We start from the raw sequence: 72,089 nt of genomic DNA on the forward strand, positions 1-72,089 counted from the left end.
GCCTCTCCCCGCTCTCTCTCTGGAGCGAGCAGAACGGACGCCTAAACAGCTGAGTGGATCTTGAGACTGATTACAGGCCAGATCCTGCTATTGTGCCTCATCAGTTGTCATTGTTGGGGCTGCAATTGCGCTGGGATGTTTCCTTTGTCGCCTGCTCCAAGCTTGTTTCTAGGACAGGAGTGAAACTGTGTGGTGAACCTGAGGCCCAGTGTGGGGAGAATTGTTCTTCCGGTGTGTTGCCCGAGGAAGGGCTTCACAGATCTTTGGAAATGGGAGATGGACTGGCCTCAGCCGTAATGCCTGTAGCCTTGGTGTTGGTATGGTTCCCAGATTTATGGATAATCTCTAACAAGGAGGGTTGAAGTCACACTCACTGGCTGTGTGAACTTAGCAATCAGCTCAATTTCTCTGGCCTTAGTTTTCTCATCTGTACAATGGGACTAATAATACCTACTCTTCTATTCCCAACGCAGATTTGAGGACCAGTGAAATGAAGTATGAAGAGCCTGGAGATGATATAGATATAGATATAGATATAGATATAGATATAGATATAGATATAGATATAGATATAGATATAGGTGTAGATATAGGTGTAGATATAGATATATATCTACACATTCATATGTATACACACATAATATACACACACACCTATATATAGTAGATATAGCAACTATCCATATATCTTATTACGGGTATTACGTGTGTGTGTAGTTTCTTAATACTAGGGATCAGATTATAGAGGGTTTTATACACCAAGAGATGAAGTCTGAACTTGACTGCCTAATAATAATAACAATGAGAAACTTGCATTGAGGCACTGTTCTGAGCACTTCACATGTACTGAAGGAGTGATTCCCAATAGGAACACTACCGGCATTTGGGCAGGACAGTTCTTCATCCTCTTTGGGACTGTCCTGGACTGTCATATGATTGTCAAAGGTCTGGCAGGACCCTCAGCACCTCTGCCCACTGGGCACAGCTAGTGCACCCTCACTTGACTCCCAACTCCCCTACACTTTTAAAAATACCCAGCTGAGAACCAGTGTCCTAAAGGATAGACGTGTGCTGTGCAGAACAGAAGCTGCTGGCCACATGTGAGTGCTTGAAAGAAGCTAGTCCGAATTGAAATGCGCTGTAAGTGTAAAATAATGCGCACTGGATATTGAAGGCTTGGCATGAAGAAAACCTAAAGGATTTCATGAATATTTTAAAATATTGATTACATAAAGAAATAATAATTTCTTGGATATATGGTGTTAAAGAGGATATTTAAATTAATTTCACCTGTTTCTTTTTACTTTTTCAAATGTGGCTACTAGAAAATGTTTCAGTCCACCTGTAGCTTGCATTTGTGGTCTGTGTTATATTTCTACTGGACAGTGTTGGTATGGACAGCGGGATGTTGTGGAGGGTTTTTGAGCCATAATGGTGTCAGAGCTGCTGTGGCAAACACTGCTGGCTCAGCCCAGCCAGTATCTGTATTCTATTTCTTCTGTACTAACCAAATTCTGTTTGTGTTTCAGAATAGAAATTGTGTTTGTGGTCTTGTGCTAAAACGCTCTTTTCTTTAGCTTCCCATGGAACCCAGTTCTTGCCAAAAAGGTACAAATGGAAGTCTACCGGATGGGGCATCTGGGAAAACTATTGTTAACTTGAGAAAAAAGGGACTTGGATGGCATGTGCCTTTTGCCCGTTGCTCTGCCCCCTTTTTTCTACCTGTAATACAGACACAATGTCTAGAGGTGGAGCAGCCTCCTTGGAACCATGAGGTTCACAGCCATACACTAGGAGTGGTGGAAGAAGCAAGGAGATTGGTTCCTTGAACAGCGTCACCAGCCCAGCACTGCCCACCCCAGGACTCTTTGTGATGTGAGCTGAACAAACACTTCTTTTGGTTAGGCTTTTGCACTTGGGTTTCTGTTACATGAGTTGAACATGAGCATAACTGATCACCATCATTACATTTTGGAGTCAACGCAGTGGATATTTATTGCATTTTCAGTCTGTTGGTCACACATTGGAGCATTGGAGCATCCTTGCTGTGTTTGGAGAAATTTCGACATTAAGAGTAGAAAACGTCTTAACGGGCCTCTCCATGGGAGAACTCAGAAAACACCAATGCTCACCCTCTCAGCAGGAGACTCTGCTGATCAGACTGACGTAAGGGAGACCAATTCAGCGAACCCAGAGGAGGGGGATCTACGTGTTTTGCCCCAGTAGCCTTTTAATAACTCCTTTTCTGCTTAGTCAGCTGGAGTCAGCCTCTGTCACCTGCAACTGAGAGGCCTGATGACCAGCTGTGGCCTGGTGAAGGTCCTGTTCCTCCAGAGTCTCTTATTCAACTCCAGTTCCCCGAGAAAAGACACAGAGCCCTGAACTCGGCAGGAATGGCCCATCTGAGATCAGGCACTTCCTTGCTCTGTGACCCGGGCAAAATGCAAGACAGCTCTTATTAGCTCCACCCATCTCGTCTCCAGAGGCCACCACACTGCTGGGCTTTTTGAGTTGAAGTTACTGATGAGGAAACTAAGTCAAAGACCCGACCTGAGTTGGGAAACATAACAAGTGAGGAATTGCTTAGACCTCAGCCTTCTGACTCCAGGTCAAGTATACTTTCCAGCTTGGCCCTCTGCCTCCAGCCTAAGAAAGTGTATATATAGAGTTAGACAACCTGGATTCAAACCACTGCACCAACACTTACCTGCTGTGTGACCTTAGGCATGTCACTTAACCTCTCTGAGCTTTGGTTTCCTCCTGTACAGGGCTAGCTTCATAAGTGTGTGACCTGTGTGGTCACACAGGGTCCCCTCTGCTTAGAAGGGCCCCTCACTGGTCCGGCCCCGTGGCTTAGCTGTTAAGTGCGCATGCTCCGCTACTGGCGGCCCCGGTTCAGATCCCGGGCGCACACCGATGCACTGCTTCTCCGGCCATGCTGAGGCCGCGTCCCACATACAGCAACTAGAAGGATGTGCAACTATGACACAACTATCTACTGGGGCTTTGGGGAAAAAAAAAGGAGGAGGATTGGCAATAGATGTTAGCTCAGAGCCAGCCTTCCTCAGCAAAAAGAGGAGGATTAGCATGGATGTTCGCTCAGGGCTGATCTTCCTCACAAAAAAAAAAAAAAAAAAGAAGGGCCCCTCACTTAGTTTCATGCTTTGCTGTTGCCATCTTGAAATTCTTAAGTTTTGAACAAGGGGCCCTGCATTTTCATTTTGCATAGGGTCCTGCAAATTATTTAGCCAGTCTTGCTTCTTAAGAAATAATATTTAAATAATAAATATTTAAATAATAAACCTCAAAGGTTTGCAGTGAGAATTAAATGAGAAAACGACTCTTAACGTGCTTAGCCTGGTGCCTGGAAATAGTATATTCTTAGCAAATGATAACTGTTCCATGTCGGCGCAGGTTAACTTTCGTGAGCATCTTCCCCTGGCAGGCTAAGTGCCCACTCCCTTACTGATGTCCCTATATTCAGGTTCCAAGTGGAGACAAATTTGACACCCACTGCAGCATCAAGGAAGTGAGAAACCTTAGGCAACCAAGAATTCCCAGAGGTGGGATTTTGTTTCAGTTCTTTCCAAATATAAAGAAGGCACATTGTACTTCTCCTGTGACTTTCACGCTGCAGAGGAAATTTCCTAGAGAACTGGAGGATGAGAAATCCAGGCCATATGATTAGCCAGAAGTGCCACAGGCTCACAGCAGAAGCTCTGAGCTCCTCCCTCTCCTGAAAAGCTGACACCTTCCTGCACTGCAAAGAACTGGGGTTTGGGGGTCAAACAGACACCTCCCGAATGTGCCTTAAAGTCCTCTGGACCTCACCTCTTATTCCAGCCGCTTCTGCGGTGACCAGTTCCAGGCTGACTCCAACCAGCTTTGTGCCAGGGCAACCAGACCTGTTGTGTGGGATCCGCCACGCACCTCTGTCCTCCTGTGTTGGGAGGACACACATCCTGATGCCACGCCCGGGGCACCCCCAGAGGCTGCCCAACCCAGAAGTGGGCAACAGCGAATGCCTGTGAGGCCACTCCTGGCCAATGGGGGATGAGAGCCGATGGATAAATGCTTCCCCTTCAATCCCCTCGGCAGGCAGCTCCGAAATACAGTTCACAAGGCCACTTAGAAGACCCTAGTGGATCACGTAGCGGCTCCCAAAGCACCAGCCAACTGGTTTCCTCTTCCTGTTCCTCACTCCTGCTCCCATGGATCTCACTCCCCAATAGTAACCCCTTGCAACAAAGCTCTTGTCTCAGGCCCTGCTTTCTGGGGGACCCAGGCCGAGACAATCCTCCTGACTCTCCTGAAATGAGATTCATTCATAATAACGTACCTCCACAGAGATTTTTTAAAAAAAATCAATGTAATGCTGTATCTGTATTTTAATGGAGAAATAAAAAGAAGTAATCTATAAAAAATTAAAATGTCTTTCAATTTGTACATGTTCAGGCAAAACTCCACCAGAAGACCATGGGGGAGCAGTGTGGATACTGGCACCTTTGTGTGGACTCACCCCGAATGTTACTTAGAGGTAAGAACCCTAGAAGGGGGGTCGGGGGACCTGATTCTAGGAGTCAGCTCTGTGTCATTCGAGTCCTTTTCTCTGGGCCTCCGTTTCCTCAAGGATAAAATGTGGCATTGAACTGCATGCTCACTAAGGACCAGTTCTGCTCTATTTCCATGTGGTTTTCTGATCTTCTGACCTTTTCTGAACACTGGTTTTCTTGTTCTGGCCTCCCTCCAACTGTTAGATCAGCCATCAACAGTTGAAATAATAAAGTTTGTACTGAGGATCCATTCCTGCCAGGCAAGAGAGGAGACAAAGTCTTGCCAATATGGAATTTACATTTTGGGAGGAGGTGGGGGTGGGGAATAGCTGACAGGTAAACAACGAAACATAGAGTGTTCCAGATAGTGAGAGCAATGGAGGACGGTAAAACAGATAAGGGAGTGGCAGGCCAGGGAGGGTTGCCGAGTAAACAAATTCCTTGTGATGCTCATCCCAGAGAGTCATCTGTGAGAGCCAGTGCTCTTTGAACTGCTCCCGTTCGGAATGCCTGCTGTTCCAGTCACTACTGCTGCAAAAAGAATGGCCCCAAAGTGTAGTGGTTTAAAACAATAATTATTTCATCATCTTGCATTGTTTCTGTTGGCCAGGAATTCAGGAAGTGCTCGGCCAGGTGATTTTGACTTGGAGTTTCCCCTGCAGTGCTGTCAGACAGGGCTGGAGCTGCGAGCCTGGGAGGCTGGAGCATCTGGGGACTGCCCGGGCACCTCTCTCTTCATGTAGACTCAGGATTTCTCCAGCGGGTCTCTCTAGTGGGATCATTTAAGCTTCCTCATGGTATGGAGGCCTCAGCACAGTTAGACCAGTTATATGATGGCACAGAACTCCTGAGTGTCCCAGCAAACCACACAGACATTGTAACACCTTTTGTGGTGGACAGTCCCTAGGGAGGTCACAGGATTCTTGTCCCCTAATGTCTATCCCCTGTGTAATCCCCTCCCCTTGGGGTTGGCAGGAACTGTGACCTGATTCTAACTAATAGAATATGGCCAAGGCAAGGGGTTGACACTCCCATGATTATGCTATGTTATACAGCAAAGGAGAGGGGACATCATTCCCATTATTATGTTATATTATATGGAAAAAGTTTAAGGATTTTTTAGATGCAATTAAGGTCCCTAATCAGTTGACTTTGAGTTAATCAAAAGAGAGATGATCCTGAATGGGCCTGACCCTCTAGAAGAAGGCCTAGACCTTTCCTGAAATGAGACACTCTCTCTGTCCATTGCTTGCTGTTATGAACTGAAGTATGTCCCCTCCCAAATTCGTATGTTGAAGCCCTAACCCCCAATACCTCAGAATGCAAGTATTTGAAGATAGAGCATTTAAAGAGGTGATTAAGTTAAAATGAGGCCATTAGGATGGGCCCTAACCTAATCCAACTGGTGTCCTTAAAAGAAGAAGAAATTAAGACACACAAAGAAACACCAGGGATGCATACACAGAGAAAGGACCATGTGAGGACACAGCAAGAAGGCAGCTGTCTGGAAACCAAAGAGAGGGGCCAAACCTCAGAAGAAACCAACCCTGCCGACACCTTGATCTCAGACTTCCAGCCTCCAGAACTGTGAGAAAATAAATTTCTATTGTTTAAGCCACCTGATCTGTGGTATTTTGTTACAGCTGCCGTAGCAAACTAATATACTCACCTTGAAGAAGTCAGCTGCCATGGATGCTACAGTCACAAGGAAATGAATTCTGCCAAAAACTGAAGGGAGCTTGGAAGTGGATCCTTCCCTAGTTGAGCCTCCAGATAAGAACACAGCCCAGACAACACCCTGATTTCATCTTTGAGAGACCCTGAGCAGAGAATTCAGCTAAGCCATGCCCAAACTTCTGACCCACAGAAAGTGTGAGATAATAATAAATGTTGTGGTAAGCTACTAAATTTGTGGTAATTGGTTATGCAACATAGAAACCTAAGCTATCTTTTAGGATCCAGCCTTGGAAGTCACAGCACCACTTCCTGCTGTGTTTACTGGGTACAAGTGAGCCAGAAGCCCACCCAGATTCAAATGTTGAGATGGGAGGTATTGCTGTGGCCAGATTTGGAAAGTACAGCCTGTGGCACCTGCATAATTGAATTTTAATTTGTGGGTCATATTTGAAACTGTAGCTTGCTTTCTGTGTCCATATCATCTCAATTTACACTGCATGTTTTCTCCAATTGGTCTTCACATGGGCTTCTACTGAGGCCTGTTTGAGCCCTAGGGAGGATGTCTGTCTGTCCCTTTGAGGAGCCCCTAACATACACAATACCAGCATAAATTATAAAATAGGCTTTTCTAAATATGCTCTCCATTTCTGATGACTCTTCTGTCAGGCAGTTTCTCGTGATGTCTCAGTAGATAGAAACATTTCTTTATTTTTATAGATGAAAGCATGAGCATGGTGGGCAACTGGAAGGGTATATGCCTTGGCACCCTGTGAAGTGCCCCCTGAGATAGGTACCTTCACCCAGTTCTAGGGGCGTACCTGCTCTGAGAAGCCCCCAGTCTGGACTTGCACTGTTCTTGAGGGCAAAACAAGAAAACTAGAGTCCAGGGCCCCGGCCCCCGGCTGAAAGGCCAGAGATGCCCTCGGCTCTCCATTAGCCAGGCCACGGGCTCAGGTGCCTCCAGCTAGGTCGGACCTTGGAGGACACTTAGGCCAATCAGACATCTGGGCCTCGGTTCTCTTCTACAACATCTCCACCTAGTGGACCCGGCAGAGTGCTTCTCCAATGGGGATAATAATAACTCCCAGTGGCCCCAGGGAAGGGAAGGGCAGGTTCTACCCAGAAGAAAGAGACCATTCATCAGCTTGAGTCTCCAAACTGCCTTCCTTGACCTCTTTAGCAAGACAATAGTCTTGACAGCCAGGCACTGTCAAAAGAAAAGGATTTTCTAAATTCCTCTAGTTTCATTCTGATATTCCAGCTTGGCTGACTAGATCATAGTTTTACCCTAAGACAGAGCAGAAAGAAGCCAAGGTATGAGGCAGAGGAAATGGGAGTCCATTCCTTCTACTGCGGGAGACTGTGGGAAGAAGAGAAAGGCAGGGGAAGCAGAAGGACCAGCCAAGGCCCAGGATGTGGGTGGTCAAGGGCAGGGCCGAGAATTCTGCAGAGCCAGTGACACGCTTCCCCACGTGACCCAAGTGGAGGCTGACAGGATCTAGAAGCCCACCAAGTGAAATCTTCCCACATGGCACAAGGTGAGGGGCAGCAACCCTGACAGAGCAGCGCTTCTGGTCCCAGGGGACCCCAACGTTTATGCACACGCTGGTGAGGTGACCTGCAGGTACCGAGAGGGCTAGCACAGTGGCCTGCAAGGGAGACAAAGAGGCCACTGCAGCTGAGTGCCTAAGACCAGGGCAAGTGGCCAAGATCCAGCATGAGCCTGGCCAACAAAAACAATATCTAATACTACCGAACGCTTAGTAAATGCGGGGCATTGCTCTGAGTGCTTTCCACTTATTATCTCATTTAATCTTTGAATTCATCTTGTGAGGTCGGTACTATTATGATGTCAATTTTACAGAGGAGGAAACCTGCCCAAGGTCACTCATCGAGATCAGATAGGATCAGCCAGACCTTAGCGGTCCCAAGGTCAAGAACAAAACTAGGGCAGGGCAGAGGCCCGGGAGGATCCAGAGAATTCTATATGCATATGAGGACTCTTCTCTACCCCACTCCCACTGCCACTAGGACCCTGAAAGTTCTTCTGAAGGAGAAGCCGCGAGGGTGGAAATCTGAAAAACTGCATTTAACTCACCATGGCCCAAATGATCTAAGGAGACTATTTAAATTGTTGGATTAGACTGAGTTTGCTGGATTGGCCCGCCTTTAGTTCTGGGTTCTTTGATGGACCCAGTGGGATGGGTCCATAAAAAATATGTCATATTACTAGGTCAAATTAGGTCAGGAAAAATTAGGTCATATTATTAGGTCAATATAGGTCTATATTATGTCAAGTACGGAGGAAAAATACAGAAACTTAATTTTTTGCATGTTTGAGTGGAGTGTGAGTCAATTAATGACTTCGTTTCTTCATTTCTTAGCCTGGCCTGTCAAAGGCGCTATTTGGTCTGAACTTGAGAGTCAGACAGTTCTGGGTTTGAATTCCAGCTGAGGTGCTCACTTGATATTTCACTTTGAACAACTTATTTAACCCTCTAGAGCTTCATTTTCTTCAAGTGTAAAATGACCATCACAAGTGTACATCGTTTAGACCAGAGGCCAGCAAACATTTTCCATAAAAGGCCAGAGAGTAAATATTTTAGGCTTTGCAAGTCATAGAATCTCTGTTGCAACTATTCAGCTCTGCCTCTGAAGCACAAAAGCAGCCACAGGTGATCCATAAATGCATGAGCATGGCAGTGTTCTAATAAAACACTATTTGAAAAAAAAGACAGAGCCAGATTTGGCCCAAGAGACTTAGCTTGCTGACCCCTGGGTGAGAGCAGAGGCCACATAATAACAAAGAGAACAGCCTCGGGGGTCAGGGAGGCAGCAGGGGTGCCAGTGAGGTGGCCATCGGCAATCATCAAGATAAGAGACAATGGTGACATTGACTAGGGCGGATGTGGTCAGACGCTTGACATATTTTTAAATGGAAGTGTGCTTTTATTTTTGCAGCTGAGAAGATTCACGACTTTATTCAGTTTATCAAAAGTTGATCCTCCAAAAAATTATGAATCACTGCGTAGGCCAGTCACATTTGGGATACAACCACAGTGGGAACCACTTAATTTCTGAGCATCATAGCAAATAGCTCCACACAAGCAGGCACTAACAAAATTCACTGTCTATTTTGTTACACTCTGAATCTCCAGGGCTTAGCACAGCACCCATCACATAGCAGGCCCTCAACAAATGTTTACTGAATGAATGAATGAATTTCCCCAGCGAAATGCAAAAATACAAGAGAGTACATTTTATAGCAATTAACACAGAGTCTGTCCATAAACCAAGCCTTTGTGTTACGTTCCATGCAGAAGCACAGCTTTGGCTTCAGAGCTCCTACTATGTAGACTGACAGCAAGAGTCCCAAAGTGAGATGGAGGTGTTGGCTCAGCCGGCCCCACCCTAGCTCCAGAGGCCACAGCCTCACTTGCCCCTTGGTTGTGCGTCAGAAAATCACAAGGCCATGGACTTTTACTGTCTTCATTACCTGGAACCAAGATGGTTAGAGCTGCAAATTCCAAGGGGGACCATGTGCACAATCTTCTGCTTTAAAGACAACGCATAAGCAGGAAATTGCTGGGTCTACAATCCTTGGGCAAGACATGCTGCGATGGTTAATTTTATGTCAACTTGACTGGGCCATGGGGTGCCCAGATACAGGGTTAAACATTATTTCTCGATGTGTCTGCGAGAGTGTTTCTGAATGAGATTAATATGTGAATCAGTAGACTGAGTAAAGCAGATCGCCCTCCCCAATGTGGATAGGGTTCCTCCAATTCATGAAAGTTCTGAACAGAACAAAAGACTGAGCAAGAGAGAATTCACTCTCTCTTCCTGAAGGTCTTTGGGCTGGGACATTGGTCTTCTCCAGCCTTCAGACTTGGACTGGAACTTATACCATTGGCTCTCCCAGTTCTCAGGTCTTGGGACTGAAGATATTGAGATTCCCAGCCTCCAAACGTGCATGAGCCAATTTCTTACTATCTATCTATCTATCTATCTATCTATCTATCTATCTATCATCATCTATGTATTTATCTATCTATCTCTAATTGGTTCTCTTTCTCTAGAGAACCCTGACTAATATACATGTCATCTCTGGGCCTCCGCTTCCCACCTAAAACACAAGGGTGCTGGAAGAAGAGGCCTCCAAAGGATTTCAGGCCCACGTGAACCATGTCTCTGGACTCAGGCCTGGTATCTTGCGTCCTGGACACCAGAGGGAGTGTCTGGCTGGTGGCAGGAGAGAGTCCCACATCAGCGACTACTGATCGGTAAGTGAGAAGCAAGAGAGCGTGGAGGACAGCAGAAAACACTGGTCCCGGCGAGTCCTCACTGCAGTGAGGGCCGGAGTTAGGGATGACCTCTCCAGCTTCTCATATTACCCACCCAGCAAAACAGACACCCTCACCCTTCTTGTGTTCCCCCACCCCACTACTGCATAGATATATATATACTTTACTTTGAATGGAGTTACAGGAAAAACACAGCTTTGGAGTCAAACACATGTAGATCAACACTCATCGCCTACAAAGCTATGGCTTTTTTGTATTTGTGAATTAAAGAGGGAGTGCAGCACAGTGGATGAGAGTACACCCTCTGGTGCCAGATTGTCCTGGGTTCAAAGCCAGGCTTCTCCACCTGCTGGTTGTATGACTCCAGACAAATTTCTTAACCTCTCTGTGCCTCTGTGGCTTCATCTGTGAAATGGGAATAATGATTGCAACTGTCCTGCAGAATTTGTGAGGACTAAATGAGATAATAGGTATAAAGCTCCTAGAACAATACCCAGCACTGAGCAAGTGCCACGTAAGAGTTGGCTATGATCAATATTATCTGTGTGACCTTAGGCAAGTGACATGAGCTATCTGAGTCTCAGCTTCTTCATCTGTAAAAGGAAATAATAATATTGACCCTGCCCATTGGTTATGAGGATTAGATGCAAAAATTTATATATCATGTAAACTATACAGACATACAAACTAAAACGAGAACAGGGATCCTTCTCCCTGGCTGCACTTAGAGCATCCTGAAGACAGCACAGGGCAGTGGTTAAAAGCGTGGGTTCTGGATTAGGATTGCCGGATTTAGCAGATGAAAATCAGGACGCGCTGTTAAATTTGAATTTCAGGAAAACAAGGAATAATTTTTTAGCGTAAGTATATCCCATGCAATATTTATATCTTTATGCTAAAAAAATATTCATTGTTTATCTGAAATTCAAACTTAACTAGGCATCCTGCATTTTTAACCCTATTCTGGAGGTGGACTAGTTGTGTTCATATGCCAGGTCTTATTTGCTGTATGAACTTGATCAAGTTACCTAACTGCTCTGGGCCACAGTTTCCTGGCTTTGCCACTCTTTAGCTGTGTGACCCAGGGGAGCCCTTAACCTCTCTGTGCCTTCATTTTCTCATCTGTGAAATGGGGATACGAGAGTGCCCGCTTCATAGAATAGTTGTGAGAATAAATGAGTTAAGGCATGTAACACTCTCTCCCTAGTGCCCAGCACTCAACAAACGCGGTCATTCATTCAATCAGCATCCTTTCCGTGAATATGAATCGGCGAACCCTTTATAGCTAGGCGACATTCCGGGTGCTGGGGAAGCCGCGGTGACCCACACAGACACAGTGTCTGGAAGGAGAGCTTCCTCCACCCACCACTTTAATGGTTATAGAAATTTCACATCAGTTTCATGTCTTTAATTTCCTAATAGCTCAGCAAGCATCTGTTTGAATTCACTTATTTTTCCTTTGCAAAGGTCCACTTTTCCTTCCTCCGAGCCGTCATGACTATAAATCATTGTCTATAGTTCCATGCTTAGAAAGAGCCAGAGTAGAACCTGCTCGTGGGAGGGTTTTACTGGGTTATTTATTGTGACAGAAAATGCAAATGCTTTGGCAATAAACGTAAGAGAAAAAAAGCTACCTCAGCAGTGCTCGCAGAACGTAAATGCAGATGGAAAGCATGGTGAGAGTATCATTTTTAGTAAGTAGAGCAGATACCCCACTTTGCTGAAAATATGAAATACCAGCAAATTCTCCTGACTTTCTATGTCACTGAAAGACATTTAAAGTTGACCTTCTTCTTCCAGGACCCTGGAATGACATATTTCACTAATTTGGTGCTGTTCAATGTGAAAAGCTGATAAAATAGCAAATAAAAAACTAGAAAGGGAATATGGGGGAGAACAGAGCTTTACGGGACTGCATCAAATCCCGTCACCTGCAGAAAAGATCCTCTCCTCGTGCTGGCAAATTTTTGTTTTCCTCTGGTCTATTTCATACCAAAAGATCTTTTCCAAGTGGTTAAAAACATATTCCCCTGGTTTCTGTGGATGATTTGCAAATAGAGTTAGGAAAGAGGGAGCCGGAGCTCCCCAGATCCTCACGGGTAAAGAGACATTGCCTTGTCCTGAGTTGTTGGTGTTTGCAGAGAAAAGACTTCTTTCCTACTCCTGATGTTTCCTTCTACGTAGAGGGAGCCCCAGAGGCACAATACTCCCAGTATGCTTCATTCTCTCCACCCGAGATGAGATGGATGTCCTAATGTGACTGATGAGTTAGGATGGAGAAACTGTACGTGCTAAAGCCAATCTCTCCCTTTCCCTCCTGGTCTGCCTACAGAGGCAAATGTGTCCCCTGCCCCTCCATACTGTGAGTCTGTGATCAGGTATGTCAATCTGTCTGTTTGGGGGTTCAGTGTTAGGACACTCATTTGCCTGCAGATAATAAGTCACAGTCTCCAATGTAACACTTACCATAACAAAGCTGCTATTCTGGCATTTTCCTATATCTCAATGAGTACAATTTTCAGACAGAGAACAGGGGCTTGTGTCTTAGTCTGTTCTGACTGCTATAATAGAACACCGTAGACTGTGTGGCTTAAACAACATTTATTCCTCACACTTCTGGAGGCTGAAAGTCCAAGACCAAGGTGCTTGCAGGTTCAGTGTCTGATGAGAGCCCTCTTCCTGGCTTGCAGGTGGCTGCCTTCTCCTTACATCCTCACATGGCAGAGAGCAGAGAGGTCCTGTGTCTCCTCCTCTTTTTATAATAGCACTAATCCATCATGAGGGCTCCACCCTCATGACCTAATCACCTCCCAAAGTTCTCACCTCCAAATACCATCACACTGGGGGTGAGGCTTCAACATGTGAATTTTAGGGGACACAAACATTCAGTCCATAGCAGCTAGTGACAGGGTTACCTCAAACCCCAGGAGCTGACAAAGATGTCTCTGAGGTATTCTGGATGGTCTTCAGAACACCATCATCTTTCTTTGCGTGAGCCACAACCTCAAAACACAGGTTAGAAGCCTCATTGTTACTAAGAAATCTTCTTGGGAGTGGTTAGGAAGTTAAGGCAATTACATTCCTTTTCCACACTCAATTCCCAGTCAAGACTCTGCTCAAAAGCCTTTAAGAAACCTCCCTTGATGTTTTAGCTAAATTGAATGTTTTCTCCTTTCGATTTCAATACAGTTATTTATTCAGGAGACACATACCAACTTGGGCATGAATTATTGTGGAAGTGACACCTCTCCCTTAAATAATACGTATGTGGTGTGGGAGTATGATGTGGTGTGGTGTGTGTGTGTGGTGTGCAGTATGTGTTTATGTAGTGTGTGTTTGTGTGTGTGTTGTGGTGTGATTTGCATGTGTGTGTATTACGTGTGCAGTGTGTATATGTGTGTGGTGTGTGGGAGGAGTGGTGTGGTGTGAGTGTGTGTGTGTGTGGTATGTGGTACAGAATGGTGTGTGTGTGTGTGTGTGGTTTGTGTGTGTGTATGTGTTGGTTCCTAAACTTTCTCAAATTAATGGATTCATTTGTTAGCAATCTCATTCCTATAAGCCAATAAAAATGGCTATGAGTTAGCCATGACTCTAAAACTCAGCAGCCTAAAACAATAAATGCTTATTATCTCAGTTTCTATGGGTCAGGAATCCAGGAGTGGCTTAGTGGTATCAGGCTGTAGCCAAGATGCTGGCCAGATCTGCAATCATCTGAAGGCTTGACCAGGGTTGACAGATCCACCTTCAAGGTGGTTCACTCACATGGCGCTGGTTGTTGGCAAGAGGCCTTAGTTCCTTCCAAGTGGGCCTCTCAATAGGCTGCTTGAGCAGGCTCAAACATGGCGGCTGGCTCCTAGAGTGAGCAATCCAAGAGAGGGCAAGAAGGAAGCCACAATGCCTTTTAAGACCTATTCTCTCAAGTCATGCTCCGACACTTCTGCCTCATTCTATTCCTTAGGATCAAGTCACTAAGGACAGCTCACACTCATGGGGAGGGAAATCAGTCTCCACCTCCTGAAAGGAGGGGCATCGAAGAATTTGTCAACATATTTTAAAACCACCACAGTAACATGGTGCAGAGAGAGAGAAGCAAAAGCAGAAGAATCTTAAATTTTTCTGAATTTACTCTAGCAGAAATAAGATGTATTAATATTTGAGCATTTAGAGCTTCCTTCTCTCTACTCCCTTTTCTCTTCCTTCTCTTTTCTTCCCAGGAAAACTGCTGTGGAGAAATGGGAAAGAGGGCTAAGCAGTGGATGGAGTGGTGGCATAAGGGAGGTTGTATTGCGTGAGGACTGGGGGCCGCTGCTGGGTGTGAGGTGTTGGAGAGCAAGAGACTTGGGGGAGACGGAGTTTAAGAAGAAGTGTGTGGACGATTATGAACAGACTTTCTCTTCTTTCAGGGATACTAGTAGAGACCAGAATTACTTGAGTTACTCTTTTTGGTTTTTGGGTTGTTTCATTAACTGCTACACTGTGGTGAGATTGGATCACACAGGTCGTATTATTTACTAAGGTTACATTCACATTCCCTGAGAATTTCCACCACGAATGCAAAACGGCAAGGAAGCACTATTTTGAAAGCTTCCTAAATGCTTTCATATCTTTCTTAAGACTTTTGTGTCCTCAGTGCCTAGCAGAGCACTGTTCACGTAGTAGGTACTCAACATTAGCTAAAAAGAATCGAGTGAAAAATTTGATTTGGATTTTCATATGATTTGTGAGCCAAGATGCTATAATCCAAAGAAACAATGGAACTGTGTAAATTTGAAATAAAAATATTTTGGAGCTGCAATTTGTCCAGAATTCTTAGATGGGCTAGAAGAAACACATGCAGGAGTTAGGAGTGAATCACCCCGAGTCGAGCCTGGGCCAGGACAAGTGTCAAGACCGCTCTTCTCTCCTGAGGCCCCAAACTTACTTTCACATGCTCTTCAGCCTGTACTACCCTTGAAAGAAAACAGGAAGATGACAGAACTGACTGGGCTGACGATACAACCTGGAATCTCTCAGCCCTACCATTGGAGATGCTGATCAGGCCTGTGGGTCATTTCTGGGGATGATGGATGGGGTGAGGTGGGGCATGGAGAGCTGGGCAGGTTGCTCTCTGTCCTAACAATCGTTCCTTGCAAGGTGAAGGAACTTAACTGTCCTTTTTCTATTGGTTCTGGCAGACTTCCTGGAGTAGACACCTGGAAGTGTACGCAGAAGAACGTTCTTCAGGGCTGACATACAGATTTCAGAAAGGGCTGGGGATTTGGGGCAGCACTTCCATTACTGTAGGCCTCTTTTCCTGTGTGGCCTCAGTTTGTTGTCTGGCTGAAGGCAGGAGAAGTTCAGGTTTAGCAAGAAGCTTCCTGGAGCAGTGGCCAAGAGGTGGGGTTGGCCCCAGGCCTTCAGTATCAGCTCTGCTACCGATTTGTTGGAAAAAGTCATTTGTGCCAATTAGGCCCTGGTTAGCAAAGGATTATCCTGTCTGAGAGGCAGGTATAGAAGCCAATTGCCAGAACAGGTGATCAATGAAAGTGACACATTACTTATGCCTCCAATTCTTCTTAGACAGTTAGCCTTCAGTTAGCTCTCTGAGAAATAGAGAAAATGTGTACTTGCCTTGCTAATGGGCACGCGGTCAGGACTGGGCAATTTACACAGAGCGTTTTAGTTCCAAGATGAAATGCGCTGAGATATTAGGATGAATGAGCTTCTGACTTGCAGGTTTGGAAAAAGTCACTTCTTTTTTGCACTTCTCCAGAAACACAAAACAATGACTTAATGGAAAAAAACGATAGTGAAAAGGAACCAGGCCCTTCTCCTCTCTATACTGGTCAAAAGGGTACATGCCTTGGCCTGAAGTGACCTTTTCTCCTATGAATTTGTTATCTGTCATCACAGCTCATATTCCACTGGAATGCACTGGGCCCAGGTCAATGGTTGTTTATGATTAGTATTTATTCTGATCAGCTGGTCACCCATTGTGTTGGGTTGGTGCCTGTGGTGGATACACCCTATGGTGACCCCCTTCCCCCCTGAGCCATGTTCTTTCTAATCCCCTCCCTATGAGTGAGAGTGGGACATGTGACCTGCTTCAAACTAATAGAATAGGGCAAAGGCAACGAGATGTCACACCTTTGACTCCTGATGGCCTTGAAGAAGCCAACAGGTATGTCGTGAGAGGACCTATGGAGAAGGCCACCGGCATGGAGCTGCGGGTGGCCTCAAGGAGCTGAAAGAGGCTCCTCGACCAACAGCCAGCAAGAAAATGGGGCCCTCAGTCCTATAATCACAAGGAAACAAATGTGACCAACCACCTGAACGAGCTTGAAAGCCGATCTTTCCCTAGTCGAGCCTCCAGATGAGAATGCAGTCTGGCTGACACCTTGTGAGACCCTGAACAGAGGACTCTGTTAAGCCATGCCAAGACTCCTGACCCAAGAGAACTGTGAGCCAACAAACGTGTTTTGTTTTAAGCCACTACATTTGTGGTCATTTGTTACACAGCAGTAGAAAACTAATTCAGTGCACACACCATACCAGTAGTTAAATATTTGGTTATCACCTCTACCTGTTTCATTCATTGCACAATTAGTCACACACTGCTTTGTGATGCAGAATGTTACCTAGATCTTGTGTTGTAACTATAGCTTCTTGGAATCGTGACTTCTCCTCTTAATAGACTGTAAGTCCCATGAGGGCAACAACTCTGTTCCTGTACTTTTTTAAAAGCCCCACAGCATATCAAAGTATTTGACACATGGTAGGTACACACTCATATGTGATTTGAGCTTGTGACCCTTCATTGTCCAACTAAACCAAATGGGTCTTAGATCAAACCACACAGACATGCGGCAAACCTTTATTGTACGCCTACTGTGCACCAGATTAGATCCCAGACATGAGAGGACAGGTCAAAAGTCCTGTCCTCAAGTTGTTCATGGTTTAGCCCAACCTATGAGATCTTGCCATCTCACCTCCTTCTTACCATGCAGAATCAGAAGATACCCAAAGATCACTAGAGTTTGTTGTCAATCTGTCAAGATTATGATTCTACAGATCAGGTAGAGGAGTAACTGTAAATGTCTTCAGTGACTTTTTGTGACTTTTTAGTTCGCAAGTAGAAGAAGCAAAAGGCCTCTGTGGTGCCCATCTTCCATGTAAATGGGGAGTAAGCCACAGAGATAAGTGGGCACACCTGCCCTGTCTCAACAGCCCATCAGGGGCGTCCCTTTAGTTCTATGACGCAAGTGGACACATCCATATTCAAGCAGACCAGAGAGCAAAGCCATATTAGGCATGAGCTTCTTTTTATTCATAGGCTTACAGAATATATCCAATTAAGAGGCATTGCATTTGTTAACTCTATTTACCAAAAAGAGCTAAATATATAATCAGCCTTAAAATTCATCCATTGTAGCTTGCATACTGTGAAATTTGCTTTCATATACATATAAGCTATTCTTATTTTACCTAAGTTATGCATTTAAAATACATAAAAATGTTACCAAATGGCATATGGGCCTATTTTATCACAATTTTATACATTCCTGATAGTCAAAGGGAGTGATAGGGAATGCACAGTTTCCTACTAGAAAAAAGGTAGCTTCCAATACAAGCAGTGGAATAATGTAAGGATAAGAGTGTCTCGGTTTAGATCTCAGTAGCTTTACCAGCATAATTCTTATTTTAATTAGCATTACAATTGGTTCTCTTCATTAATAATTGGCAGGCTGTTAATTTGCCTGGTCGTTCCACCCTCTACTTGCCTGGCTGAGGCAAAGGAAATCATTATTACTTTTTTCTTTCTTCCAATTCATTTCTACTTTCCCAAGAGTTTCCTCCACAGCCATCCGCCCTGCTTCTCCGCTCATTCCCTTTACATTGTCCCCCCTAAGTCTGGACTACCCTACTCACTGCGTCAACAACTAGATTATTGCATTACACTCCAGGGCGCTGTTTAACAGACTCTCTGGCCACTGCCTAGTTAAAGAACTCTCCTCCAAAACTGGGCACGAGGAGCTGTTACGGCTGCAGAAGAATCAGGAAGACGACTAAAGGGATTTTCTTTAGGTGGCATGCAAATAGACTCCTTTCCTGCAGACCTCCATCTCTCTTTCATTACACCCCTGGTCGGAGAAATTTCCATCAGGAGTGTTCCTGGCAGCCAAACCTCTAGCATCCCACGCTGATTTCTTTCCTAAAAATACAGAGCCTCTCACTCCACAGGGAAGAAAAATGCAACACTGCCATTTTCAGCGTGCTCCCCAAAGGCTAATTACGGCCGGGAGCAATTCATCATCACTCGTGCATTCGAGTTTTCAGTTTTTCCTTCATAGAACTCTTCTTGTTTATCTCGTGGACACTGTGACAAGAACCAGATGTGTCTCAACCTTAACATCTCTCCCACAGCTATGTGGGGGGAGAAACAACCGTGCCAGCTAGAAACCCTCTTTAGAACAGAAAATTATCTGAAACTTCTGGAAGACTTTCAAGACTGGGGCCTTGTATGGAAAAGCAGTTCCATAGTGTTTAATCGTTAAATGGACCGGTTGATTGAATGGTGTCTATTCAGCACTACTTTCTGTATGGCTATGCATATTTTGTTGCATTTTTTATTCTATCTCAAGGTGCTACTATATTCAAAATCATGATAAAAAGTCTTTCTTTGGAGGGCATGGCAGAGTGTCATAGACAGAAAATACAAAGCCTGCTGTTCAGAGATAAAGTTCGAGCTTTGAACTCACTACTGGATAATCTTGAGCAGGAAATTCACTTACATTTTCTGTCTATTTCCTTCTCTCTGAAATTAGAATGCCCTCCAATAAACCAAAGAATTATTTAAGAACAAATGAAATGAACACAAATGTGCACTGAAGAATAAAGCTTTGCCAAAATGTAAGGCAGTCTTATTATCCATTGCCCAAGAACACAGTGCCATTCACACTGAAGGCTTGTTTTCAGAGTCTTCTTAAGAGATCTATTCCTGACCCCATGGAGTTTGGGGACAAGTCCTTACTTTAAGGCTCCGTGGCTTGGCCACATGGCTACATGGAGGGAGACTCAGCCTGGGAGCCTAGCTACAGAGATTATAAAGAAGAAACAAGCTGAGAAGATGGTTAACTAATGGCTGATGGGAAGGAAGGAAGAAGCAAGAGTGGCCTCACCTAAGGTTATGTCCACAGGGGATGGTCCCACATGCCTCTCTGCTTTGGGTTTTTGTTGTTGTTGTTTGGTTTTTTGTCTTACATTATTAATGGAAAAAAAACTTTTTGCAGAAATTGTTTAAAACTTGAGGGATTCTTGGCATGGAGCAGTAAGGTTAATGAAGCAAAGCTTCCACCACGTCACGCCAAGAACATCTATGCTCCTTCAGTACGTTGGCCAGAACAAATACCTCCTCCCTCAGCACGTGGATTCTGTAGCTTGCAGATTCTGATCTGGCAAAATTTTTTCAAAAGAAAACCTGATTGCAGCTGACTGGATTACCCACCCCCTCACCCCCAATTACTTTAGATCTTTCTTTCACCCTCCAATGTCTCATGTGGACTCAGCAAGTCCCCCCATCCCAGCCCAGCACCCCGTGCTTCCTGGTTTTCCAGATTCCAGGCACTGGTTCCCAGTGTGGTGAGCACAGATGGCTAGCCCCTAACTTCACCCTCTGGGGTAAAGCTGGGAAGTGGGTGTGCCGCTCCGTAGAGGCAGCACCGTGAAAAGATGCCCCAGTTGCCTTCTCTACTGGTGGCGGGAATCGGGAACGTCATTTCCACCTGGCACAAGTGCTGGGACTGTTGAAACATCTCCTGCACTGTTTGCCAAGTGCCAGTTTTTCCACCCAGGCTTGTCTGAGGGGTTCCACGCCAGAAAGCAGTGCTTGCCCATCTTGACAGCCAGAGGACTAGCAGAGCTGTGCCACTTTCAGCCTCCGATGTGGGGATCTGGGCATTTGTCGTCAATTCAAATAAACCAGGAAGGCAAAAGAATGCAGAAGAGAGAGAGACTTGGTGCTTAAAAAATGAAAGCAAACCACTTTTCTCCTGTTCACTTGGTGCTTAGTAGGGAAATTTCAAGCAATAACGCTACAATGTGTGGGTGAGTTAGTTCATTAAAGTCCCTGGTGTCCCCGGCTGGAAGCCCTCAGCCTGCTGTCCCAGAATGTGCCGAGAGTGCTGTTGTGACATTGATGCATTGTTCTCTAAGTGCTATTTATTGCCTCGATCTGCATTGCTTAAATTCTGGAAACAAAAAACACATTCCTATTTGTGGCAAAACATCTACCTAGTCATGACTTGGCAAACAATCATTAAAAAATAAAAATACAGTACAAGGATTGTGCTATTCTCACGGCTAGAAGAGATGTTGTTGGGTTATTCTTTGAGAGTCATTCCCAAAAGCATTCACTTCATGTTCTCTGAAGAGGACCAGCTAACCAGGCAGAACATCCACCCGGAACCTTCCACAAAACCAGACCCTGTGAGCTTCCCGGTGGTCCACACCAGAGACACCCCTTTTGAAAGAGGCCACCCGAGTGCAGACTTGGTCTGCGGGATTCAGCGGGTCTGGATCCAAAGGTAGTCCCTACTCATCAGCCTGAGACCCACAGCCTATACAGGATGAGCAGCATGATGCCCCATGTGAGTGTGGGCCCCAGGGGTTCCTTTGCTAAGCTGTGGGAGAGGAAAGAGCATTGCTGTTAGGAGTACCCCGGGTCCTACAATTAGGGGCTGCAGCACCATTGGAAGGGCTGTGCTGACAGCAGCAATATCAGCAAATCTACAAGGCAGGACTGTCATATGAGAAGGGAGGTGGGCAGGTGGGCATTCAATTACTTGAAATATTAAGTTGCCCAGAGGGCCAAGATACGCATCAATCAACTGGCCATCCCTAGGTTTCCAAGTACACAGAGACTTGTGTAAAGTTCTCTTTGACTCCACATCTTACTTCAAAAATTCTACCAAATAATCATCAGATGGAAATATCTATTCTATTGCTCTAAAGGACAGAATAAAAAGCACCATTCAGCTTTTGTCCTGTCTGCTGGTTACCCACAAACTCAAAGGATGGGTCAGAGAAGCAGCCGAGTCATGGAGAGCATCAAACAAGCATTACTGCTCCAGCCATCACAGGGTCAGCTTTGAACCACAAGGAAGAGGAGAGAACTTCTTTGTGTCACTGCTGAACCTACAGCCCATGCTGGGCCTAGACATGTGCCAGCAGAACGTTTTCTTTATGGCAAAGGAAGGGAGCAATGTCAAACATTATTTTGTTAACACACCCGTGACGAGCATCCATATGAGCCAATGAAATAGCCAAGCTGCTGCTATTAAGGGGGATTCAGAAAACTGGGATGGCTCAAAATAGCATTGCTGAGTGTTATCAGATTTTTAAACTAATCATCAGCAAATCTTTTCAGCTGACTTTGGCTTTAAGCGTTCTTACCAAAAGGATCGCTAAAGTGGAATGAGAAGGGCCCATGGTTTGTTTGGTCTTTTTTTATTTCATTATAAGAGCTGTCCCATCTTATCCGATTTTCTCCTTCCTCATTAAAAACAAAACAGCATACTACCTTCCTAGATGGTAAGAGTTAACGCTGTACTCTTTTCTCAGTAATTACAGGCTTTAAGACGTCTTTTTAAATGGGAGAATGGACACGTCATGCAGTTAGCCAATAAATGCAATCCCTGATTAAAATGTGAGTTCTAAAAGTTTGGAAACTTCTAACTATTTCTTCAGTGCATTTTTAATTTCAGAGCTCTGAATCTGGCTTCTCTTTAAGTTTTTTCCTTGGTCCTCTCTCGCGAGAGCTAGTGCTACATGTCTTTTAAATTCACCAATCGCACCTTCACAAACTTAAGTCAACAACTATATGTTCGAAAATCTTTGTTTTCCCTTTGAAACTGGATGCAAAAAAGAAATCTCTCCTGTCAGTGGAGACAGCTGTGAAGGAACGAGGTGCTTGCACATAAATTTCCTTAAATTTTTTGAAGAGCTGCTTCTCTTTATCCCACTGGTAGATCTGGGAGAATGTATAGTCACTCCCCAGGGCCAGGTAGTGATTCTCTTTAAAAGAAAAGGGCTGCAAGGTCATGGCTCCTCGGGACGGAAGAGCCTGGATCTCCACAAACTGCTTACTGTTCCACCGCATGACCCTGGAGTCCCCGATGAAGCGGGTGAGCGAGAGGTAGAGGGCATTCTGCATTCTAAAGCTCTTCACGGCCAGCACGTCCTCCATGTTGGGGATATCGCTGTGGGGGACAAACTTCTTAGAGCTTTTATTCCACTGGAGGATGATGGGCACCTGGGAGCGGCTGGACAGGATCAGATGCGATTTTCCGTCTATATCGACAAACTCCGCATCTGTGTCCCTGAACCACTCGTGTAGAGACTGGTACGAGTAGAATCCTTTGCTGTTCCATTTATAAACTGTTGACAGACCAGCTTTAGAGCTGTCTGCAATGACGAAGAACGTCTCGTCCTCGATCTGAAACAGCTCAATGTCGTTGGGCTTGGAAATGCGAGAGACTTCTATGTCTTGGAATTTGACAAACTTGGTCCAGCTCTCGTCGTATCTGTAAATGTGAGAGCCGCCAAAGAGCTGGGCCACCACCACAAAGACCTGCTCGTCGATGAGGATGGCCTTACAGCCCACGATGGACTGACCTGTGCTCCAAAAGAAAGGAGAGGGGATTAGGGCAGCCACAGTTAAAAATGCTCCTTCACAGTGAAATTGGAACCCTTGAGAACTGCTAGTGAGAAATGTAACATAGGGCAGCCGCTATGGAAAACAGTATGGCGGTTCCTTGAAAAATTAAACATGGAACTACCATAGGATTCAGCAATTTTACATCCGGATCCTTACCCAAAAGAATTGAAAGCAGGGTCTTGAAGAGACATTTGCACACCCATGTTCATAGCGGTATTATTCACAACAGCCAAAAGATGGAAGCAATCCAAGTGTCCATTGAGGGATGAATGGATAAACAAATGCGGCACATACATACACTGGAATATTGCTTAGCCTTAAAAAGTAAGGAAATTCTGACACATGCTATAACATGGATGAATATTGAGGACATGATGTTAAGTGAAATAAGCTAGTCACAAAGAACACAAATATATACGATTCCACTTATACGGGGTACCTAGAGTAGTCAGATCCATAGAGACAGAAGGTGGAGGGTGGTTGCCTGGGTCTGGGAGGAGGGGAGAATGGGGAGCTGTTGTTTAATGGGTACAGAGTTTCAGTTTTTCAAGACGAAAAGAGTTCTAGAGTTTGGTTACAAAACAATGTGAACGTCTTAACACTACTGAAGAGCACACTTAAAAATGGCTAAGATGGTAAATTTTATGTATATTTTCCCACAATTAAAAATTTAAAAAAAACCCTTTTTTTAAAATGTGCCTCCACAGAAGTATGGTAAGTGCTGGGCTCCTGAGCCTCTGGCGACTTTAGAGGCCGGCACACAGTTCAGGAAATTCACTAACACGCGAAATGAATTGTCTTCCTGCTACTCTCAAAAGTATTTCCTGACACCATAGGGCAGAATGGGGCAATTAAACAGGCCTCTTCTCTTGGGGGGTAAGGAAGGGTGAAAAGGTAGGAGTCAGGTCTCAGAGGCAGGAGGAAAAACGTAATGAGGGCTTTTGAAGACATTTGGCCTCTTCTGATTTCCAGAGCCAAAGGAAGGCAGGATGGTGTTAAACCTTGTGACTCTAGACCACGTAGCCCAGGGTTCCAAATGCAGCCTCCCACCTCATAAGCCTCCTGACCCTGTGCCAGTGACCTCTCTGCGCTCAGGATCCTCTCTCTAAAATGAGACTGAGGACGCTACCACAGCTGACCTTACAGGGCTAGTAAAGACTAAACGAGAAATTTCACAGTCAGTGTTTTTAGTACAGAGCACCCCATACAGGGAGTGGTCAATAATTCATAGCTATCATTATTGTATAATTGAAGCAATTGTCTTGATAATCGAAAGGCCTAGACCCTTTAGCAATTGCCCCTAGTGGGCAGTGCATAAATACCTATAGAGTGAGCAACAATCTGAATGATCCCACTCAGGCAGCAAAAAACCAGAACTTTGCAGGAAAAGGGGAACATTTTCAGTGGTGTCTGGGCCACTTCCTCCCATCCTCTCCCACTCTGCACCAAGACCCCCAGCCCTTCCCCCACCTCCCCATTCCAGCCAGCAAGCAGTAGGACCACCCACGTCTCAAGGAGTATTGACCCTCCATCGAGGTCAGTTGATTCAGTTATTTCTTCCCCCTAATTTTCTAGGCAATTTGGACCAAAGTGAATTTGGCCTGTAAATTACAAGGATAATTACCCAATTTCTGTCCTTAGTATTAACTTTGGGGGCAGACGCTGGGTGGGTTTTAGAGCGGCATTTACTTCTCTCTTTCACTGCTTTGGCCTTCTGGCAAGAACTTGGTCTTTTTCTTTTGTTTAAAACTAATTATTGCATTTTTTTTTTCTGATTATAAAAGTCTTCAATGTTCACCAAAGCAAATTTTGAAAATAATAATAGCTAACACATTATATAAAGTGCATACTATGACCAGGCACTATACTAAGCACTTTACATGTATTTATTCATTTAATCCTTACAACCTTATGAGGCTGGTACTATTAATATTATCATCATGATCCCTATTTTATAAAGGGTAAAACTGAGGCACAGAGTAGTTAAGTAACTTATACAAGGTCACACAGCTAGTACGTGGTAGAGCCTAGGATCCAAATCCAGGTGGTCTGGCTCCAGTCCACACTCCACCAACGTACCAAAGAGCACAAAGAAAATCAAAATCACTTGTACCGCAAATGCTGAAATAAGACTTAATATCTTGATATATTTCTTTAATTTTCCATCTATACATATACTCAAATGTACTTTTTAATAAGTCCGAATTTATTTATAGTATATACAGGGGCTTATAGTACACTCGGGCTTTTTATAGTCTACTTTTTTTCCGTTGACCACTATGTTGTGAACATTTTCCCTTGTCATTGCATTTTCTACAACTTGATTTGTTAATACTACACAGTATTCCATTGCATGGGTGCACAATATTTTCTTTAACTAATCCCCCTTTGTTGGACATTGCAATATTTCTAGTTCTTCATTATTGTAAGCGACATGCTTCCTTGTAGAGAAATCTTTTTTGAAAACCATCTGGCAGTGTTCTTAAATGCAGGCATTGCTGGGGCAAACACTGTGCACCTTTTTAAGGGTGGGTGTAAACTACCAGACCGCTCTTCAAAAGCTGCACTGACTCGCACCCTGCCAACACTCAGTGAGAACGCATGCTCCACATCCCCTTCCTGAGCCGCCTGGCTAGGGAGTCCCTGCTCCCCAGAAGCGCCCTCCAGGTCTGCCTGTCTCAGCCAAGGGGCCGGTGAGACAGAAAGAATGCCTTTCTTGGAGATGCTCCAAAGCACCTCTGTCCAGGTAAACACTTCTGGTGCATAGAGTTTTCAGTAGCAGCAGAGATCATCGTGTGTGTGTGTGCGCGTGCGAGCGTGCGTGCGTGTGTTCGTGTTAATGGAGGAAGAGAGATGAGAGTTTGAAACACACTTAGCATGCAGAAATCAAAAGGCAGACAAACCAAAAACAGGATAGCTGAGAAGAGACGTAGAGAGAAAAAGGAGATGTGAGAAGCAAAGCCTTGGGGTGAACGTGACCATGGGTTGCCCTCTCCCCCTAGAAGATGGATGGACAGCTGGAGCTGTCCCTTTTGCATCGAGGTCACCAGGACCACAGAGGAGGATGCCGGTGCCCCTCCCATTCCTCGGAGCCCCAGGCTTGCTGGGCATGAATTGAGAAAATCCTGCCCAGCCCTTGCCGACTCTAGGACCAGCCGCGATGAAACAAGAAGACAAATGAGGCATGCACAGCCCCGTGCGGGGAGAACGGGTCCGTGTTTCCGTTGGTCTTGTTCAAGTCAAGTGCTCCCAGGGCTGCACCTTGCTTACCCATTTGTCATCTGCCCAGCACACGTGCGCCCGGGGCTTCCCGCCAGGCTGCATTCCAGCTCGCCACACTCCTCCCTCCACCCAGCGACCCACCTACTTCTGCAACCACCCTCTTCTCTTCCCTGCCTCCCTCAGGCCAAGCTCTGCTGGTCCCTGCGTTCCCGTGCCTGTGAAAGCCGTGAGGAGGTTTTAATGGAAGTCAAAGAGTTAGGGTCTGTGCGGGAAGGAGGACTACTCCTAGTATTTTTTCCCCTATAAAACGGAGACAATAAATATACATGTTATGAAGTTGTTTATGTTATATGAGGTTTACATGAGAAAAGGCTGATAAATCACTGAGTACATAAATGTTAGCTGCCCTCCTTCAAATGAAAAATTATGTGACAGTGAACACGATTTGTGTTTAATGGAAATTCACGTATGGGAGCAGACACTCCATGTAAGAAGACAGATACCTCATTCCAATCAGGTCATCACGGAATGCTTCCTGTAGGAGGCTGCATTTGAGCCTGGAGACCCAGGTGAAGGGAGAAATATAAGAAAGCGAGGAGGCTGAATTGTAAGATGTGATCAGAAACCAGTAAGTGAAAGGAAATGGGCACTATGTATTTGGCAGGGCATGTTCGGACTCTGATGTATGGATTCTGTGTTTTCATGAATTAAGAGTAAAAGAGTAAAAGATCTAAAGCCGGTGACTTTCCCTTGTGGTGGTAGCAAGGAATGGTGATCAAATACCTATTTTTATCCCCACTGATACCCCAACATTTGCTGAGGATTCACTATCTGCCAGGACTGGGCTAAGTATTACACACATCACCTCCATTAAATTCCCAGGGGTCCAATACCATGATGAACCCATTTTACAGATGAAATGGAAATTCACGAAATTTCCATTTTACAGATGAAAGGGGCTCAAGGAAATTACATAGCTTGGCCAAGATCACCAGTTAGAAATCTGGAACCAGTTTTATCAAAAACCAGTCTGATGTTGGAGCTCACAAGCTCCAACCACCACACGGTGTAGCTTATTTCTTGGGGTTGGCTGTGAAGAGGATCCAGGTGGGCTTCATGCCGGGGCTGCCCACCTCTCAGGAGATTCAGACTTCGAGACTGAGGGGCTGAGGAATGCCTGGAAACTAGCGAGGTCCACCTGCCCCTTTCCCTGGCCACACACACTCGGATCACACTGACCGCTTCCTACCCCCCAGCTCTGGGGCCTCTGCAGGCGCCGGGCCATCAGTGCTCACCTGGATCTTGCAATAGCCTCTCAACTAGTCACCCTGCTTCCACTTTTGTCCCCCCACCTCCCACACAGACTCCTCTCAACCCAGCAGCTGGACACAACCTGGCACTCTGTACCAGGCGCCTGCATCTCCTGCGCAGCCCTGCTGACCTCTGCACAAAACCCTCCATGACTCTGCAGAGCACTTGGAGTAAAAGCCCAAGTCCCTCAGAGAACTTGCAAGGCCCCCAGGATTGGCCCTTCCCACCTCCCTGACTGTCTCCTGCAACTCCCCCTGGATCACTTTGTTCAAGTCGCACTGGTCACCTGAATGCTCCTCCAACAGGAAAGCTACCCTCCTGCCTCTGGACCTTTGCACTTGCTGTTCTCTTTCTGGAATGCTCTTCCCTCCACTCTCCATGTGGATCAACTCCTCACGTCCCACAGGTCTTATTCAAATCATACCTTTTTAATAAGGCCTTTCCTGCACACTCTAAAATTTCAATCCTCCCATGCCCATTCTTCAACTCTTCCTTCTCTGCTTTCTTTTCCCTTCTCAGCATGCTGCTATCTAATGTGTTACATGTATTAGAATTATTTGTCTTTTTTATTGTCTCTCTCTCTCATTATAATGTAAAATCCTAGACGACAGAGGTTTTTATCTGGCTTGTTCACTGCTACGGCCCTAGCACCTAGACTGTGCCTGGCTCAGAGTAAGTGCTCAAGAAATCTTCGTGAATGAATGAATGAATGACTTGATGACCCTGAGGACGCCACCAGCTGCAGTATGTCAGCAGGGCAGGTGGAGGGCAGTGCTGTCCCTTCCTACCACGGTCAGCCTGGGAGAGGGCAGGGGCGGGGAGCAGCAGTGACAGACCCTGGCTCTGCCTCGGAAGTAACAGTGGGGTGACCCCACGTGCCTGGGCCTTGCTCATTCATTTGTAAAGGTGTGAGAAGGCGGTTGGCATGAAGAACTGCTGGCTCTGTGCCTGGCAGTCAGTGAATCCTCTCAACATTCACATGAGGAACGTCTACTGCCCATTTTACAGATGAGGAAACTGAGCCTCAGAGGCCATAGCTACTTTCCAGTACATGGCAGTCAGGAGCACAATCCACATTTACTGGTTTTCAAAACCTGAGCTTTTTATAGTCTATCTGCCCCGTCCCTCTTGAAGAGACGGCTTCTGTCCTCTACCTACCGGCAGGCAAACCACAATAACACCTCAGCTGTGAGTTTCCAACGAGACAAGCAGCACCTGGCACCTCACAGGCCCACAGCCAGCATTGGCAACCAGCACTGGCGTTGGAACCCCCTGTACAAGTGCAAAGCCTCACTCTGCTCCCACCTCCTACTGTGAGGAGGGAACGGGGAGGCAGAGGGGCAGCTCATTCATCCCTCACCTGTCTTCCAAGTCAGGAAGAACAGGGAAGCAAAAAAACACGGGTAGCGAGTCCCTCTCCCATCTCCCTTTTTCCTTTAATGTGGACAGGGTTTAGGGTCCTAAGGCCTGGGCTTCCCTCCACAGGTCCACCTGCACGGCTCTGTGCTGAATCTGCATTTCGGGCTCAGGAATGTGAGCTCAGCACTACGAGGCCAGCTGGCCTGACAGCAACAGCGGCTCATCTGAAATGGCATCTTCGGAGCATCTGGATGTGTGCCTCGCAGACTCTCAGCGCCTCGAGATGAGGCTCATTAGCAGCTCTGCTCCCCGGGGGTGAAACAACGCTCTCTCTGCCTCCCTACATCCTGGCACCTGCTGTGAAGCCACGGGGTGCCTGAGAGATTCCTAGGAGCCTCCTAATCCCGAAATTTCACCTAGACACGCTTCTCGCTGCTACAGCAAAAGGCTGCTCTAACTCTGAATCAGGGAGCGCTGAAGGGAATCCTCTCATAGGGCAACAATTAGGCTGTCGTGATGCTGCTTATAAAGTTAGTATTATTATCAGATTGCACTTTGGTAAATGAGAAGTCTTTGAAAGATTATTTTGACTGTATTCACTTATTTAAAAAGCAAGTAGACAGCCCATTTTTAGGAGCGCTAAGACACGGGGATCCCCTGACAGCATTGAAAGGAGCATTAACTAAGTCTCATCTCAAAGGCCTGAACTTAGGGAGCCTTTTATTCTTATTCTGTATGTATTTATTAAAGGGAAGCAGTGATCGCCAGGACCTGGCAAGGGGGCAGTAGGAAAAATCCATAGAAATGTGCACGTGTGCATGCATGTGTATGCATGTATGCGTGTGTCTGTGCACATGTATGTGTGTGCATGTGTCCACGTGTACATGTGTGTGTGTGCATGCACGTGTGTGTTAGCATGTTAGTTAATAATCAGCTTAACAAAAGTCAAAGGAATCTTTTAGCTGCTAAAAAGCTGGTGCAGTCTTGGGCTGCCGTAACTGCCCAGCATCAAGGGATTCCCCAGGCGACTTCTCATCACTATTGGAAAACGACTCCCACACATGCAACCCATCCCCGTCCCTTTTCAAAAGGATCGCCAACAATAAATAGGATCACCACCTGAGGTATCTTACCAACAACCGGCCATGTAGAGAAAAAATCAGAGAGATGAGGGGTGGCTGGAATTCATTCCCCAAATCTAACCGAGTCAGAGAGCCAAGCCCTCGCTCGGTATGACAGAGAACGTTTCTTCTCTCACGGGCTTTAGGCCGTACTGAAATTAGGTCAATACCCCCGATCAAAGCCGCAACACACCTGTAATGTTGTCATAGCTCCGGAAATTCATTTCGATGTGGTCCCACTCCAGCACCATGCAGTTCTCCATGCTGGGCTGAGCGATGGCCACGTACACGTCATTCTTGGAGTTGAACGTATCCACCGAAACCGACTGGTAGGGCAAAGTCTGATGAACAACAAAATCTGGGAATGGGTGTTTAGAAAAAAAGTCTCCATGAGCTCTCTTGTGGGATTTATCGACCACCATTACCCTTCGATCTTTCTATCATCAGTTCCACAGAGGACGGAGAAGGAGGGAGGACAAGAGAGAAGCAACACACACATCACAGTGTGTTTTACTCTGGAAGATTCCAGAAGGGTTCTGGCTTGCACAGAACTATCAGACTGAATGCACAGTTTCTAATACAGCTTCTTTTAGATAAATAGCTCACAAATTTGGCTAAAGGATCTCAAAGTTTTAAACAAAGGAGAAAGACAGAAAAGATGCCGCAGAGCAACATTCCTGAAACCATCAGGAAAATCAGCCTGTGAGGAAGGGCTGCACAGGTCACATTCGTTTGGGAAAGGCTGTATTTCTCGCCCTCTCAGAACAGCCCCGGGAGAGAAGAAACCCGTTCAGTTTTGTTTGCCGTGGTACGTCTCCAGCTTATCTGACAATGGGGTCCTTTACCATCTGTTATACCCTCCAGCTTGCACTACCCCTGGGGGACACACTGCCACTGCAGGTTCAAAACTAAAAGTGAACTCCCCAACGGCACACGGCACAGTGGGAAACCTGACCAAACCCCCTGAGACGGTGTCAGAGATTTATAAGCCCACAGTGCGGGAAGTTAACCTAAGTGTGTTTCCTGGTGACTGGACTCCGTGCAGTGGTAACGGCTGTGCCTGGGATCTGGACAGCGCTCCACTGCTCCACAAGCAGTTAGAGGAGATCGATCGGATTTTCAAGCAGCACAGAACCCGGCCTATCTGAGCACGTGTTCTACTCTTACATTTAGTGGGAAGTCAATACTCCTCGTCCATATCACTCCCCTGAGCTACGGCTGGCTCTCTGTAATCAATCTTGGTAGGGAAGGGACGATTTTACCAAGGAAAGGTGAGCATGCCCTCAGAAGCCAGGAGAGTTGGTATGTGGTAGCCAAGAACAAATGAAGAAAGAATTTAAAATAAAAACACTAATAAAGTCGAAGGTAAGTTATTTCTTTGGCCAGAGATGCTTTGATGTGCTCTGCTTCTTGGAGGGTAAACGTGCCCAGGGAGAACGATGGTGGGCGTCTGGCTAAGGAAAGGGATTTCTATGAGAAAATCTTGGCTTTGCCCATCTCTTCCCCACCCGATCCTTATCCACGCCCGCTCAAGTCCCATCTCCTCTGCAAAGCTGGTCCAAACCACGGGACTCCTCCTAACTCACTGGACTCATAATCAGGCTCTGTTGCTTACATCCCATTATTCACGATGATTAAGTCTCCAACATAGTGACATCACAGTCAGATTTGGAGAAAGAGATCTTAGAGCCTCGAGTCATTTTACAGAGCCAGAAACTGAAGCCCAGAGAGGGTGCACGCCTGGCCATGGCCACACAGCCAGCGTGGGCTGTCTTCTTAACCAAAGGCTTCCCGAGGTCAGGCCCAGGTCCTACAGTTCTCGGAGCTTCCCACAGCACAAGCCCTCGGCAGCCACTCAAGAAACAGCTAACTCGGAAGCCTCATAAAAGATGTCAAATGAGAAAGGCAATAGAGAGGGCCACTCAGTAGTGAGTGAAGAGGAACAGTAGAAAAGGAACACAGGCAGGAAAGGAGGTGAGAGCAGCCGAGCAAGTGCTGAGGTAGGAAGCGTGGAGCAGGGACGGGAACAGCAGGTGACGCTCAGGGGGCAGACGGGGAAGAGCTGAGGGACGGAGGGCAGCGTGACGCACAGGAGAGAGCACTGTGCCTAGAGTCAGACCACCCGAAACCACTGCCTGCCCTTGAGGACCACTGCCCAGAGGGCTGCGCACTTCTGCTTACAAGGCCTCAGTTTACTGATCCACAATATGGGGCAGTGATACTTACCTCCCAAGCCTGACGGCAGGGACACGGGGTAATGTTGGTGGAAATGCCGATCTCGGGGCTCGGCACATGGTAGGTGCTTGATAAACATGGAATTGAGGTCTGAAAGAGGACAGCCCACCTCCTCTGTCCTGGCCACCACTGGGCTGTCTCTTGGGGGAGTGTCCATTTTAATGGCATCTAAGGTAAGATGCTAGAGCTGTACTCTACCTTCTTGAGAAGTTACTTAACCTCTCTCTGCCTGAGTTTCCTTGTTGTATATTATGATTCATACTCACTTGGCATGGTGCCTCGCACAAAGTGAGCACTCAGTGCCTTTTAACTTTTGGAGTGTACAGGAGGTGATTAATAAATGCTTCCTGGCTTAATGAGTGTGGGTGGGCCGGCTTTGCCCCACTGCCCACTCTGAAGACTGTGAGGGGAGAGGACGGGGCTGAATGAATGATGCACGCAGGAGTGGGGAGGAGAGGGAGAAGCAAAGAGGAGGCTGCCTCTGCTCCCCGACAGCAAGAAGAGAGTGGGGCCAGGCGGCCATAGCGGATGAGGCAGCCCCCCCAGCAGGAAGTGGAAGACGCAGAAGAGCTGGCGTGGAGCTTTAGGTAAGACCGCCTGGCCTTCAGGTTCCCGTCTGCATTTGTAGCTCATGACCTTGGGCAAGAACGTCGAGCCTCGGGCTCCTCATCAGTCAAATGAGGGAACCGTCTATTTCATAGGCGGCTGTAGAGACTAAGTAAGCGAGTGCAGATAAGTGTAGCACAGAGCCTCATCTATGGTAATCCCTCGGTAGTTTTATATGGGTAACTAGATAGTTATTTAGTTCTAGTTACAATGGTAATATTAGGTTGCCTGCAATAAGACTTAGGGGAGAGTCACAATGGCTCCTAGCCCCACCCCTCCACCAACCCCCCAAAATACCAGGGCCGCTCCTCCAGAGACTAAGACAGAAAAAACTCAGCCTCGGTTCATTCCTGTTGGTACTGGCAGAACCAGTGGAGACGCCAGAAAGCGCCTGCTGACTACACAAGGCTATGAGGTTTCCGTGTTCACATGGAGATAAAGGGAAAAAGAGGGAAATGGCAGCCGTCACTGTCTGTTTCCTTTTGGACTCAAAGAATACAGCTGTGTTCTTTTAATTACAACCGGGACAGCTCTCAACTCCTCCGACATCTCAGGTTACATTCGTTTAAGCCATGTCTGAGGAAGGTTGCAGACACTCCTGTGATGCCTGTAACTCATCGCCTCCTTGTTCTCATCAGTCTCCCGACTGCACTCTGAATTCTCAGGAACATGAGCATTTGCTTAAAAACGCAGGTCGTTCAAAGTGCAGACCAAAAAGTTTCAGTTCTTTATCAAAGAATCCCAGAATGAAAAAGAGCTATCAGAATAGAGAGTATTTTCCAAATCTAGCCTTTAATGGCCCTATTTTCATTTATTTTCCCAAAACATTGGTTTCATACTATTTTCTACTTACTGACCATCTGCTAAAACAGACTGTTAAATCATTTGAAGTATAAATCTAACTCTTAATAGGAGACCGCTTCTTCCCTCTGCCCCCCCAAGAAAGGAGGAGGAAGAGAAGGAAGGAGGAAGAGAAGAAACAGAGGAAGAAAAGGATGAAAGAAAATAATTGATGCGTTTGTGTGTTTGGGAGGCAGAGACTCGAGGAATTTAAATACCTTTTCCCATCCCCATCTTCATTTATCTTTCACAAATGGCAAAAGCACATTCATTGTGGAAAGATCTCAGAGAATACACATATCGATATGACATCAATTTACCAGCGTTTAAGTATTAATGGCATTCTCTGCACAAAGCGCTGCCCCTTCCATTCACATTGGATTAAGTTCATGATGTCAGTGGGACTCTTACAATTAAGCCTCGCTCCCACTGGAATCAACAGATTTTTACATAGCTATTTATAGCACTTGCAGAAAATAAATTATACATGATGCCGATCCTATTGGGAGAGAGACTGCACATTAATGCATTATTTCTCTTTGCATTTTCATCAGCCCTGAAATAGGGAAGCTAACAGGACAATTAGGATGCAAAATTCACTCCCTCTAAGGAATTTAGTGAATTATCCACCTAACACAGGAAATCATGAGTAGGTAACACAAATTTTTGAGGTGGTTAAAAATAGACTTGAAGCAGAGGGCTATGGAAGGACTGTGATTAATCTAGAGAGCTGAAGCCGTCCAGTGGTGGCTTTGTGGTGTTAATTACACCCCTGTGCCAGGAACAGAATGGTAACAGTATCTTCCTCTCCCTGGGAAGAACAGTATCTTCCTTTCCTTCCTCTACCTGAAGAATTTACTGTTTTTCTGAAAATCTGAGCTCAGAGGAAAATGATGCACTCAGAAAACGTGCTTCTTCCCAATTCTTTAGTAAGGATGCGATAACAGTACCATGACTCTTGGATTTGGCTTTCCATCTCCCAACCATCCTCACATATTTCCTCCCCAGCCTTTAACAGAGCGTCAGAGGATGAGGTTTGGTCAGAGCAGAAGATAGGAACCCAAAAAACTCAAAATGGATCGAGCTAGTTCTTACAAGGCAAGGACTATATTTGGGGACAGGTCACAACTTGGTTGCGCCATTTTTTCATGATGGAAGCAACTGAGCAAAAGCTAATTTGTTCATGAGTCTTAAAGGGATAAAACAATAGCAAAGAGAGAATCATCACCCCTCTATTACCAGGGAGGAGTGCTGACTTTCTAAATTTTAGTAGGAAGCCTGTTAGCAAAGACAAATATACAGAAGACAGAGAATTCCCTAAAACGTGTTAGGGGGCTCACGCTGTCTCGTGGATTCTGGGTTTAGGACAGATGTTGACACCTGGCTACCTCGGTTCCAAGCCCCCTCCATTCCTATAACAATTCTCAGAGCCCGGATCATTTTCATAACCATCCCCAGAGCTCTAAGGTCAGAAATCACGTTTTCTCATATAAATTATTCCCAGTTCCCCAAGACCCCCTATAGCCCATGTCATTTCTCTTGGACATTGGCAAAGTTTTCGCACATTATGGCCAGGTGTGACCAGAATAATGGAAAAGCTGCTAACTTCACCTTAGAGTTTAAAGGACTCTCCAGAAAAACGGGAGAAGAGGCAGAGAGGAGACCCAGGGAGCGCTGGTTTAGCATTTAATATCAAATGGCCTTGAATGCCACCTTTTGGTGCAAATGCCTCTGACTTCGACCTCTGATTTATTGCAGCGCTCTACCATACAATAAATAACCTCCTAGTGGCCTCGGCTGCTAGAGGGCACCTGTCATTACACAGCTGAATAAGCCTCTGTTCAATGATGAAAGACAAGGGCATTTCCATAAGATTTCAGGTTTTCTATCAGAAGAGAACAGAACTTGTAGGGTCCCTCACTCACAAAAATATCTAGAAATAATTTTTACCCTGTGAGGTTTTGTTTGCTTATTTGTTTAGAGGGAGGCAGTAGGACCAGCCTAAATCTGATACTTTGTGCTTGGAATTTTTTTGTCTTTTGAGTTTCTGTAACTATTTTCTCAGTTCTCATTTCTGTGGCTCCCACTGACATGCCTTGAGGCTTTGTAGATATCAACTCACAACTTAAATGTTTATTTTTACAAGTCTGGTAAGCAGCTTTCATACTGTGGATTGATCCACTCTCCTTTAAAACCTGGCTTTAGAAGCTCTAGAAACTCCATTTAAGCCTTTCATATGGAGACCCTCACCTGCTCTCCACGAGATGTGACAGTTGAGGCTGCTAGTGTTTTATTTTTATCTTATAACTGAAAAACGTATAAACTGAAACCTTGAGGCAGTCCCCGGAGAACAAAATCAAACTTTCTTTACATTTTTTTCTTCAATGTGAGTTTTGTCTTTTGATAACTAGCTGTTAAGTTATATTTCTACTTTGCTATTGGTTATAATTTACCTAGTTATCTCTTCTTACATGGAACTATGAAAGCAATTTATAGATTTTAAAGTCTGGTATTTATTAGTTGAATTTTCAATAAACTTCATATTATTCATTCAAGAGAACAGGGACAACAGTGGCTCATGAGAACAGTAGTTTAGGCCTCTCTGCGCTGGCTCTCCATGAAACCTAGACTGATCTGAAAATCTTTTTATGCTGAACTCACTAGTTTATACTTTGACCTTTAAAAAAAAATCTTTCAAGAATTTTGAATTTTGTAAAGATCAAAAAGAATCAAAATTAAAGCCAGTGCAGTTAACGAAAATCCTTCCAAACTGTTGAGATACTTTCTTTACCGCATCAATTCACTTCTTTTAGAATGCTTAAATTTTCTCTAAAATAATTTTGATAGAAAACTTTTACATCCACTTTTCCCCACTCCCTGTTGATGATCTAAAAGAAAAACAAAGGAATTATTCTAAATGCCAGGCTTTAATGATAGAGTTTCTGAATACCTGTAGTTGTGCATTCGTAGTCAAAGCTGGTCACATCATTTAGCTTCTTTTCCTGATATTGTGGTGGACCAATACAGAGCACATCAGAAACGGTGGAATTTGTCATCTTCAACCACAGATACAACCACTTGGCTTTGCAGTCACATTCAAATTTATTGCCCCTTAAATCTCTAAAAAACAAAACAAAACACAAGCACACAGAGAAATAGACATATCTGAAATGTTTCAGCAGTAATATGAAACTCCAGAATTATTAACATCCTAATATATTTAATTTCCCCCCAAAATGGAATTTAAAAAAATTTTGTATTTAACGCATCCTATTTCTTGTACTTATCACTGACTTTATTTAACGCTGTTCAGTGTCCATGATTTTAACCACACAGCCTACAGAGAGCTCTCAGAGCCAACATATCACATTTCTCCAAACCCCTTTGAAACTGTCACCATGCCAAGCTGGAAATGCAGGAGGGATGAAAGAAAAATACCAGCCGACACAGGTTCTCACAAAAAAAAAAAAACAGGATATTATAAGAAGACGGTTTTCACAAACACAACAGAAGCTTTAAGATCTTGTTAAACTACGTCCAGTAGAAGATAAAGCAGATAGATACACCATCTCAGGGAATGAGAGAGCCCAGCGCTACTAAGTATACTATTAAATGGCAAAATCCAACACAATACAAACTACATGCTGTTTCTCAGCAGGCACTAGTTTGTCATAAATTTTTAGCTACAACATAAAAGAAATGCAGTAAAGGGAGAGAGGGGATTTAAAGACGTAATTAACTGGGACACAATGACAAACACACACAAACTTAATTTTCATTACTTACAGTTCAATCAGGGAGTCTAAATCACTGAAGACATCCCGTGGGAGGGCTTTGATGTGGTTATTGGCCAAAGAGCTAGAACAAGAAAGTCACATTTTAATGTGGTTATTGTCTTCATGCCCTGTCCCACTGAAGTCCCTTCAATAAAGCTGATGGTTTAAAACAGAGCTCTAAACCTCTTCAGCACAACGTGGTTCAATTTCTGGCTTTGGTCATGGATAATGAGATAAAGAAACGAGTTTAGTTATACAAAGATAACATTATAGATGCTGGAGTACAAGGTAAATTTTTTGTTTTGTTTTTAAAACTAGCATTTATTAAGCTCTTTATATACATTTGTTAAACCTCAGATGGCATCTCATGTTTCTCAGAATAAAAGCCAAAGTCCCTTTGATGTCGTGCAAGACCCTCCATGGTCTAGTTACCTCCATTCTCGCTTACCTACAAGATCATGTCTCAACTACTCAGATCACTCACCTGACCTCTTCACTATTCCTCACACAAGCTAGGCATGCTCCCACCTCAAGGCCTCTGAACACCATGTTCACCTGCCCGGAACAGTCTTCTCCCAAGACACCACACAGCTCACTTCACCACCTCCTGTGGTCTGTCCTCTACTATCACCACCTTCCCTGACCTCTACACATCTCCCTTCCATGCTCTGTGGATCTCACTGCATGACCATCACTTGGCATACTATACATTTTAATTATCTATTTCTTTATTGGCTATGTATTCTCTCTATACATAAACAACATGAGGACAGAAATTTTTGACTGTTTACATCTGTATCCCCAGCTCCTAGAACAGTGCCTGGAACATAGTAGGTACCCAGTTAATCTTTGTTGAATCAATGAATTATGCACTAAAATGACAATGATAAAAAAAGACGCAGAGGGGCCGGCCCCGTGGCACAGCGGTTAAGAGCACGTGCTCCACTGCTGGCAGCCCAGGTTTGGATCCCAAGCGCACATCGATGCACCGCTTGGCAAGTCATGCTGTGGCGGCATCCCACATAAAGTAGAGGAAGATGGGCATGGATGTTAGCCCAGGGCCAGTCTTCCTCAGCAAAAAGAGGAGAATTGGATTGGCATGGATGTTAGCTCAGGGCTGATCTTCCTCACACACACACAAAAAAAAAAGAATCAGAGTCTCATCCCAAGAAGTTTCTCAATGGTGAATTCTATTACTTGTGACTCTAAGAAAGGATTCCATAAATACTCTTTTACATAAAGACCGTCGGCTCTAATCCCAACCATAATATAAAACCTCTATGAACCACAATGTTTAGAGAAGACTGATTGTGATCAGTTTCATTTTCTCAATAATGAAAGTTGACTAGAAACCATTTTGCATTTATGCTCTTGGTGTTGACTATCTTTCTGAAGTGTCCTAGTCCATTCCCCATCTCCAGGAATTAGACTTGAATGAACACCGTCAACTCTTTCTCCAATGATTCAGGATTATGCAGTGCCCTCTCATCATCCTGCTGAAGATGAACATCCATGGTTCTGGACTGTTGACGTGAAAGATGCTGGGAGTTGAAATGATGTCCATCAAGCCTGTGATTTCCTCCAGGCATCATGCTCTAATGTGAGTCAGCCAAGAAACCGATGCCTACTTTTATTTTCTTTTATACTCATACGAGAACAAACAGCAAAACATATAAATGATAAAGATGTAGGCAATTCAGCTCCAACATCTTTAAAAATATATATGAAATTAGTCTTTTGTAGCATGATAATGACCCATCCCAGAAAGAGAAATTAAAGAAATGGGTATTCCTCCTTAGACTCAGCTAGAGCAGGAAGCTTTGAGCCCATTTTTAATCCAAACATTCTTGCTTCAAGACGCCAGGAGAACACGGGGAGACCTGTGGTTTCTGAATTACGCCCCTTCCCATCTAGGTAACCACAAATGGATTACAATACAATTTCACGTAATTTTACCTTTCTTTCCTAAATGATTTATTGGTACATCTTAAAGGATGTTGTAAATAGGCTAAGTATGTAATCAGACTGAACATACTGTAGAAGTAGCTTTTTGAAATTAAAAAAGGAGATTCTTGTTTTGATTTTTTTCCTGGTTGATGGTCATTTTCTCTAGAAAGTACAAAATTTTTTAGCTAATTAAACGTTAATTATTTACCTGACAATGTTTAGGTAAATGAAATATACTGTATTGAAGTGATAAGAATACATGGATTGGTTAAGGCCGACAAAGCAGCAAGTTCAGCAACCGTCCCAAGTGTTCCATCGAGATTGCAGGAAGCTGGATTATTTAGACGGGCCATCCACCCCACTCACACTCAAGGCATAACATCTCACTTTCCACTTCATTTTCTCTACAAATTCACAGCACTTACTTCATGTCTAAAACTACTTAAGAGTGACCTGTCCCTTGGGCTCTACAAGACTGCTGGAGAACAAATGTCCCAGACTTTAGTTACAGATTGGCACCGCTCCTTCAATGCTCTGAAACCTGATCTATGTTTCTTTACATACAAATGTGAGTCTGTAGGTGCTGCAAAAGTTCATAAAAGATAAAAATAAGATACTTAAGCAAATTCCAGATAGTAACTTCCTTGAGCACACGAGTGAACTTTAGAGAGCTGATGCGTTCTCTTTGCTTAGAAGTTTACAGAAAAGTGAGGGGAAATGGAAGGATGGGTTCATTCTTTCAACAACATATTAAATGATTTAATGACTACATACATCTCCAGCCTAGAGGAGTCAACTTTAAAAGTCACTGTTGGGCCGGCCCCGTGGCTTAGCGGTTAAGTGCGCGCGCTCTGATGCTGGCGGCCCGGGTTCGGATCCCGGGAGCGCCCCGAGGCACCACTTCTCCGTCCAACGCGAGGCCGAGTCCCACGTACAGCAACTAGAAGGATGTGAACCTATGACGTACAACTATCTACTGGGGCTTTGGGGGGAAAAACTGAATAAATAAAATCTTTAAAAAAAAAAAAATAAAAAAAAAAATAAAAAATAAAAGTCACTGTCTCATCCAGAAGTAGAGGACATATGGAAAATCCAGCTCAGTAAGGAACCCATCAGTCAATCAGCAAACCAGAAAGAATGTCCTAGCTTTGCGCTGTGCTAGATGCTGGGGGAAGAGCGGAGCTAATGGAAGATCCACGTGGGCCCTGCTCTCAGGGAGCTTTCAACCAAGCTGAGGAGATAAAACTAACATCCATGAAATCGCACCAACCAGCATGGCCAGTGCCTACAGTAAAGCGCTGGGTGTGTGGAGCCAAGAGGGAGGGCTACACGAGGGGTGGAAGGGAGGTCAGGAATGGCTCCATGGGGGAGACAGAACTTAATCTGGACTTTGAAGGAAAAGCAGATTCCAGGAGATCGCAGGCAGAAGAAACAGCATCCTAGGCAAGAGAAAGGATGTGAGGAAAAGCCTGGACATGGGATGAGTTGGGTGCGCATGGGGGCCCACTGAGAGCCCAGTGTTCTGAAGACTTCAGGGAAATGAGGCTGGAGAGCTGGGAGAGGGGGGCCCTATAGGCTTGACTGTAGGATGGCAATACATGCCGGGGCGGGCCTAGTTCTCCTCTAATGCATCAGATGTGCTCTGGACCCAAGCAGAAGACTCCATTGTTCCCTCTGTGCTCTCTGCCTGTCACACGGAAAAGGAGGTGCCTCTTACACATACGCATACGTGATATACACATATGGCATGCAAATGCACAAACGCACACACAAACAGTTATGTATCCACATGTATAGAAGTCCATGCACCCATGGGCACACATGTACAAAGATATACAAATATACATGCACAATAAGTGCATGTCCACACTTGTTTTCAGACAGGGGACCCACAGCCAATTGGTCAAATGAAAGTTAATATCCGCACTAACTCAACCAGTCACACGGGCTTTGCTTTAGGTTCATAACCTGCCCAGAGCCTTTGCTCAGAAACAAAGCCCCTCATTCCTGACTTCTGGGAACCGGATTTATCCGGTCACAGCTGTTCCTATCCAGACACCCACAGCTGTCTTCTCAGCAGATCCTGTCTAGCCACCCAAACTGCCAAGGCTACTCAGCAGTCCATGCAGAAACTTGAGAGTTCTTAATGAGTGGAGGGAGGGAAGGATGCTGTTGTTGATGATGATATGACGATGATAACAACCACAACCATACCTCGAGCATTTACCATGGGCAATGGGCTGGATGCTTTGCAAGCAAGCATTAACCCACCATGTGCAGCAATCCTATGAGGTCAATATAATCATCCCCATTCTAAGGATGAGGAAACTGAAGCTCAACAGGCTTAGCAATAAAGCCTTGAGATTTGAACCCAAGTCTATGTGACTCCAAGCCCATTGTCTTAGCTTCTACAGGAATGTGGGGATTTGGCACCTAAGTTGAATTTGAAAAAACATCAAGGCTTTTACAGGAAAAAAAGAAAATCTGGAGTAATAATGCCAACTAGAGTCTGACGCTCTCCAGGATCAACTGCTGATCCAGATGTTCGGACCTCCCACTTCTGTTCCCTCATCTCCTTACTCTACGAGCTTTAATTGAGGCAGAGCTTCTGCTTGGTAGGATTCCAGAATCAAGTGCTTGCTAAGCCTGTTGACAGACATCTTTGCCTACATCAGGGCTTCATGTGAATGATTACCTCTTTAGATGCTGTATCAGTCAGGGTTACACACGCTGAAGGTACTACCCCCCGCTGCCCAACACCCCCATGCAAAGCCCTCCAATGTTCCCAATTTTCTTTTTACTACAGACAAGCTGGCAATGGAGATGAGACATGTTATCTTAAACACAAACTATCTATCATGCAAGTGGGACCTGGTTCCTGGCTAATAAATTGCTCCTACCATGACAATGACTATTTTTACATTTTCATAAATGCAGCCACTATTTTTTACAGTTTTCTAAATTTGCTAAGTGTGTATACTTGCTTCATTCTGATATGCCAATTCAAATCAATTTGTTTAACTTTTTTCTCCAGAAAGCTATTAAAGAACCCAGAGAGCTTAGCTTAAGCTGCAGATTAATTCAACATAAAAGAAAAACCTATTTGCATTCAAATTAGAGGAACCACAAAATGTCTCTATTCCACCTCGTCCTAACTTTGATCTTGCATTCAACATTCTTCAATGAGTCACTTACGTCTCAGTTTCCAAATCGGTAACATGGGGACTCACAGATTATCATGAAAGATAAAGAAGAGGTTCACTAAGCACCCAGCCCTGTGCCTGGCACACAGTGGCGTACGATACACGTTAGCTTCCTTCCCACCTCCTCCATCACTGGACACAGGCCCCTCACGGCTCAGAGTGCTCCTTAATTCACATGCAGTCACGTGGTCCATAACAACGATTCAGGATGATGGAAAAGATAATAAAGCCAAGTGTGAGAGTAATCACAATGGGCAAGTGTCTGATCGACAATATAGAAACCTCTCGGACAACCTGGAAATTAGCTTCCTTCAGAAAATATTACAATATGAACAAAACAGTCAAGTAAGAGACAGGCACCAGGAAGTGAACCTTACTCTACACATTAAAGAATTTACAACACTTTTCACAGGACTTACAGGTGAGTCAGGTCACGGAGGCCACGAAAGGCATTTCTTGAAATGGTTTCTATTTTGTTCCCCTCAATGAACCTAAGGAGAACAGCAGTAATGATTAAACTGAATTTTCTCTGCTTAACATCTGTAAAAAATGACATTGGTATGCTTTCGGAATAAAATCTAAAAGCATTCATGAATTTTAAAAATTCCACTCTGAAGACCAGGTCAGCTACAACAGATTCCAAGTGGGAGCTGGGTGTGTGCAAGAATGCATGCACACAAGTGTATGTTCTGTACTCCTTCCAGAAGCAGCATGGAAGTCTTCAAATTCAGAATTGGCAACATGAGTAAAAACAGCTTGGGGAAAAAAAAAGAAGAAAGCACTATACAAAGGCAAGAAGTTCTGCAAGACTGGAATGCTTCCAGACATTCTCCGCACTCAATCCTTCTTACATCTCACAGTGCCTGGCTATTAACACTTTTGTTAATATCACTGTCCCTTGAGGGAGCCCATTGTTTTACATCCCCATATTAAAGCTTTTGCTGAAGGAGAATTCCATCAAGCTTGGCTTCTGGCAAACTTCAGTTCATCATGCCCTACACAGTCTAATCTCTGAACAAGTGGGTGACAGAGCAAGAAGGCTCTCCAGATCTCTAAGCCAGTAGGCAATAGGAAGTATAATGAAGGTGCGTATGATCCAAACTTCCTTCTCTCTGCTAAGATGTCTTAGAGCTTGCACACAGGACCTTGCAATAATAACTCTGGCCACGCTGTCAAGTCTTCATGGAAACATATGAAGTGAATGCATTATGACTATTCCCTAGGACCCAGAGAACTAAATTTCAGTTTACGGCATCACGTTACGTCAAATGTAAAGGGGTCTTTGAGGAGATGGTCCAAGGGAGAGGCTTTGCAACACGATGCCATTAGTTAGTAAAACAGTTCTTGATTCTCATACTGACAACTTTCTGAGGTCTGTTTCTTAAAAATCAGGGGTCTATTCAGTAATAGACTTCAGTATAAACTGATAAGCAAACTTCCTCCTCAATAACCTTGACAGTAAAATGAACTGCTTGTAAGAGAAAACGGATAGCTTTACATTCGCTACCTCCCTCGGCTGCTAACATGCTGATAGAACCTAGTTGGACTTAGTACTCCAGGAGTACCATGGTTTCCATACTACACATGCTATCAGAGTATCAGGAGAGCATACACATTATGTGTCCTCTGGAGAAAGATTTCCTCCAGAGACACCTTTCCTGAGGACATAAAATCAGCAGCATTTTCCTAGACCCAGGATGTGTTTAGAATTCAAACATCTACCTGTTAACCTCGGATAAGAAAGCAGAGACAAAGCTTTAAAAATCCCTCTGAACGTTAAGTAGGGAAAGCCCATCAGATAGCAGGATTAATATTATTACAAAGTTACAAAAGACAAGGATGAAAGAATTTAAGGGGAAAAAAGACATGAAAGGGGGAAAAGACAAATCAGAAAAGAAATCAGAATAAGGGCAAGCTCATTGCTAGGGGAAAAAACTGCACATCTAAAAAGGGAAAAATAACCTTTTTTTTAAAGGAGAAAAAATAAAATTAGACCCTCAACAGTCACTCACAGGAGATACTGCAAACAGGATATAGAACAGCTGAATTAAAGACATGTAAATAGGGAGACTTTATTTAAAAATAAGTAACCCTCAGAATCCTTCAGCTTTCTTTCTGGCTGATCAGCAAATCCATGCCTAGTTATGAGAGGTAAAAATATCCAACGCAATTTCCAATTGTGCTTACTACACCACAAACTAAATGTCAGCAGAGAATGAATGAATATCTTTCCTCTTTGTCTCCTCTTCCCGTCTTTGTCTCCAACCTCCTCCTGCCCCAGCATGTTTATACACAAGTGAACTATAAAGGGTCAGCGCTGAAAAGAGAAGGGGGTTTTCTCCATCATCTCCACCTCTCAGCTCTCAAAGAGATGCTGTTCCAGCTTGGAGAGCAATACAGCAATTCTACTGAGATACCAAATGCCAGGCAAATAGACAAAGCAGAGAACTTACAGGTACTCGAGATGAAAAAGTCCAGCAAAAGCATCATCCCGGATGGCTGTAAATGAGTTAGAATTCAGCAATCTGAAAATAAAGGATAGATCTCAATGCAGAGATGTAAAACTGGAGGCACATAGTGAAGCCCTTTCTGTTCCTTTTGGAATGTTCTGGTCTGTGGGCAAACACGGGTTCTTCTCAGCCTAAGACTGGCCCATTAGGTGCACAACCTGACTCATGGATGCTCATGGACGGACGATGGCAAGTAGATTCCTTTTGGCTAGATTTTCTGGTCAGCCCCGTTACTCCACCCTTTCTCCCCTGCGGGTCTCAGTAATACGACCTGATAGCTGTTTCAAAACATTCTAATGCTCAGCACAACTAAGCAGCCAGTGAATGCTTTAAGATAACACAAGCAATTATTAAAATTAGAGAACTAAAAGAACCTAATCCAACTCTATTTTTAGAAAAACTTGAGCCAGAGATGTTAAGTGACTTGACCAAAGTCACACAGCTGAGACAAAAAAAAAATTCTTTCTACCATATTATACGTTTCTATGAGAATTAATAAAAAAGTTTAAGAAATCTTCAGCAGACTATTTATCAGCACGTAATTTTCTATGAGTCACCACTTAAGTCTACTTGGTAATTATATAGTCTACATAGTCACCACTTAAGTCTATTTGGTGAGATACCTAAAATTGTATTTCCACCATATGGAAAGTATATTTTAATAAAACTACAATTTCTAAGAAATTATAGATTTTTAAATGTTAAGTATAATGTTATAAGTAGGTACATAACATTTCAAGAACAAAAATATCAACATGACGTTATTTAGGATTCCAGTTCTCCATATTTTTCTGTAATATGTCGTTTTAATTTTGATCTCATCTCAGACTTAAGAAACTAATACAGATGAAGAGAATGAGCTACGTACTCATGACTTTGCCCGTCACTGACTTGCTTTTGAAAACTGCTTTTTGGACATTTCTTTTCCACAAACATTAACTGACCTGGGCTCCTGGTCATGACATAGGTAGTGGCCAGGAGTGGCCGGATGCAGAGCAGTTACGACTAGGGGTTAAAATTCTGGCTGTGAGTTTGCGGAAGTCACTTAACTTCTCTGAGCCTCAGTCTTCTCATCTGTCAAATGGGGAAATAAAAATACCCTCTTCACAGGGATGATAGGATGAGTAAATAAAATTTTGCACATAAACAAATAGTATGCTGCCCAATAGTTTATGTACTCAGTCAACTAGAAATACTTCTATTTCCAAAGTAACATTAAGAGTTTAAAATGTAGGTTTTCCTTTAAAGGGAGGTTTTGGGGAAACAGTTCGTTTAAGAGAAATTCAGGTCATAATTCAATGAAATCAGGTCCCCGGTTGCCGGATACGGGAGTTGGGATCTACAATAAAGTCCTTGAGGAAAACATGTGCCAAAAGAAGGAAAGGACACAGAGCAAAGAGCCTTGGGACTCGGCTCAGTGGGGACACCACAGGGCAAGTTAACACTAAGAGCAGCCATGGTTTACTCGGGTATTTTAGGAAAGACTGACACCAAAGAGGCAGAGATGGCTCCTCCTAGGACTGCACCTCCAGAATCCCCATTTTCAGAGAGAACGTCCCGTACTCACAGCAGCTGCAGGGAAGGCAGATGGGAAAACATCCGGTCCTTGATTTCCGAAAACGTTCCATTTACCAGGCTCCTGCAGGCAGAAGAGGAACAGAACGAGGTCTAGGTATTTTTTTAGAAGTGCCAAGCAGGGTGGGCAACCGGTCTCATCCTCTACCTGTATTTCAACTCCTCCTCAGGAACAAGGCTTAGAACAGTTGGCCAGGGGCTTCTCAGGGGAAGGAACGAGAAGAGTCAAGCCATTTTCCAATGAACTGGATCAATATGAAAACTAGTCTGGATAATAGAAACCTTCACCATCAGTCTAGCTCCTTCCACAAACATTATCTCAGCCAGTTTAAATCAATCCCCTCGCTTCCTTTTCTTAACTACAGGAGGCCCTGACTGAAAATGGATAATTACTTCACTTCTGCCCATGATTCTGTTTGTGTAGACACAGCGTTAATGTTGGCCGATGAAACTCCAGGGTAGGATTAAGCATTCCCCTTGGGAACACATCTCTGAAAGACACTCAGAGCACTTCTGATTAAATGTACCATGAAAGCCTTGGGGAAAATCTCAGAGACACCTGAACTTGACTGTGTGGTGGGAGGCAATGCCATCTGCCAGATATAATGGTCAATACAAGGGCAAGAAGCTTGACTATTTCTGCCACCAGGTCCCCTATCCTTTCTGGCCACAGCAGGACCTCAATACATTATTTCGGAATTACTTCAGTTAACATGCAGATCGATTCAGCAGCTGCTGGTCTAAAAGGATTTAACAAGGGGAATTCTAATTTCTGGAATCCTCCATGTCACCCGACTTCGCAATATTAGGAATCAAAAAGGCCCTCTGCTCCTGCCAGCCAGACTTCTCCTGACTTCCTATAAGTGCCAAAAGGAACCCCTTCACTCCTGGGTCCAGGCCCCTGCACCTCGCCTAGGGTGGGAGGCAGGGGAGTGCAGTACAAGAGGAAGTGCCCTGAGCATGAGCGACTTCACCCCGGGGATTCCCTGCCTCTGTGACTGAGTGGGCATCACCCCAACCCCCTACCTGGAACAAAGGGGTCGTTTCAGCAGGAAACATTTCCCAGCAGTAAAGATATAGCCCAATAGCCCCTTCCAGAGCCATTATGAGAGCTGGTCATGTGGCTTGAGCGGCTGTGTGAGGGCAGGTTAACAAGCATCTCTTAGCAGGTGGATAAATAACGTGGAGGTCTTTCCTGTCAGTCCCTCCAGCGCTGAACAAGCAGCCAATATAATGTGTGGTGGGAGGGGGAAAAAGCCCTTGTGAACTCAGGGCAACAAGTCAGGCTGCCTGCCAGCACTCGGCCAGTGGGCAGAGTGTCCCACATGCCCCAGTGCTCTGCCATGCCCTCTGTGCTCCCCTCTTCCAGGCCACATGGGGCAGCCCCCCACTCCCAGAGGCTGCATGCCTTTACCCAGGTTCTTCTCAACCTGCAGTGTGGACAAGTCTGGCGGAGGCCATGGTGAACCATCTCCACAGACCCGAGGTGGGACAGTGAGGCCTCACCCCTTGCCAGCTGTACTCACTCCAGTCATGCTCACTGGATACACACACCCCGATACCCACTCCCCCACATACACCCATCCTCTCAAACTTTAATGCACCGCAGAATCACCTGGGGACGCCAAATGCAGACTCCAAGGCTCCACTCCAGAGACCCGCTTCATTCAGCGCGGGCCCGGGAATCTGCATTAGCACAAGCTCCCCCAGTTGGGTCTGATGCAGAAACACTTTGAGAAACACTGCCACAGGGACTTGTCAGGGTTCCCAGACTCTGGGTCTCGGGTTCCCTCCATTCTCCCCAGGGCCCCAGACTCCACCCACGCCCCTTAGCTCACCCCCACCCAAATGCAAAGAACAGGGCTGGGGAGTGGGGTCAGGGTCGCGCTGTCCCAGCGCCAGAGGCAACTCCCCGGCGGCGGCGGGCGCAGGGTGGGGCGGGGACTGGAGGGGTCCCACTCACTCACAGGGAGCTGATGTCGCCCGGCACGGTCCTGGGCACCCAGGCAGAGCCCACGCAGATGATGGACTCCTTGGTACAGCTGCAAGTGGCGGGGCAGCGCGCCAGCCGCCTCACCTGCGCGCTGGGCGGGATGAGGCACGCGGCGCTCAGCAGCAGCAGCCCCAGCGCCCCGCCGCCGCCGCCCCTCCGCGGCGCCATGCCGGGCCCCCGACCCCCGCCCGGGCCCCGACCCCCGCCGCCGCGCCGCGCGCTCGGACCCTGCGCCGCCGCAGACGCGGGCGCCGCTCGCTGCTCCGCCGCCGCCGCCGCCGCTGGCGAGGACGAGGGCGCCGCGGGTGTGGGAGGCCGAGCCGCAGCCGAGCAGCATGCTGGCCGCCGCCCCCACGCGGCGCCCCCCCACCCGAGCCCCGGCTGCTGGGCGGCCGCCGCACTCGCGCCCGCCTGACATCAGCACTCGCGCCCGCAGCCCGCTCTGGCCAATGACTACTGCGGGGCGGCTGCCCGCCCCGCGCGCGGGGAGGGGGCCTCGCGCCGCCCCGCCGCGCCCCACCCGGCCCGGGGGTCTCGGGACACGCCCGGCCGCCACCCGCTCCCGGACCCTCCCGGACCCTCCCTGGGCGCTGCGGCGAGAGGAAAAGTTGGGTGACCTTGGGGGAGGGGCCGGCCTGGACGGAGACCCCCCGGGGGCCTGGTTGAGCGGTGGATCTTCGAAGTGCCTCCAAGGACTTAAATAATTTGGGGCTCCTTTTAGCCGGGCCAAAACGTGAGGCCAAAAAAGTAGTGCCGGGCGTACTGGCGTGATCACTGGGAAGGGAGACTTTGTCCTGGGTGCTGGAAGAGGACAGAATTTTGAGCAGCCTTCATTAATTTTTAAGAGAAGAAATGAAGTGAATGCTGCCATTGAGTTCGGCAGGGATGGCGTTGCTTGTCATTGCGGTGGGTAGTGGGGTCTGGCTCCTGGTGCCCCCGCACCCTGGGCTTGCTGAAGCCAGACACCCTTCCCTACTGAAGGGAAGTAGCACAAAGCTGCTATAGCAGTGCGCGCCCCTGCTGCTCTGGGGTGCCTACAGGGCTAAAAAGCCTGCCAAAGTTTTCCCTCCCTCAGCATGCTCACTGGCACCCCACCCACCCCTATTAAAGGACAGAGGGTAATTGTTAATAGAGATTGAGGGCATGATACATTCTAGGCACTGTACATTTAATCTTCCAACCCTTAGAGGCAGGTCCTATTAATATCCCTAATTTACTGATGAAGAAACTGAGTCACAGAAAGCATCAGTAACTGGCTGGTGGTTGAGGAGTAACCACCTTCTCTGGGCAGAGAGGGGGATTGGAGCCTGGGATGGGATTGGGAACCAGGCCCCGCTGAGCCCCTCCTGTCCTCTGCACGTTGGATACACTGAGCTGGAATCTTACCACAAGGTAGTGTGGACTGGGGAAACCAAGGACAATGGCCAAAGGAAGGAAAATAATGGCTAATAGCCGGAAGCGCTCAGAGTGGGGAATCCAAGGGCACCATCTTCAGGCTGCCGACCAAGAAAGACCATTTCACATGTGAAGATATACCCAGAAAAGGCAGCTTCCGATGCAAAGATTATTACTATAGGAATCATCAATACTATTGCTTCTTCAGCAATCATTTTGAGCACACACTGGGCTGGCCACTGTGGGAGGGGACAAAGGGACAGGCTCTATCCTCAGGGAGCCTGAAGTCTAGCTGGGCAGATAGCCCTAAAGAAGTAACTCCAGGGCCGGCCCCGTGGCTTAGTGGTTAAGTGAGCGTGCTCCACTGCTGGCGACCCGGGGTTCGGATCCTGGGCTCGCACCGATGCGCCGCTTCTCTGGCCATGCTGAGGCCGCGTCCCACATACAGCAACTGGAAGGATGTGCAGCTATGACACACAACTATCTACTGGGGCTTTGGGGGGAAAAAATAAATAAATAAAATCTTTAAAAAAAAAAAAAAAAAAAAGAAGTAACTCCACACGGCTACGTGGGGGTCACAGACTGACCAAAAGGGGTTCAGGAATTGAAAGTGAGTTTGTTGTTGGTAAGACATTCATGGCAGGTCACCATTTATCCAGCACCTAGCACCAACATGAACCAGTCTACAGTTATCATTGTTTAATTCTCACATCTACCCTGAGAAGTGGGTCTTCCCATTTTATAGATGGGAAAATTGAGCTCAGAGATGTTTTTCTCTTGCGCAAGGTCGCACAGGACACAGCCTACTCCAGCACTGGCTGCTGTGTCTAGCCCTCACTGCTGGGGTGGCACGCACTGCACATAAGGCTTTACTCGGCAAAGCCCGGTGCTAGGGCCAAGGATGCAGACGGCCGTCTGGAGAGGGCGACAGGCACGTGGACCCACAATCATGGACATGTGTCCTGCACATCTGGAAGACGTCTGCCCTAAGAGAGATGGGCTACTGCTTTATAGAGAGGAGGGGTGAGGCTTCTCGAATGCAGTACCTTCCTGCCTACCCAAGATGATAAAATCTGGTTCTCAGCTGTGTTGGAGTGGAGCGAGGAGGAAGGGTGGGGAAGGTAAACTGTCCCCAGAACTAGACAGGTTTGGGTTCTCATCCCAGCCTGCTGCTTACTAACTGTGTAATTGTGGGCAAGTTGTGACCTCTCAAAGCCTCGATTTCCTCACCTGTAAAATGGGAGATAGTCGTATCCACCTTTGGGGGTTAAATGTGATCAAGAGTGGAAAGCACCCAATGCCACACAGGGGGTACTAGGTACTTGTCCAGTGGTCCTTGTGCTGCTGTGGGCAGGGCAATTTTCAGCTAAACACTGGGATTGGAGGGAAAGGGCCAAGGAGTGGGTGTGAGGGACTGTGAAAGCAGATGACTTTTCCTAACCTTTGTGCCACCATTTTAATGAAGGACAAGGGCACAGTCTAGCACAGTGGCTCGCAATCAGAGGTGACACTTGGCAACGTCTGGAGACGGTTTGGGTTGTCACAGGGATGTGGGTGCTACTGGCATCTAATGGGTAGAGGCCAAGGATGCTGTTAAACATCATGCAATGCACAAAAAAGAATGATCCAGCCCAAAATGTCACTAGTGCCGAGGTGGAGAGACCCGGGTCTAGTGTCCTGGAAAGACCCCTGGCATGAGGAATTCCAGAGATGCAGATTCTAGGCCTGGCTCTACCACTCATAAGCAAACCTTCTTGGTCATGTCCCTCCCATCTCCAGCCTCTATTTTCTCATCTATAAAATGGGGGTAATGAGACCTTCCCCTCTCTTCCCTAAAGAAATGTGACATATCATCATTGTTACTATCCTTACCCTCCCTGTAGCTCTAGCGCATCCCCTCCAACCTGAAAAACTAGCAAGTTCCTGATAGAAAGGGTGCAGAGAGAAGACTTGGGTGGCATAGCTGGCAGGGTTGGTATTTGTTTCGGCTCTGTTAGAGACGCTAAGTAAGCGAGTGCTTGTAAATTATAAGGTGCAGTTTATAAATCAAGATATAAAAATGGAAATGCAGATTACTTTGGTTTGGTTCCAAGATCTTCAGCAGTTAAAAAAAACCTTAATAGACAATCAGAGAGACACAATCTGTTTCCAGGAAATAGCATGAGTTTTTCAAAATGTAAAAATCCTTATTGAGATGTACACTTACTCAAGCTGTGTCTCCATGACACAAGCACACATTCCTACAGGGGACAAAGTAGTGCAGCCTGGAGTGGCATGTGTGGGCAGCTCAAAGCATTGTTCATTCATTCACCCTCTCATTCAACCATCTGTCAGTTCATTTGGTCAATATTGATGCTGGGTTGGATTTAGGTGTGAAGTCGAAGGAAATGTCAAGAATGCTTCCCAGGTTTTAGCTTGAGCCAGTGAGTGGATGGAGGCACCATTTCTTGAGATAAGAAAGCCTAGAAGAGGAGAGGGTTTGGCTGGGAGACGTATCAAGAGTTTGGTATTGGAGATGTTGACTCTGAAATGTCCATGAGGCGTCCACGTTCAGATACTGAGTTGGCAACTAGATGACCAGTGGGGATGGTAAGGAGGAGATGGGGGGTGGTGCATGGGAAATCTTCATACCCTAGGTGAAACCTTGATTCTCCCTCAGTAAGCCCTCAATGTAATGTTGGTTAATTGAAAGAAGGAATGAATGAATGAGGGAATGAATGAATAAATAAATGAATGAATGAACGACTTTTTGGACACACAGACATTCAAGAGAAAATATCTCTCAGGTGCAGTCAGCAAGGCACAACAGAAATCTTACAGAAGAGTCTGAATCTAAGAATACTGCATTTTGGGGATCTATTTTTAAACCAAAAATAATCTTCAAGTTCTAAAGCAAACTGTAAATCTTGTGAGAATCTCAGAGACCTCATCATGCTTCTAATCCCCCTCCCCCATTTGCCAACTAAACTTCACCCCCACCCCCACCCCCACCCCCGCCCAAGCTGGTCTTCCCTCCAGAACTATAAGCTCCAAAAGGTTTCACTAACATCTGACACTTCTGGCTCTGATGCTTGCTGTTAACAACCAAAGAAAAATTATTCATCCAAACCTCAAAGGCACTTGGTTTGAATGGCTACAAATTGGATTCCCTGGGGTAAAAAAAAACCAACCAAAACAGTTTTGTCCTTTTTATTTTTTTTTTTTTAAGATTTTATTTATTTTATTTTTTTCCCCCCAAAGCCCCAGTAGATAGTTGTATGTCATAGCTGCACATCCTTCTAGTTGCTGTATGTGGGACTCGGCCTCAGGATGGACGGAGAAGTGGTGCCTCGATGCGCACCCGGGATCCGAACCCGGGCCACCAGCATCGCAGCGCGTGCACTTAACCACCAAGACACAGGGCCGGCCCATGTCCTTTTTTTTTTTTTTTTAAAGATTTTATTTATTTATTTTTTCCCCCCAAAGCCCCAGTGGATAGTTGTGTGTCATAGCTGCACATCCTTCTAGTTGCTGTATGTGGGACGCGGCCTCAGCATGGCCAGAGAAGCAGCGCGTCGGTGCGAGCCCGGGATCCGAACCCGGGTCGCCAGCAGTGGAGCGCGCTCACTTAACCACCAAGCCACAGGGCCGGCCCGGCCCATGTCCTTTTTATTTTTATCCGAAGAGTTTGCCAATCCGTCTTTGACCACATCACCCCATATGCCACTCTTGTGGTTGGTTGCTGGTCAAATGTAGAAGCTGTTTCTGGCTTCCCATCATTTCCTTTCTTCAGAAACTCAGTGGGTGTCACAAGTCTGGAATCCATTCTAAATCTGCCCCAGACTGGTCTTTTAAATTCGATCACGTTCTTCAATGGCTACCTGTGGATATCTCACGCAGTTTTCCAAATCAGCCTCAAGGCCCTCGGGACCCTGGCCATGGTTTCTGGTGACCTTTGCCACCTCCTCCCTGCCACCAGTGTAATGGACACCTGTGGGATATTTGTTACCCAGCATCAGCTGCCCTTTCTCACGACAACAGGACACAATTTTTCTTTTGAGGGAATGACTCCTTCTCAACATTCAATCCATGTGGCTCACTTGTATACTTCCATCTCCCATTGTACATGTCATCTGGACTAGAGCATTCCAGAATATTCCATTCTCCCAGCCACAGGGACTAGTTTAGTGATGAACACGTCACCCAATTGGAGCAATCAGGGCTAACAAAACCCCTTGACAGGGCTTATGCTTGAAATATCGGGAGCGGTCTTACTTTTCCACTGGCCAAGGAGTTGTAGTGATGTAGGCCTGAGAACCTATGCAGGTTCCTGAGAAAGGTGCCCATCGAGGAGAGGGGTCCTGATGGCCTTGTTTGGGCCTCAGATCAAGTCACCCCATTCAACTCTTCAGTTATGTGAGACAATAAATTCCCTTTTTCGCCTAACTAGTCAGAGTATGGGTTTTGGTCTATTGCAACCAATGAATTCTAACTAGTCCATTCAGATATCACTAGTCCATTTAGACATCAGAGGTGATATGCAGCAACTTCGAGAAGCAGGTAAAACTCAATAAGTGTCCCCAGCTCTGCCTTTCAATGCACTTTTCCCTCTTTCCCCACTTTTGCAATGTCCTTTCCCTCCCCTTTATCAAGGAAGTTTTGACATTCTGCACTTTATTTTGTCTTTTTTCTTCTCTTCATCAATACCGCCAGAGTTTTATCTATTTTATTAGTTTTCTCAAGGAACCAAATATGCCTTTGTTGATTTTCTCTATTTGATCTCCTTTTTCTATTTCATTACCACGTGCTCTTATCTTTATCATCTGTTTTCTTCTACTTAGTCTGAAATTTTGCACTTTTTAAGAAATAATCAGTTATTGTAACTTGATTTTACAAGTCACTTTATATTACAAGAGTCACTTGTGATGATTAATTTTACGTGTCAACTTGACTGGGGATGCCCAGATAGCTGGTAAAACATTATTTCTGGGTGTGTCTGTGAGGGTGTTTCTGGAAGAAATTAGCTTTTGAATCTGTAGACTGAGTAAAGAAGATGGCTCTCACCAAGGCGAGTGGGCATCATGCAATCTGTTGTGGGCCTGAATAGAACGAAAAGGTGGAGGAAGGGTGAATTTCCTCTCTGCTTGAGTTAGAACATCCATCGTCTCCTGCCCTTGGACATTGGCGCTTCTGTTTCTCAGGCTTTTGGATTCAAACCAGGACTTACTCCATGGTGCCTGCACCCTACCCACCCACCCCGTCCCCAATGCTCAGACCTTTGGACTAAGCTGAATTACATTACCCGTTTTCCTGGGTCTCCAGTTTACAGACAGCAGATCACGGGATTTCTCAGCCTCCATCACTGTGTCAGCCAATTCCTATAATAAATCCTCTCATATATATATATCTTACTGGTTCTGTTTCTCTGGAGAACCCTGACTAATACATCACTTTATTTATATTTACCAGAATGCCTTTAGCTATGTTCCTAATTCTAGGAGAATGTGCCCAATCTTTTAGTTGGGTTGAGTGGATTAGAAGTACATCTGTAAGTCACAGACAATCCCCTAAGACAAGGACAGTTTTTCTACATAACAGACTTTCACAGTCTCAAATTTACAAGTCAATATAATAATTTTATGGGAAATCTCTTTGCTCTTCTTAGCAAACAGACTTGGAAATGCTACTTTAGGAGAACAAGTTACAAAATGAGTACAGATTTAACTTAAGTTTATAATAATGGGTCTGTAAATATCCTCTAAGCTCTTCTCTTATCTATAAACAATGGTTAATTCAATGCTTTACATTCTCGAAGGACATATATATCCTCTCAAGCTTCCTGCTATTGAAGACTGTGGCCTCTGGTCTCAATTTGATTTTAATCAAGACTAAATTAAAGATATTTGGGGTTATAATTTTTCCATTTTATAGCATCTAAGTTATTCTGTGATCTTATGCTCTCTGCTCAACTCACCCCAGCTCACATAATTCCGAGGGAAGTATCTGAAATGCATCTACATTTAATCCCGATGGCTGTTGATTCATTGGACTGCCCTTCCCAGGGATGTTTGTGTTTGAACACAGTTCTCAGGTGTAAACTAAACACCAAAGGGGGAATTTCAGACAGTCCCTGACATCAGAAAGTGGACTAGGCTTCCTCTGCTACCTACAGGCCTGGCTATGGGTCTCCCCTCTTCACCCCACCTGTATCTTGTAGGAAGAGTTGCTCTGAAGAAAAGTATCCAGAACTTATGTTCAGGGTTCTCCCCCATGCCTCCCTTCCCTGAGCTCTTTAGAATCTTGTACCAAGAAACTCTGGTGTAGTAGGGGGATCATAAATGCGTTGTTGGAGGTCCTGATTTGAATTCCAGGTTCACCATTTATCACCAATTTTTCGCCAGTGAGACCTTGGCAAGTCTCATCTTCTAGGGGCCTTGATTTCCTCTTCCACAAACGGGAGAAGACAATGCATATCACTTTGGGTTGCTTGAAGGATGAAATCAGTTGATGAATATGAAAATTCTTTATAAGCAGTACAAATTAGTTAATTAAGTGGTTAGCTGGTTGGTCTCTGCCTGTTCACTGAGAGCCACAAATCACTGTAGATATAGATATGAATATGGACATGGGTATGGTTATAGATATGGAAAGAGAAATAGATATGGATAGATATAGATATAAATCAGGATATAGATATAGATATGGGTATGGGTATGGATATAAATACAAATATGTACAGATATAAATATAGATATAAACAGATATGGATATAGATATGATAGATATAAATATAGAAGTAGACATAGATATAGATATGGATATGGATACAGATGGATATAGATTTGGATATAGATATATTCTCCTCAAGAAGCTTAAAATGTACCATAGGAAATAAGACTTTTCTATTTCAAAAAGGCCTGCTAGTACCTCAGAAATGTCTTAGTTCTTCTCCAACACTTTCTTTCCACAGTCCAAGGGACAGAATCTGTGTATTTACCTGAAAGCTGGAAACATTAGTTTAATTGTTCAGCAAATATTATTGAGTGGCTGCAGAGGGCCAGGTGCTGTGCTAGACTCTGGGAATACAATGGTGGACAAGGTCGATGTGGTCCAGCTGTGGCTTCCTGCTGCCCTCGGCCTGCCCTGCACATGCAGCAAATCCAGATGGACATCCTGTGCGCTTGGATTAACAGCCCCCAGGCAACTGGACAGAACCTCAGGAGCCCGGCCAGAGGGCAAGATGGTGGTGACTCTAGCACGCTCCTCCCCACTCCCCTTAACAGCAGGGCAAGACCAGATCCGCCACTGCACTGAGATAAATTTCCACCGCTTAAACAAACTTCATGGCTGCTTGTTCTTGGTGGTGAGGATGACATTGGAGCTTAGAATTTATGTGGCTCCCGAAGACTGCTCCTTCAGTAGGTGAGCGGGTGATCCGTCGATTAAGGCAGGGCAAGGGGGTGTGTCCACTGGCCTGAACGCTGACCCACAGGAGCGATCATTTCAGGAAGAGGCAGTTGTAAATCCAGAGTTTGTCCTCAGCAGGCCGTCTTAGCTCATGTCAGACAAACACTTGCCCCTTGCTAAAAAAAACGTTCCCAGAGTGTTTCTACCTCAAGTATCCCCATGTTGGGATATTCACCTTGCCTGGTAGGAGAAGGTAAAGTAGCTCTTAAGGGTGCAGGATAAGATCTGACATTTATACAGCAGTCTCCCAGTTTATGAGGCTTTTTCACCCTCATTATCTCAAGGCAGCCTCCTGGTAACCCTGGAACAGAAGGCATTTCCAGAGGAAGAAACTGAGGCAAGCACAGGTTAGTGGCCAGCCCGGGATCAGGCAGCCAATGCCAGAGTGTCAAAGACTCCAGTGGACAGAGTCGTGCTACTCCATCACAATCCTGCTGGGGGGTATTGAGGTGAGGGTTAGGGATGACTTGGAAAAAACCATATCAATGGCTTCCGTGAGATTCTAGAAAGCAGAAGCCCTGCCATTCCTTCCTCCATCTTGCCCCAATTTGAAGACATATTTTTTCCCCCTGGTACACTGTTGGTGGGAATGTAAACTGGTGCAGCCATTATGGAAAATGTATGGAGGTTTCTCAAAAACTTAAAATAGAACTACCATATGATCCAGCAGTCCCATCTGGGTGTATGTCCAAAGGAAATGGAATCAGGATCTTGAAGAGATATCTGCACCCACATGTTCATTGCAGTATTATTCACAATAGCCGTGATGTGGAAACCACATAACTGTCTATTGATGAAGGCATATCTCTGATGTTGGACTGCTGTCCAAAAGCAATGTTAAATAGGACCATTCCTCAAGCCCTCAGGGGGCGGGGCCTGATGATTTGCAGGCATTCGTGACCTATGAGATGAGCCTGTCCAAATATCCCAGGAGGCACCAGGTGAGTGCAAAAGAATGGGTGGTGGAATGCAGGCCCTCTACAAATTTCCCTGTGATGCAAACAAGGCCTGGTTCAAGGCGAGAATCCCCAGGAGCCAAGAGAGAACTGTGGAACGGTGACAAGGGCAGGGAGAGGAAAAGACATCATCAGCCTTGTGGATCACAGTTAACCCTGGAGCCTCCAGACCAAAAAGAGCCGGCTGGAAAAGCCACCCCCAGCCACCCTCCATGCCCCTCCCCATTTGAGCACGAGCCGTGGCAGTTCCCTGGGGTGTACAATCCAAGACAGCACTATTTATTTTTATCTTTTATCCTCTGAGAGGAATAATAGAATTCATCAATAATGTCTTGTTTTTAGACTCATTTGGGAAATCAGAAAGTTTGCCATGAGAATAGCATTCTCTCTGATCGATTTTACTATAATATTTTGGACAATGTAATTACAGCTGGGTTTCCCCATAAAAACCAAAGAATCCTTAATGTCCTTTCTGGTATACGGGCAGGCCACTGGAAAAGGCTTCCAACGGCCAGAGTATGGCCGAAATTGGTGCTGTCAGATCAGCTCAGTATTCTGTATTTCCTCGCCTGCCATAAATGTGCATGGCTCCTGGAAAATGAGGTCAGTCTTTCTTCTGGCTCCTTCTAGGCTCTCTTGGGACACTGGCCTACAGTGGTGTGCTGTTTGGGATCTTTGGGAAGCAGAGGCTGAGTCGGAGTTGAAAGTGCAAAAAGCTTACTAGGGAATAACACCTGTAAAAGAAAAAGGAGAGAAGCGGGCCGGGGCAGGGGAGCCATCAGACTGCCCTGCAGACCCCACAGAGTTCAGTCGGCCCTGCGGGGGCTCCAAAGCAGACTGCTTGTTAGAGGAGTCCCGCATCGGACAGAAATGGCCAGCCCTGTACCACCTCCTTGCTCAGTCACAGTCCAGGGGTTCCCTGAGAGAAGAGTGACCTCGGAAGGAGCTAACAGCTGGAGGCGTCAGCTGAGCACGGCAACCAGGGCTTTCACGACGTCTGAGCCGCGATTCTCTGGGTCTGCTACAACTGGTGAAAAAGACATTTGGGCTTTGCTAGTTGACACAAACTGAGAGGAACTTGATCAAAGCTGTTACAGAAGATCTCCAGTCCTTTCTGGACCCAAGAGAATATTAGCAGTGATTTTTTTCTGAGAAACTCACTGCTTAGCAGGAGCTGATAACTGTTGTATTGAATTCCCTTCTTTCATAGTTTATTGATTGATTCACTAAACGTCTATTGAGCACCTTCAATATATATCTATGAGCTCCTTGAATATGGCAAACCCTGGGTGAAGGACTGAAGCTACAAGGATTCCTGAGGCTTAAGCTCTGCCCTCAAAGAGCTGGCACTTAAGCAACAGATAGCTAAGGAAGTGCAGGAAATCATACGACAATTGCTATTGCAAAGAAAGACATTTGGGCTTGATCAGTTGACAAAAACTGAGAGGAACTTGATAAAAGTTGTTGCAGAAGATCTTCAGGTCTTTCTGGACCCAAGAGACAATTAGCAATGATTTCTTCTTATAAATTCACTGCCTAACAGGAGTTAATCACACAGAGGGCCATAAATGCACGGAAGAGAGAGTGATTTCTTCTAACTTGCAAGGCTTCCAGGATCTGCCTCCAGGGCCACTATCATTGGAGCTAGGCCGTGACAGATGGGTAGGGTCTGAAAAGGTAGATACCAGGAGAGGCACATTCTGCATCAAGGAAATGTTTTGTTTTGTTTTGTTTTGTTTTTGCAAGGAAGATCAGCCCTGAGCTAACATCCATGCCAATCCTCCTCTTTTTGCCGAGGAAGACTGGTCCTGAGCTAACATCCATGCCCATCTTCCTCCATTTTATGTGGGATGCTGCCACAGCATGGCCTGACAAGCGGTGCATCGGTGCGCGCCCCGGAATCCAAACCTAGGCTGCCAGCATCGCAGTGTGCGCACTTAACCGCTATGCCATGGGGCCAGCCACTGTATGGAGGAAATGGAATGAGCAAAGCCACCGATTAATAATTACAGCGAGAGTAAAAGCTAACACTTTTCTAATGCCTATTTGTGCCTGGATCTTTGTATAAGTTTATCTTACTTAAAACTGGAAAGATCTCTGCCAAGGAGATGTTAATATCCCCAACATATAAGGGAAGAGTCTGAGGTTCAGTAATTTGCCCAAGGTTGCACAGGCAGTGGGAGATTCAGGATTCAAAGTCACATCATCTGACTTGAAAGCCCATTGCCAACCCTAAGTAGTCCCCTAATGTGGGCGAATTTGAGACCAATGACACCGCTGGCCAGGGAGGACACACAGCAGGATAAGGAGGAGAAGGGTGAGGGATTCTGGGGGAGAAGAAAATTGGGTCCAGCACTAGGTTGTCTGTGGAAGGTTTATCTGGGTATATGTGCCCAGGAGCCAGGTAGATGTTTGCATCTGAAATGCAGACGAGAGACTGGGGTTAGGAAGGGGTTTGGGGAGTGATCATTGCTGTGTTAGGGGGTGGAGACCTTTTTATTTACCAAGGAGAGCAATGGATCTGATTGAAAAATACTATGAACATGAGACTCCAAAGGTTGGCTAAATGCTCTGCAGGAGAAGAGGAGAATGTTTTGCTGGGGGTGAGTGTGAGCTGGCGAGATAGGGAGAGAGAAGGAGGGACAGAGACTGAGAGATGAGGAAGGCTCTCCTAGCTCTGAGCTCTTCCTCATGACTCTCCAGTCTTTGGAAAAACTACCAAAAGCACGTATGCTCAGGATGAGTGATTTTTTTTGGTGAAAGCCACAAGGGAGCCTTCTCATGTCATGTCCTCACCGAGTAAAACGGAGACTGTGTGCTTGGATCAGGGTCCCAAAGCAGAGGGACCCTGACAACCCAAGCCCCAGGAATTTGCAGAAATCACGAGCATTGTTCTGGCCTTTCACAGGCTGGAAAGTCAAGTCAAATCTACCAAGTTCTCCGTGCAACAGAGAGGCCCTGGCTGAGTGAGAATAGCCTGAGGATAGAACTTTAGCCACCACTTAAGAAGCTGCAGTGGAGACCAGATCCCATGAAGGAGAAAGCAAAGGGCCAAATAGAGAGGATGGAGATGACACTGAGCAGAGGGAAGACCCTGGGGCTTGGCTCTGCCCTGAACCAATTGTTGCGCATTGGCTAAATCAGCCAAATGCCTCTGGGTCTTATGTCCTCATGTGGGAGCACCAGACCACATAACTCCAGAGCTTTTCAATTTATGATGCTTGTGGGCTGTGGGGAAGACTGGGCCGGAAGGGAGGAGCAGCGTGAAGAGCTACATGTCCTCCATGGGAAGAGGGGAATTACAAGGAGGCAGCTTCCAGTGCTGTATGGTGCTGAGACCGAGAAGGTCACGACTTGGAGTTGCCTACTGGGTTTGGTGTGGGACGGTGCCTTTCTGGAGAGTAAGTAGCAGGGCCAGATGGCCGTTCTCCTGTCTAGGAGAGTTAAGTGTCCACAGTTCCTTTTTTAATAAGGTGCCGAGCATAGGTGTGTTCAGCTGGGAAAGTGTCTCTGTACCAAGCTGAGTGGCCAGCCCTGAAGTGCATGCTTGGCAAGGCTGCCCACTTGGTGAGGGTGGCACATTCTGTCCTGGCTGCTGACCCATTTCCCAACGCCAGGTGACAGGAACGCCGCTGCTCAAATTCATGGCTCCGGGGATAATTAGGTTTTGATCAAGCAGTTCTGGAAAATGATGCTCCTCCTCTCCTAAACAGATGAAGGACTCCCAGGAAGCAGGAGGGATGCGATTTTGTGTGGCACGTCTCCTTTCGGTCATTCTGACTTTGACTATTCCAGCTGGCTCTCCACAGTCCCCTGGCTGCACTGTCTCCAGCCAAAGAGGACACTGGGCAACTTCAGACACAACTTCATCAGCCCAGGGGTAAAGGCTGAGGGATGCTGGGAAGACTCCCACCTCATTGATAAACCCCTCCCTCACTCAGGTGCCACTGAGACTGAGACAACATGGGATTCCTTCATTGTCAATTCTGCCCTTGGGAGGAATAATGACCCATTACAGTGCTCACCTTCACCCAGTAGCAGCTCACCACTCACTTCATTCAGATCTTTTCTTAGGGGTCCTGTCTTCGGCAAAGTCTTCCTTGCCACTACCCCATCTAAAATGGAACCCCCATCACCCTCCATCGGTTCCCGCAGCTTTTCCTGTGTGAGCAGTTCTGACTACTCAACATAGTATTCCTATATTCATTGGCTAATTTATTTGTTTAATATTGTTTTCTCATGAGAACGTGACCTCCATGGAGGCAGAAACCTTGCCTGTCTTGTTCTCCGCTGTCTCCCAAAAGCCTAGAAAAGCACCTGGCACTGAATTGTCATTCAATAAATACTGGAGAATGAGTGATCAGTGATGGCATTGAGATGGTACATTTCTGGGGGAACCCAAGGACAGAGAGCATGATACTTTGTTAACTGCTAGTCCCATTGCTAGCGCTATCCCTGACATATCATAGGCTTTCAAATATTTGTTGCATAAACAGATGAAAGAAGGAAGGAAGGACCAATGTCCATCCCAGCATCCCCATAGTGTGACTGGCGAAGTGTCCTGGACAACATTGGGATTTGGAGCACCTGGAATGGGCACTATTGAAGAGAAACAACTGTACAAAGAGAAGTCAGGGAGAACCTAAGATGCACTAGACCCCTGAGTCACGTGGATCTCTGGTCTAAGATGAGGAGGTTCCAGTGATACGGTGGGAAGGCTGGCTTCTTAAATTCTGCTTTCATCAGAGGGAGTGATGCTTCAGCCAAAAAGGACAGACTCTGTCACTAACTGGCTCTGTGACCTTAATCGCTTAACCTCTCTGGGCTCCATAAATGGTTATTTTAATGAATGAATGAATGAGTGGTAACACTATGCTGTAGGAACTTTCAATGGTTCAAACTTCCAGTGGAGCACGGAGGTGGAGGGGAATTAGATTGCACGCAAAATTAGATGGCCTCGAAGTTGTTCTTATGGTGCTACATTTCCATTTTTCAAGGTGTAGAGAGAATTTCTTCACAAGTTAAGAAATCATATATATTCAACGGCAGCAGGGCTTAGCTTGGAAATAAAGATATGAGTCTGCTTCTCTCTCCCCTTCCTTTCATTCCGCCATCTTCTTGAGTAGAATTCTCAGCTCATGCACATTCTCAGCTCGGAGTGTTGGGTTCACATCCTGTGTTTGGGTGGAGGAGGGATTCCTCTTCCGGGCACAGAGATTCGAAGCTGGTGGGTCTTGCTTGGTTTCTACTCAATAAAATCTTTGTGGGGCTGTTGGGGTTGTTATCTCTGTTAACCCAATAACAGAAAAGTGGTCCTATTACCTGTCATGAAAAGGACACGTAAAGTCACAGCCCCCACTGACTCATGGGGGCACACTGGAGCTATTTCCTTTGAGCAATGGTTAGGGAATGTTCAAGTAACTTGAAATCATTACATTTGGTAACAGGCTCCTCTCATCTTCCAAGTGTGCCTGAATTGTTTATATCTGTGTTTCTTAAATTATTTACTCTAAGCTTTCAATTACACACAGTGTTCCCCATAAACTGTTGACTTCTCCTGATTCTTCTTCACTATTCTGTCTGTGGTTTTGTACTACAGGGCCCCTCAGCAGCCAGCAGCAAGAATACTGGGAGGAATTTACCCGCTGGTCATTGAACGACTTTGTGCCAGAGGAATGTTTCATTTGGAGAACTTTTGGCATATGGTTACTGGGGAGGGCTCACTCAAGAGCCACGTTTTTCTTCCTGAGTGTTTGCACAAACCACTCCCTCTGCCTGGAGCTCTCTGTCCTTCCACATCCCAGCGCCCTACTCCCTCACTTGATTAAGCCCTAATGATTTTCTAGATCTCAGTCTATACATTGCATCTTCAGGGAAGTTTCTCCTGAATTCCGCAAGCAGGTCAGGTCTCCCTGTCTTGTGTGTTAGAATACCAGTACTTTTCCCCTAGGGAAGTGCTGTCCATTAGAAAGACAATGCAAGCTACATATGTAATTCTTAATTTTCTAGTAACCACATTTTTTAAAAGTAAAAACAAAAAAGGTGAAATTAACTTTAATAATATATGTTACTCAACCCAAGTGTATTAGTTTCCTGCGGCTGCCATAACAAACCATCACAAACAGGGTGGCTTAAACAGAAATGGATCATGTTACACTTCTGGAGACTAGAACTCTAAAATCAAAGTGTCGGCAGGATTGGTTCCTTCTGAGGCCCGTGAGGGAAGGATCTGTTCCAGGCCTCTCTCCTAGCTTCCAGTGGTTTGCTGGAAATCTTTGGCATTCCTTGGCTTGTAGATGGCATACTCCTTGGGGCTTCACATGGTCTACCCTCTGTACATGTCTCTTCCTCTTCACATAGTGTTCTTTTTATAAGGACACCAGTCACATTGGATTAGGATCCCACCCTATTTCAGTATGAACTCAACCTAACTAATTACATCTGCGATAGTCATTTCCAAATAAAATCCCATTCTGAGATACTGAGGGTTAGGACTTCAACATATGAATTTTGGAGGACACAATTCAACCCATTATGTCAAGATATTAAAAATATTATCATTTCATCATATAATCAATATAAAAATTTTTGAGATATTTTTACTTTTCTTCATACTAATCCTTTGAAATTTAGTGACGAATTTTATACTTAAAGTAGAGAATAGAGTGGTGTATTTTATACTTATAGTAGTTTATACCTATAGCACTAAATTTTCATCAGAAATACTTTATCTGTACGTAGAGTTCATAAAATTTCCAGTTGAAAAGTAGATTTGCATATCCAAATTTTTCAAAACACACTTAAAAGTTTTCCAATAACTGAAATGAGTAACGAAAGAATCATTTTCCTTTGATATTTGCAGAGTGCAGGCACACAGTGAGTCTTCATCCAAAAGGAGTATGTAATAAGTGGTAAAGCCTTGCATAGTACCCAGGTCGGTCCTGGCTCCTTCTTTCTGTCCCACTGCGTGTGTGAGGGCTGTCTCCTGCTGACATTATCAGTCAAGTCTCTGACATTCCATAACCCTGGATTTTTTTGTTCCATGAGCCAATAAATTCTGGTTTTTTTGTTTTTGCCAATTTGAGCTGAGTTTTCTGCCACTTGCTACTAAGAATGCTAACTATCATGGCAAACAAGATCTCGTTTAAATCTCACACCAGAAATCACCGTTTCTGTTCCACAAATGAGGAAACTGAGGCTTGGAGAACTTAAGTACCATGCCTGAGTTCACCCAGCCAGGACGTGGCAGCACTAGGATTCACCTCTGTTTCCTTCTGACTCCAACAGGGGTGGCGTTTCCCACAGTCCTCACTGCCTCCGGAGGCAAGAAACGTAAGGACCAGGCAAAGGAGGAGAGGCAAGAAAATGGCAGATCAAGCTGAAGAATGACGACACCAAAAGCACTAAGTTTTAACAGGGAGGTCTTTATTTCCTGTGCTTCAAAAAGTGGAAATTAATTACATTCAAGTACATGGGGTGAAAAGAACTAAAAATGGAGGCTGAGGAAAGGCGCTTAAGAGATGTGCTTTAATGAGTGGGGAAGAATAATTAGAAATTCCTACGTCAATTACATGTAAATAGGGGTTCTTAAAGTATTCAAGAGTGTTGGAAACAATTTAAGGTTTGCAAGATTTTACCCTTCTCCCTGGATTTGTTCTTCACCCAACTAGCAGTTTTGTGGTCGCCGATGGCCCTTTGTGAGGCCCACAGAAGGTAGATCCATTTGAACACACAGTGGGGCTCAGTGGGGTTCATCCCCCTCGTTGGGTGAATCATTTGGGGCACACCAAATGTGGGAATGAAGTGGAAGACCTCTTGGGAAAAGAAAACCATTCGTCTTAGAGTAGGGCAGGCCAGGCACGGAGATATTAGCCCCTTCTCCAGCACAGACTGGGAGGCCGGCTCTCATAGACTGTCTCACTAGTCCTCACACCCTTCTCCTGGATGAGGAAACCATGGCTCAGAGAGCTGCAGTAACTTGCCCGGGTCACACAGCACATAGAGGGCAGAGCTAGGCTTCATTGCCCATCCTAAACCCCAAGACCTGTATTTAGGAAGCCCGATGGTTTGTGGCGTTTTGGGGGGGGATTTTTTGCATTTCTTTCTTATTTTCCTTTATATCTCCCCAAAGCATAACGGTGCTGTGTTATGTTGGACTAATTCCTCCAGGCCTCACCACTTTGTGCTCTCATAGAAAGACACATGAACACTAATGACATAAGTGGGAAGTCTCAGATGTGTTGACAAACACGTCCCTGATGGGCCTCTGGAACCCTTGAGACAACAGACAGCTTCCTGATGGGAAGTTGGAAGGACACCCAGCTCCCAATTTTGTTTAATGCTCTTTTAACAGAGTATTCCAGCAGCACCGAATGTACCTAAGCCCCTTCTAGTGTTTTTATGAAAAACATTTTTTCAGGAACAACGTGGTACTTTGGGGCTTCTGGCTGCTGCTTCTCCACTTATAGTTGGGTGAACGGGAGTGCACCATTTACTCCATCCAAGAGTCAGTTTCCTCATCTACAAAGTGGTCAAAATAGTCCCAATCTCATGGGTTGTTAGGTGAATTGCAGATAACATTTAGATATTTTTTCCTATTCACCTCCCCCATGAAATTTGTATGTATATCTGTGCTTTATACACAAAAGCCATAAGATTTTTCATTACTCAAGAATCAATTTTCACCTTGAGAATGCATGATCTATATCATCTCATACCATCTTTCTGTATCAGCCATTGAATCAAATTTCCAGATGCAACTGTTTCCAAAACAAACCACCAGTACTAAGAAGCTGCTACACACATCGCTTTTCTCCCAAGTCACTTTTTTCAGTTGACTGTCCAGGAAACACGGGGGCAGAACAGAAGAGGGCTGAGCCACAGCCTTGTGCATACTGAATGTCACACACACTGTACCTCTTTTCAAAGTTATGGATCCTGAACTTTCTGGCTTGCAGTGCCTTGGCACTGGCATTCTTCCTGGATTGGTCTAACTGCCTGGACTTTTCACAGCAATCACGCGGCTGAAGGACATTTTTTCTTCACTGGCGCATTGGGAGTGTGGGGCATAAGCAGATGTCTTCTTGCCATTCTGTCCAGTGCAGTCCACAGGTCAATGGGAGGGGAGAACAACAGTAAGTATCTAATACTTTTTGTTGTTGTTATTAAACAGTCATAACTCAAGCATGCATGATAAAAACACTACATGTTAATAATTTGTTATTGAAGTATAGAAGTGTGTTTCCTCAAATTGGAAAAACCACTGTTGTGAGGGATTCATTCATTCATTCAACAGATATTTATTGAACACCTGATGTGTGCCGGACTCTGTCCTAGGCCTTGGGGATGTGGTGAATGAGGCAGTCGATGTTGTTGGAGCTTCCCTTCCAGTGTGGGAGACAGACAATAAAAAAGTACACTCAGGGTGATGAATATCGTGCAGGAAATGCAACTGGGCCAGGGTTTGGAGATCAGGAAGGGAGGGCTGCCTCTGAGGATGCAGCATTTGATAAGGCAGGATCACTGAGGGAAGGTTGGGAAGGTCATTCCAAGCAGAGGAGACAGAAGGCGAAAGGCCTTGGGGCAGGAAAGGGCTTAGTGTGTTCAAGGAGCCGAAAAGAGGTCCAGGTGGCCAGCACAGAGAGATCAAAATGGAAATGGGCTGGGTTGATGGCAGAGAAGTCATCAGGGGCCTCGCAGCCCATGGTAGGAAGCATGAGTTCATTTTAAGTGCAATGAGAAGCAACGGGAAGGCAGAGGGACAGGATCTAGCATGTAAAGAATAGGTTATACATAGCAATTGAGAGGGGGAGCAGACTGTAGAAGGGTCCCTGTGAGAGGTGATGGAGGCTTGGACAAGTCATGGTACCAGGTGTTCTGGAATCTGCATTTTAAATAGTTATAAAAAAATTCCGTCTCATCACTTTATATTCACACCTGTATAACCAATCTTGAAGGCACTTACAATATTGGTAGGTAGATGTAACACACAAATGTTAAACATTCAATAATGGCAGGAGGGAGTGCATACAGACACAAAGCATGGTAGAGACAGTGACATAAGAGTTTAAACATGTAGTGAGTGCTTCCTATGGAGACATCCTGAGTTAAGCACTTTGTGTCATAAATGAACTTCACCTTAGCCCTCTAGGGCATGTACAAATATCCCCAAGTGAGCAAGTGCAGCAAATGATGTCTAGCTAGTAAGTAACAGACCCAGGATTTGAACCCAGGCCCGCCTGACTCTTCACTGGTTGGCTGAATCCTTTTCCACATGATGCCCTCCAAGGCCTCTTTCAGGTCTAAGCTTTGTGAGTCTGGTGTTGTCCAAATTATCAGAGAGGGCTGAGGTTCTTGGCGCTATGGAGAGGCCACCGAACATCCCTAAGAGAAGGGACTGTATCTTCTTTACCTGTAACTGCCGCCGGCCAGCACAGTCCTTGGCTCATGGTTAGTCCTCAGTGATATCTGTTCAATGGGGGAGTGAATGAATGAATGAATTCAAGCCATGCACTCTCTTCCAAACCAGAAGCAATTTTCTCTCACTGCAACACATTGCTCAGGCATAGAATCAGCAAGTAATCAGGAAGTGTGCAGTGGCTGGGTGGACAATTTTCATTCATTTATTCATATGTGAATGTGATAGATATTTAACAAATGCACACCATGTATAAATTATTGTTGAGTTGAGGTATTCTCCCCTTTCCAAATGACAGAAAGCCAAGCTAGAAAAAAATCCTGAATATAGCACTTAAAAAATTTTGATTCAGGAGTTTCTGTTCGGATGCTTTCCACCTGGATGACCTTGATCCCCCGAGACTCACTGCTTCAGCTGTGCAATATGGCTAATCATGCTTCTTTCATTAGATGGTGAGAACTAGATGAAAAGGGTACGCACAATCACTGTTTCATAGATTCTATGTATGTAAATTATATTTTTATTATTGTTATTGCTACTGTTATTATTAATCTGTGATCATTTGGTCTGAAAATAATATGGCTCCTTATTTTTTCTCTTTCTCTTTCCAACCCCTACAATAGAGAAATAAGAAGGGAAAATAATGTCAGTGCCATGGGCTCTGCCATTTATTAGATTGTAAAAACTCTTGCAAATGCATGAGGTATTATTTTAGAAAGTATCCTTTTCCACTTAATTTATCTGAATCAACCATGCTTAATTTAATGAAGACGCTCAAGTAATAGTATAAGACGTTTTATAGCTTTAATAAATAACACCAAAGTAATGCTAACCAACCACCAAAGTAAAGTGATTATGCCGAGGTGTTTGTAGAGGGTATTAGTCAGAATGCAGTGTGATGACCTGATGACTACAGGTGTTGGATTCAACAATGTGCTGTAGATGTAAATCCGACTTTGACACAAAATAATTGTAACAACATTTGCTACAAATAGTACGGCTCATAATCCTCTGGACTGCATGAAATCACTGCGATTTTTTTCTTGGCCTTTTGATTTTACCCTGAACTTTCACGGTGAAGAGATACATTGAGAAATGGGTGAAAAGGGAAAGTGAGTCAGTATGCACATTGTGTCAGCTGCAGAGATAGCAACGTTGGATGTTTTGTCTTACTATTTGAAGGAGGAGATAAAAAATGAAGTTTTTTATTGCTTCTGTAAGAAATTATCATAAACTTAGTGGCTTAAAACAACATAAATTTAGTATCTTACAGGTCTGGACGTCACAAGCCTAAAATCAGTCTCACTGCGCTAAAGACGAGTTGTTGACAGAGCTCCGTTCCTTTTTGGAGGATCTAGAGGAGAATCCTTGTCCTTGCCTTTTCCAGCTTCTAGAGGCCTCTGCATTCCTTGGCTGGTGGCGTCTGCCTCCCTCTTCAAAGCACATCACTCCAACCTCTGCTTCCATCATGACATCTCCTTCTTAATCTCTGACCCTCCTGCCTGCCTTTTATAAGGCCCATTGTGATTACATAGGGCCCACCTGGATAATCCAGAATAATCTCCCTGTCTCAAAATCCTTCATTTAATCACATGTAGAAAGTCTCTTTTGTCAAATAAGGGAACATATTCACAGGGTCCAGGGATTAGGACGTGAACATCTTTGGGGGACCGTTATCCTGTCTGCCATACAGAGGGAAGCAAAAAAGAGGAGTGATTCCAAATCTCCTAGGAAATAAGTAGAAGGCCATCCCACCCTCTAGCACATCTATCCTGAAGCATATCCTCATGCCAGGCTTCAGGTCCTGGGCAGCTTTGCCCTCAACCCATTCCTTGCACTTCCCCCGCTCTATCCCCTAGAGGCAATTTCCTAGCCTCCTGTGTCAGGGAGCTGCTGGCTGAATTCAGCCAATGAGAGGGACTGGGAGTGAGCGGAGCAGGGAGGAAGGGAGAAGCTGGGGTATTTCTTCCCTCCCTCTCCACCTCAGGTAGCATCACCTGCAGCCCCAGCCACCACCACAAAAAGCCACTCTCGTGCCAGCTTCTTGTTTGTGACCTGACCAACCACCCTAGGGGTGGTGGTGGCTTCCTGCTGCTGTGGGTTACCTCTCTGTCTCCTTTTGACTTCTCAGCTTCTCTATCAGTAGTAGAACAAATTCCTGCCTTAAATTCCCTCTCTTTAAATATCTAAAGCGGTTTCTATTTCCCTAGTTGGACCCTGATTGACCCAGGTGGGGAGAAATTATTGTAAGTAGATTTTGGAGGAAAATAGACTCTTATTTCAATGATAATGTCACTGCTCCAATTAGTTCTGAAATTCCTTTCTCTTTGGGAATTGTCTTAAAACCAAGTTTTCAAACCAAAAAAGAAAACCAGCATATTAACTTTCTGAAGCTGCTGCAACAAATTACCCCAAACTCAGCGCCTTAAAAGACAAGAAATTTATTCTCTTAGTTCTCTGGGCTGGAAATCTGAAATCAAGGTGTCGGTAGGGTGATGCTCCCTCTGAAGGCTCCAGGAGAGAATCCTTTGTGCCTGCTCCAGCCTCTGCTGGCGGCAGGCCTTCCTTGGCCCGCGGCTGCATCACTCCAGACTCTGCCTCTGTCTTCCCACGGCCTTCTCCTCTTTGCTGTCTCAAATCTCCCTCTGCCTCTCTCTTATGACACACCTGTCATTGGATTCAAGGCCCCCCTGGATCATCGAGGCTGATCTCATCTTGACATCCTTACTTACCTCTGCAACGACCCTTTTTCTAAATAAGGTCCCATTCACAGGTTCCACAGATTCGGACATAGACATATCTTTTGAGGAGGGGACACCATTCAACCCACTACAACCAGTTGTGTTTTATAGTCAATTAGGAAATCTTACTACACACACAAATTTATTACTCCACTTGATCATCAACTTCATTCACCCAACTTAGCTCTCAATGTATTTTGCTGTTTCC

The 72,089-nt window shown here is 45.3% G+C and overlaps 1 protein-coding gene across 1 annotated transcript; it reads right to left on the minus strand.

The window, feature by feature from the left end:
* Nucleotides 1-22,002: 22,002 nt before the first annotated feature.
* Nucleotides 22,003-49,094, minus strand: LGI2 (leucine rich repeat LGI family member 2). Its single transcript, XM_004432319.3, has 8 exons — nucleotides 48,901-49,094; nucleotides 46,926-46,997; nucleotides 45,302-45,373; nucleotides 43,268-43,339; nucleotides 37,709-37,780; nucleotides 36,873-37,042; nucleotides 30,435-30,599; nucleotides 22,003-23,185 (listed from the first exon to the last, which is right to left on the minus strand). The coding sequence occupies exons 1-8, from the start codon at nucleotides 49,092-49,094 to the stop codon at nucleotides 22,368-22,370; spliced, it is 1,635 nt and encodes a 544-aa protein (XP_004432376.2). The 3' UTR covers nucleotides 22,003-22,367.
* Nucleotides 49,095-72,089: the final 22,995 nt, after the last annotated feature.

Source organism: Ceratotherium simum, chromosome 8, assembly GCF_057802395.1.
Source record: "Ceratotherium simum simum isolate JZ-2026a chromosome 8, ASM5780239v1, whole genome shotgun sequence".
NCBI classification, from domain to species: domain Eukaryota; kingdom Metazoa; phylum Chordata; class Mammalia; order Perissodactyla; family Rhinocerotidae; genus Ceratotherium; species Ceratotherium simum.

Excerpts from the sequence above, each read along its gene's own strand:
- LGI2 (XM_004432319.3), bottom strand. The coding sequence starts at position 49,094 with ATGGCGCCGCGGAGGGGCGGCGGCGGCGGGGCGCTGGGGCTGCTGCTG. Across the intron at positions 46,998-48,900 it reads CCGGGCGACATCAGCTCCCT|GAGCCTGGTAAATGGAACGT; the intron begins GTGAGTGAGTGG and ends TTCTGCCTGCAG. Across the intron at positions 45,374-46,925 it reads CTGCCTTCCCTGCAGCTGCT|ATTGCTGAATTCTAACTCAT; the intron begins GTGAGTACGGGA and ends CTTTATTTTCAG.